General features: G+C 43.4%; 2 protein-coding genes across 3 annotated transcripts; both read right to left on the bottom strand.

Moving 5' to 3' along the window:
* Window positions 1-21,953: 21,953 nt before the first annotated feature.
* Acsl3 (acyl-CoA synthetase long-chain family member 3) lies at window positions 21,954-71,431 on the bottom strand. 2 transcript variants are annotated; one of them, XM_063266533.1, is made up of 15 exons: window positions 65,834-65,974; window positions 45,185-45,599; window positions 40,433-40,610; window positions 38,488-38,597; window positions 36,815-36,953; window positions 34,731-34,881; window positions 32,669-32,792; window positions 32,389-32,460; window positions 31,972-32,111; window positions 29,935-30,107; window positions 29,311-29,385; window positions 27,607-27,798; window positions 25,304-25,418; window positions 23,496-23,653; window positions 21,954-22,682 (listed from the first exon to the last, which is right to left on the bottom strand). In XM_063266533.1, exons 2-15 carry the CDS (start codon window positions 45,560-45,562, stop codon window positions 22,525-22,527), a joined length of 2,163 nt encoding a protein of 720 aa, XP_063122603.1. In that variant the 5' UTR covers window positions 45,563-45,599; window positions 65,834-65,974; the 3' UTR covers window positions 21,954-22,524. The 2 variants fall into 2 exon arrangements, with proteins under 2 accessions (XP_063122603.1, NP_476448.1); NM_057107.2 differs by lacking the exon at window positions 65,834-65,974 and adding an exon at window positions 71,211-71,431 and having other exon boundaries at window positions 21,957-22,682.
* On the bottom strand, window positions 57,429-65,972 carry LOC102551819 (U3 small nucleolar RNA-associated protein 14 homolog B-like). The gene is made up of 2 exons (XM_039084660.2): window positions 65,834-65,972; window positions 57,429-64,665 (listed from the first exon to the last, which is right to left on the bottom strand). The coding sequence occupies exon 2, from the start codon at window positions 64,520-64,522 to the stop codon at window positions 62,240-62,242; it is 2,283 nt and encodes a 760-aa protein (XP_038940588.1). The 5' UTR covers window positions 64,523-64,665; window positions 65,834-65,972; the 3' UTR covers window positions 57,429-62,239.
* Window positions 71,432-72,089: the final 658 nt, after the last annotated feature.

Raw genomic sequence — 72,089 nt, 5'->3', positions numbered from 1 at the left:
CAAAAGGAAAGGATTCTCTGAAGAATCTCAGCCAAGAGGGTCATGCTGGGACACTTCTGCAAGATTTACATGACAGCTATGGAAATATACACCTAAGAAAACCAGTCTCATGTAGAGTTACAAGACAAAGACAGTCAGAGAAATGGCTCAAAGGAACAAGTGAATTCCAAGAGAGAAGCAGAGAGGCTGAGACAGGACTGGAGACCTCAGTATTTAACGGTGGCAACCTAGGTGACAGCAAAGGAGACTGAGCAAAGAATGCATCGGTGAGGGAGAGAGGGATATAGGAAGGCATGTGGAGCATGCTCGTATGTAGAAATGACATACATGAAAGTGTGTTGTGTGTGTGAGTTTATACAGGAACTTGGTGAAAGTGTTATTTCCTTTTCCCATTGTTATCACAGAATATTCAGAATTAGGTGTTCAAGTGAGCCCATGAGAGCAGCTCTGGGTCACAAGCGACCTAAGGAAGGAAGGGTTTACTTCAAGCCGCCATACACCATGGTCAGGCAGAGGAGGCAGCAGAAACTTGAAGCAGGTGGCCATGTTGAATCTAGTCAGGCAACAGAGAGAAAGAAAACGCCAGTGCTCAGTTTTCTCAGTTATGCAGTGCTGGACCTGCTGCCCGAGGAATGGCCGTGCCCACAGTAAAGACGGTCTCCCCACAGCCACTAATCCAACAAGGTGAAACCAGATTCTGTCGATCTGACAACACTCCGCACCAGAGTACGCACCTCCAGGTGACTATTCTCTCCTACCCTGCATGCATTTATATACTTCTTTTCCTCCATATTTGATGATAAATGCCCTAAGCACAGAACATTGGTCTTCTCAGATGGATCTTCTTTGAATTGTCTGCACCCACTTCCCAGCAACTCCACACACTTGGTGCTCACAAAGGACAGACAGAAAAGAGCATGTGTGTCCCAGGACCCACACTGAGATCAGCTCCCTCTGTGAGGAAGTGTTTTCAGGGCAAACCACAACAAGGAAGGACTTGGATAGGATGTCCACTTATCCCAAAATGCATCTGGAGTCTGAGGTGCTCTATGTCTGTAAGGGAGGTAAGAATAAATTGCTTAAAATTCAAAAAGACATTTCGGGGAAACAGAGATGAGATGAAGACAGCCCTGTTGGCAATAAAGCAGACAGCGAAGGATCTAGACAGAGTTCTGAAGAAGGAAGACAGGGTCGCCTTGCCCTCCAGTCTCATTAGATGAAATAACACAGGGAGGTGACATCTTTAAAGATGTTTAGAAGTTGCCTGTGCGATCGTGAAATTGCCGGTGGCAGTATTAGGTTTTCAAAATACGCAGAGCGAGCCCGAGAGAGCAGCTCAATTGGCAATTAGGACAGCACAGGGTCACAAGTGGCTTCCTGCTCCTCCAGCAATGAGTCACAAGCTGCTAATTAAGAAATCAGTGACCTGTCAAAGGCTTGATATAACCTAATGGTCTGTCGCCCTTGGTGGTGACGAGTAAGAATATTGTCGGATTCAGGATTTAATCTTTAACTTGATTTCCTGGGGTGCTGAGAGCAGCGGTCGCTTTCTTCACTGATGGATCCTAGATGCGGGGATACGTGTCATACCGTGAAGCAAGGAAATTAAAAGTTTAGCCCTCTTCATTCTGGTTCTGGTCACACCACACCAATAGCCACACTTAAGTCAGCAGGCTACAGATGGGTTGCTTAGTTAGATACGTTAGAACCCACACTGGTCAGATCCCCCGTCCGACCTCACACCCTCCCTGTGCAATGATCATATCGAAACTCATAGAAGAGACTGCAGATGTGGCTCTGTTGATTAAGTGCCTACCGCAAATACCTGAGGACCTGAGTCCAGCTCCCCAGTGCTCGTGTGAAAAGCCACGTTCGGTGGTTCGAATCTGAACCCTACACTAGGAAGTGGGAACAGGGCGGTCCCTGAACCACTAGCCAATCAATGTGCTCTGGGTTCAGTGACTCTTGTAGTTTGAATGAGAATTGCTATAGGCTTATGTGCTTGAATGCTTGGTCCCCAGGGGTAAGGATTAAGAGGGGTGGCCTTGTTGGAGACAGTGTGTCACTGGTGCAGGGAGGGCTTTGAGGTTTCAAAAGCCTGCTCCACTTCTAGTTAACTCTCTCTGTCTTCCATTAGTGGATCAGATGTAAGCTCTCAGCTACTGCTCCAACACCTTTCCCGCCCTCCTGCTGCCGTGCTCCCCCACCATGATGGTCTTGAAATCACCCTCTGAAACTGTAAGCCACCATTGCCTCAGTCATGGTATCTTATCACAGCAATAGAGGACAGCCCCCTAACATTAGCCTCTGTCCTTCACAGGTATGCGCGTATACATGCAAACATACCCACTACATGCACACACACACACACACACACACACACACACACACAGTGCAAAACACACACAATTTTTTTTTAAATCTCACAAAAAGAAACATAACAAAATCACTTCACAAACATGAATTTGGGCTAAGCAGACCAGGTTTCCTTCCCCAGCAGCCTTGAGCTTCCTAACTGCTCTGAGACTCACTTTGACCCTAACTGTGCTACCTACCTCAGATAACAGTTGAGGACAGTAAGGAGCCAGGGCATGCAGAAGGCTTCATGTACTGTGTAGGCCTGAACAGGTGCTGACACCTCTAAGGTCTCCTAAGATTGCCATGGGTTTATTACCTTCTGAGATGTATGTGATAAGTGATCTTGACTGGATCTAGGATCACCTGAGAGGTGGTGCCTCAGGTGGCATCTGGCAGTGACATTCCAGGAAGAAGTAACTGAGGAGGGGGAAGCCCCTCCCCCAGAGTGGGTGGTACCTTCACAGAGGCGGAAACAAGAATGACTGGGCCACCTGCTTTGCCGCTGGTGAGTTCCGCTCTCCTGGTGTGCTGCCACCACCTGTCATCGCCATCCCAAAGATCATTTTCAGCCTTCGAATATGGATTGGAGACCAGCAGCTTGGTGCCAGACTGCGAATGCTGAAGGACTCAGCTTCATATCTGACCAGCTGCTAGGTTCTCAGCCCTCCTGCAAGCAGCCAGCCATTAACAGACTGCCCAACCCCTGTGGGTAAGCCAAGCTAACAAATACTCCTTAAAATACATGTTCATTGTATCTGTCCATGCCTCCAGAGCAGTGGTTCTCAGCCTGCAGGTCGCAGCCCTCGAGGGATCCCATGACCTTTTCATGGGATCGAACATCAGTTATCCTGCATATTTATCCTTACATTGCAATATATAACTGTTTGAGGCAGCAGGTAAATAAATAATTTTGTGGTTGGAGTCACCACAACACATGGAACTGATTTAAAGGCCCACAGCACTAACGTTGAGGACCACTATCCTGGAGAATCCCAATACATTGTCTTATGACTGAGCCCTATTTCTTTACATAGTTTGAACCATTTGCAGTCATTGCTCCATCCATGGAGGGGAAGCATAATTGAATTGGTTGTGTCTCCATGTCTAAGACTCTTTGGAGGAAGCCAGTTATGAGCTGGCAGGGGGCCATTAAGGTCCCACAGAGGAGACATTCTCCAAATATCACACTTCATTGTCGGATTATGACTCTAAAGCTAGCCAAGACCTCTGAGATGAGGTCCTCCACTGGTCCTGATTTCTCTCCTGCTAATGGAGAAGGCTCCTGTGGACTAGTGCTGGGATGTTGCCACAAAAGATAGGACTGCTGGCACAGAGCAGCCAGTGTCTTGTAGTCTCGTGCAGTCTCAATTTCCACGAAACTCAGTAAGAAAAGGTGGAGTAGCCACCATCATTCATTTAAGAAAATGTTGGTTTTTCCTATGCCTGGGAGTCACCTGACCTTGCTTCTTGGCATTACTGTGGTGGCTAATCTCAACTATCTATTAGAGGAGATCTGGAATCACCTAGATTCTAGGCTTCTGAGCGTGCCCATGATGGGGTTATCTTGATTAGGTGAACTGCAGTGGGAAGGCTCATCCACCATGGAGAGCACCGTTCTATAAGTGAATAAGGAGAAATGAGCTAAGCACAGACATTCCTGAGTCTCTGCTTCTTGGTTGTAGCTACAGTATGCCCAGCTACTCTGAGCATCTGCCCCTATGACGTCATCACGTTGAACCAGCACCTCCCACTGTGAGCCAACATAGAGCCTTTCTCACTTAAGCTCCCTCTGTCAGAGTATTTTTATCATAACAGGACAATAAAGAAAGATACACACTCTATAAGGATGTATGTATCCTAATGTACAAGGTGGACATTCTTCAAGGCTGACAGAGGTCAGCAGAGACCAAGCACAGAGTCAGTCATGTCCATGTGAGTGACAAACACCTATCAATATACATAAAGTCCTCCCATAAACAAAGCCAGCCTATTGACTCTGACCTGAGCCCCAGAGTCATTGGCCAGGGCACTGTGGACCACACAAATAGTGTCTGATGACCGTGTCCATTGCCAAACCAAAGCAGAACACTAAAAACAACATGAAAAGGACCACCGTGTGCTCGAGAAGTATCAACGTGTTTAAAAAAAAGGTTCACGTTCTTACTTAGGGATCTTCTTGGATCTTAAGATCTTCATTTACGTAAAAATATTTCTTTTGGGGCTGGAGAGATGGCTCAGTGGTTAAGAGCACTGACTGCTCTTCCAGAGGTCCTGAGTTCAATTCCCAGCAACCACATGGTGGCTCACAACCATCTGAAATGAAATCCAACACCCTCTTCTGGTGTGTTTGAAGGCAGCAACAGTGAACTCACATACATAAAATAAATATTTAAAACAAAAACAAAAAAATATTTCTTTTAAAGTAAACAAACACTGGGAAGATAGTTCGGTTGGTAAAGTGCCTTCTTTGTGGGAGGGGAAAAAAAACTGTGTTCCATTGAGAGAGAGGGAGAGAGAGAGAGAGAGAGAGAGAGAGAGAGAGAGGAAGGATAGCATGGCCTGTCTCAGAACTGGGGAGGCAAACAAAGGGAGGGGGTCCCTGGTGTTCACCAGTTGTCCTAGTCTACTTGGAAAGAGGCAAGCCAATGACAGACTTTATCAAAAGATATGGACAGTACCTGAGGAACAACACCCAAAACTGTTCTCTAGCCTCCACATGTACACACACAGACACACACACACACACACACACACACACACACACACATGCAAGCACATCCACAGACATGTATACACACATGAACAAGAACACACACACCAAATACATACATCACAGAGCAGTGGGTCACATCAGCAATCCCTGCCCTCAGGAGCCCAAAGCAGAACTGCAGTAAGTTTGAGGGCAGCTGTAGAGGAAGGCCCTGTCTGAAAATACAAATGGAGACATCCTGTTCAAAAGTCGGCAGACTTCTTCCTTGTCTTAGTTTGGAAACTTCTCCATCTCTATTAAAGCATGAAGTCATTTCTGACTGTCAATATGCTATCCAGGGCTAGTCAGAATCATGGGGGAAATCTCTCCAGTGATATGTGTCTCGTGCTTATCAGCCATGGACTGACCCGGAAGCTGAGGGCCGGGGGAGGGGGTCATCTCACTGCATAAGCATCTCCAATGATGGTGACGGACAAGCAGCTTCGGAGACCCTGGGAACAAGCCATACCCGTACTCAGAGTCAAAGGTTCTCCATCTGAAGCGCTATTCGTGGTTTGCTGCTCTCCTTATAGCACCTACCAGGAAGTGATGTGGCAGGAGCCAAGCGGAGAAAGAAAGGTGAGTAGCTAGACCCTTCTGCTTACCCAAAGGTCTCCCTGTCCCCCTGACTCACAGGGAGAAAAGTTTTATCAGTTTTTCAGACAGCCTTCGAACTCTTCCCTCCCAAAGATGAATCCTTCAGATCCCTTCCAGCCATGAAGTTTGTTGTTGTTGTTGTTTTGTTGAGATCCTTATACACACAGTGTGAGTTTGTCCTCTGGAAATGATTGGGAAGTATCCAGGGAAAGAATCACTGAAAATAAACACCACAGTGGAACATGACTGGGTCTGTGGAGTAGTCGTTCAAAACAAAGCTCAATCGAGTGAGTGGTGTGTGTGTGTGTGTGTGTGTGTGTGTGTGTGTGTGCATGCGTGCGTGTGTATGTATGTGTGCGTGTGTGTGCATGTGTGAGTGTGTGTCTGTGCGTGTATATGTGTGTGCGCATGTGTGTGCGTGTGTGTGCATGTGTGTGTATATGTGTGCGTGTGTGTGCATGTGTGAGTGTGTGTCTGTGCGTGTATATGTGTGTGCGCATGTGTGTGCGTGTGTGTGCATGTGTGTGTATATGTGTGTGTGTGTATGTGTGTGTGTGTGAGCATGCACATAAGAGAATCGGAGATGTTTTTTAATCAAATTTAACGGAGGCAATAAAGTAATTTTATATTCCAGTGGTAGAAAAATAACCTGGTCTCTCATCTGGAAACGAGGAGAAATACAAGTTTCTCATTTCTCATTTTGGGAAGATGCCAGGAGCCAGTAGGTGGGAGAGGTGAGGGGGCAAGGGAGCAGTTTTTCTTTTCTAATCTTGCTTTTTTTCTTATTTAAGCTGTATAACATGTATTGTCGTGCTTAACCCTCCCTTAAAAAATAAAATAAAACATTGCTTAGCCTCTGACTCCAGCCCTCTATCTGCTGTAAGGCAAATATCACGGAATCTGCACCTAGGCCAAGGTCCTAGGGAAATGATAAAAGGGTTTCCGTGACTCCAAAAAGGGACATTAGTGTCCACACAGAGACATCTGTCAAATACCAGCTTGTTCCCCTAGCTAATTATCCCGTGCACCCCTCTCTCACTATTTCCCAAAGACCAGCTCAACGGTGCCACTGGCACCTAGTGGATGCAAGGGAGATAGGCAGGAAGCTGTCCCCTGGACAGCAAACAGTCCCAAGCATGGGCTGGAAAAAGGCTAAGAAAGCCTGGCTCAGTTCTGGCATGGGTGGATGCTGGCCTGGGTGGGTGCTGGCTTAGCTGGGTGCTGGCCTAGCTGGGTACTGGCCTGGGTGAGTGCTGGCTTTGGTTAGGTGCTGACCTGGGTGGGTGATGGCCTGGGTGGGTGATGGCCTGGATAAGTGCTGGTTTTGGCTGGGTGCAGGCCTGGGTGAGTGCTGGCCTGGGTGGGTGCTGGCCTGGGTGAGTGCTGGCCTGGGTGGGTGCTGACCTGTGTGAGTGCTGGCCTGGGTGGATGCTGGCCTGGCTGGGTGCTGGCCTGGCTGGGTGCTGGCCTTGCTGGGTGCTGGTCTGGCTGGGTGCTGCTTTGGGAGGGTGTTAACATGGTTGGGTGCTGTTTGGGTAGGATGCTGGCCACAACCCTCTCTCCTACACGGTTTATTTTGGCCCCTCTGCTTTAAAGTCCTGCTTCTCTCAAGAAACGTGATCTTCAGTGAACCAGCCACCATAATAAATATTTGCAAATAACCTGAAATCAAGTCAAAATAAGTGTGAAAGGAAAAGCAGGAAGTAATTAAGACGATGAATATTATTGTGGGGAGTTGGAGGGGACAGACAAGGGTAACAGAGTAAATATGAACAAAAAATATTATGTAACATGTAAAGAATGGCACGATGAAACCCATCATAATATACAATTAATATATGCACAGAAAATCATTTTTAAAACCCTCCTTTTCACCCCAGCCTCTCTCTGACTCATATCCTGGCCCACTCTGCCCAGCATCCAGCCTGGCCTCCTTGGTCCCTTCTCAGGGATGCTCCATCACGGTACCCTCGGCCAGGAAGTCTCTCCCCTAAGGTTATTCAGGGCTTGTTCATCAAACCTTAATGAAATGTCATCTTTCCCAGGAGATCTTCTGAGCACGGATTGAAAGGGACATCCCTCCACTCCCACCTGATGTCCCCCATGGTATTTGTTGTCATCTGACACACAGGTTATTTCCCTTATCTAAGCTGTTGTCAGAGTCCCAGTGGGATGGATGCAAGCTCTTCAAAGACGGGATTTTTTTTTTTTTTTTTTTGGTTCTTTTTTTCGGAGCTGGGGACCAAACCCAGGGCCTTGTGCTTCCTAGGTAAGCGCTCTACCACTGAGCTAAATCCCCAGCCCCAAAGACGGGATGTTTTTATGACTATTACCACGCACACAGCTTAGGGCCAGCCATAGAAAACGTCCAGTCTGACACTGATCTCTTAACAGTGCACAAAGAGTCCTTGAGGCTTTCTTACAAATTTCATTTAGTTTATTAGGACCTCGACTTTTCTTTGCATATTCATGCAGATTGCTTTAAATGTCAGCTATTTTGTGAAGTCTGTAAGGGTTTCATCAAACCAATCCAGCTTCTTCCAGACTGGAGGCTGTGCAGCATTGAGAGGCCGTGAGCGGAGTTCCTCCGCCATCTAGTGGACAACTATGAAACTACAACTACGAGGGGGCCAACTTCCTGTTTCTACGCATGCGCTTGAGAAATGCCTGCTCATTGAGGTCCCTTCCCTATCTCCCAAAGCACCCCACCTCATCCCCTCGCCAGGCCTCGGTTTCCAGACGTCCCTTGGCTAGAAGTGTTTTAAGTTGGTGATTTTTCTCATAAAAAACGAATTTCCTCCTGGCCCAACAAAGCAGGACTCCATTCTCCCATTCCCCCAAAATCCAGAAGCCCTGCGAGGAAGAGGTGTGACTCCAGGATATGGGATGCGCCAGTTTGGGGGCGTCCTACCATATGTCTCTCATTCCAGTGTCAGAAGCCAGGTGCTAGGTATAAACACTCTTAGGAGAGAGTTGGTGGCTCACTCATTCTGGCTATTCTGACCAACAGCTGACTTGTTTAGAGGGCAGAGGTGAAAGGCTACTGGCCAGCTGGAAGGCAAGTTGTTGAGGCAGATGGACTGGAAGGGTCAGGTCTGTGACACAGGCGGAAGGGATGGGGGATGGGGGGGTCCAAATTCAACCTCTGCCTAGCTAGCTGTGTGTGACAGCACAGAATACGGAGGGAAAGGGGGCCAGGAAGTAGCTGATTCGCCTCAGCTCAGCCTGTCTTGACAACAGCCACCAAAAGCTTCTGGGAAAAGGCTGAAGACTGAATGGTGTAACTCGTTGTCATGAGAGAAACCATTTTAAACGACCCCATTTCTGACTTATGGGAAGGAATCGTGTCGGTCAAGATTTTGGAAACTGCTTGCTTTTGCAATATCTACAGAAGAAATGAAATCGAGCCATCTTGAGATTTCAACTTCAAGCTGGAATGTTTGAATCATCATCAGAAGGGCAAGGAGGAAAATCTACAGTAATGGACAACTAGGGGAAGCACAACCCAGACCCATGACAGGCACATAAGTAGCTCTCTTCAGCAGCCAGCTATGTGACCTTGGGCTCAGCCTCTCTGGGTGCCATGTCCCGCCCTGTGAAGTGGTATGGTGAGCTGTGACAAGCAGTTTGGCAACTCCTCAAAAAGCTCGACAGAGTTCCCATGTGACCCTGGATCCTGCTTCCGGATGCTCGCCTCAAAGTGAAGGCAGGAACCCAAGCAGAAGTCTGCACTGATGAAGGTGCAGACGCCCCAACCCATCACCAAGGGACTGAATAGACAAAATGTGTCATGTGTGGTGGGTAATCTGGGCAATGGTGGTGTGTGCTTTTAATCCCAGCACTCAGGAGGCAGAGGCAGGAGGTGGATCTCTGACTATGAGACTAGCCTGGTCTACACAAAGCAAGTTCCAGAACAGCCAGGGCTACACAGAGAAACCCTGTCTTGAAAAGAAAGAGAGAGAGAGAGAGAGAGAGAGAGAGAGAGAGAGAGAGAGAGAGAGAGAGAAAGGGAAGGAAGGAAGGAAGGAAGGAAGGAAGAGAAGGAAGAGAGAGAGAGAGAGAGAGAGAGAGAGAGAGAGAGAAGAAAGAAAAAAGGCAATGTTACCACAAGAAGAAGCAAACCCATAAATCAAACAGATAAACTGGTAAGAAGGTTGGTGCTAATTATCAACTTGATAGTGTCTAAACTCATCTATAGGCATCCCTGTGGGGGATTGTCTTGTGTTCATTGATATTGGATGGACCGTCTTTACCATGGGTGGCACCATTCCCTAGGCTGGCAACCCTGACTATAGAATAGAGGGTCAAATGATCATGACTCCTCATAGCTCAGTTTCTTTGACTGAGCACATAATGCAACCAGCTGCTTCAATCTCCTGCTACCTTGACATCTGCACTATGATGGACTTTGTCGGAAACTACAAGCCTAATAGTTATTAATTGATAAGATGGGCCTATAAGATGAAAGACGTTTCATCCTTAAGTCACTGCTCACAGTTGTATTGCTCCATCGAGGAAGCTGAGAAAGTAGAGAATAGCAGCAAAACAGAAGATGACAGACAAAAGAGAAGAGAGAATGGATAGAGAGTTTATAGATAAATATGTAGGCAGAGAGAGAGAGAGAGAGAGAGAGAGAGAGAGAGAGAGAGAGAGAGAGAAGGAAAGACAGAAACAGGTGGAAAGTTACTACACAGTCATGATTTGATGTCAAGTTGACACACTTGGGAAAAGGAAACTTCAATTGTCTCCATCAGATTGGATGATGGTCAGGTCTGTGAGGCATTTTCTTGGTCAACTAATTAGCATTGGAGGACACAGCCCACTGTGGAGAGTAGCATCTCTGTGTATGTAGACATACATACATGTGGAAGAAAGGCAGATGGTCACGAGCCTAGGAACAAAGCGGTAGGTAGGTTTCTGCTTCAAGCCCGTGCCTCAAACTCCATTCCTACCTTGGCGTCCCTCAATGATGAAATGTAGCCTTTATGCTGGAATAAACCTTTTCCTCCCTTAGCTGCTTTTGTTCTGTTTATTACACAATTACAGACTGCTATTCGGCCTCCCCACCAAAATACCCAGTGCCTAGACTGTATTATCTGCAGTGCTGTGTAACTGAAGGTTCATTCACTGTGTCCAAAATTTGACATTGGGGGCGTTTTATCAATTATTGTAGCCCAGAAAGGGAAATCATCATAATGAGTTGACTCCAGAAGGAATCTCAGAGCTTTCTCCCCAAGTCACCTCTATCCTAGACCAGTTACCTCTCCTGAGAAATCCCACCAAGCATGGCAACTTCCTTCTTCTGTGTTAAGAGTGTAGACTCTAGGGCTGGAGAGATGGCTCAGTGGTTAAGAGCACTGATTGCTCTTCCAGAGGTCCTGAGTTCAATTCCCAGCAACCACATGGTGGCTCACAACCATCTGTGATGAGATTTGATGCCCTCTTCTGGTGAGCATGAAAACAGCTACAGTGTACTTTCATGTACTAAATAATTAAAAACGAATATAGACTCTAAAATATGCGCCCTCCACTTCCAGTGTAGAAGAATGACTGGTTTTCTTCCCGTTTTAATCAACAAGGACCGTTCCAAAGGCGGGAAAAGTCATGTATCAGAAGAGAGAGAAGGCAGAGCACCATGGGAATGACAGTTAATAGGATGCAACCATTTGCCAAAACTGTGACCTGAGGACTGAGAACCATGTCGTAGTGTTCTGCTCATGGTTTTTATTTGGGTGCACTGGAATCATCCGCTTGTTTCTCTTTGGGAAAAAAAGCTATGCTGGGCATGAGTGAAGGAAAGGAAAGGGAGAAGAAAGCCCTGGCCGCAGAAGAAGGAAGGGGGGAATCCTCCAACTCGAAAAACTGGAAATTCCATGAGGAAGTAACCTACTTGCCCTAGCAAACCAAAACAAACAGAAAGAAGAGAACAGAGAGCAAGCTTCCCAAGCTCTGGCTTTTTCTAGAAGGAAAGGAAGTCAAAAGGGCTTTAAAGGATTGACAAGCATGTCTGCACACAGAGCCCGTGCTGTGCTTTCTTACCACAGCCAAGACCTGTAGACACGCATGATCCATGTTGAGAACATTGAAGACCGTAGTAGTGACCCAAAGGCCGCTCCAGATGTGAGTCCCTTCTGTGAGAAAATACATCTGTGAGGACTGATGGTAGCAAGAAGCATTAAGCAAGGAAAGGAGGAAGCATCTCCTCAGAGGACATTGTAGGCCAGGCACCCACACACACAGAATGAAAGCCTTTTCTTTAAAGCAGCAAATATTATGAAATGGATATTTAGGTGTATCACCAGGCAATGGGAAGCCTTAGGAGGTCTGTGAAAAAGAAATGGCATAGCGAAATACGTGTGGAAGGCTGAGCTGGCAGTGCTGGCAGTCCGGGCAAATGAGTAAATAAATAAGGAATAATAAAATGAATAATAATGATATAATAATAATAATAAAATAATAATAATGGAGCAAGTCCCCGTGTGGTTGTGGACCAAAGGTATCTCAGTAGGGTCTGGGTAGACATAATTCATCCATTTTTGCCCTTTAACCATAATATATGCCCCAGGTGAAGAACCACACTGTCCATGATCTCCCTGCGAAATTACACACTCACACACAGAGATATATACATACATATACACATGTACACACATATATACAGCTCTGTGTGTGTGCATGTGTGCACATGTGTGCGTGTGTGTGTGTGCATGTGCGTGTGCATGGGCATGTGCATGTGTGCCCCACTTGTTTGTAGTGCTTTGATTATAATAGTAGCACTTGTTCTTCTTCAGAAGCAAGGCTTCCTGTTCCTGAGATACGTTTGTGGCTAATAGCAAGGTCAGGAAAGTGAGATTCCCTGAGCTCTAATCCCACAGGTCCTTACCCATGCTAGATGGGACGTGACTACACCAGTCCTCTCTGCCCCACTGCCTGGAGTGGGGCATCTCTACAGTGGGTGCCCTCTAGAGCCGTTGTAGAGTTGAGCAGAAGCTTCTTTCTGTGGCTCTGCCTGCTCCCTCTCCTGTCTCTTTCTCTGACTGTGTCTTCCTGGGAGTGTGCCTCCATATATATCCCCTGCACACAAGTCTCCATCTCAGTGTTTGTGTTCGAGGACTCTAACCTGAAACAAGGGAGAAAGAGGAAAGCATGAAGAAGGAGAGGGTGGAGGTGGTCAGGGCGGGTGTGATCTGAGCATCTTATGGTCATGGTTGCTGGCACAGAATTCTCCAAAGGCTGTACATACACCTGAGCCTCCATGGCTGCCTTTGACTGAGACTTGAGATGGGATGCTGTTACCAAGGGTCTTGAAATGTCAAGAGAGCGGGAGGTCTGGGGACGGGCTTCCTGCATCACTCTTCCACAGGGACTTCTCTTAGCAGGTTGCAAAACTGCTCAGAACAACCATATCTTGAAGGAGTTTCCTGTCCCAGGATTCACACAAACCTAGAAGGAAGCGGCAAAGTTCAGAGGGGAACCCCACAGTTGCTCCCAGTCAGCTACATTTATCTCCTTCAGATTTCCCAAAGCATACTTGGGACAGAATGCACTCTCCCTCTCCCTCTTCCTCTCTGCCTCTCCCTCTCCCTCTCTCCCTCTCTCCCTCTCCCCGTTTCCCTCTCTTTCTCTCCCTCTCCCTCTCTCTTGTTCCCTCTCCCTCCTTCCCCTCTCCCTCCCCTCCCCCTCCTTCGCACATGAGTTTACTTCCCCATAAGCCTAATGAGTCCGTCTACTGTTGAGAAGTCATCTCCCAGCAGCAGAGTAAGCTGCTAGTGTGGTCTTTGGAAAAGCTGGGCCATTTTATCATTCCCAATGTGACCTGGTCTAACTGAAATAACTATGAGGCATTGTTTCACCAATGGGACAAAATACGTGAGGGGAGCAACTTAAGAGGATAGAAGGTATACTGGGCTCAGGTGGCCAGAGGTTTCACCCATGGTCCCCCTGGCCCCACTGCTTTTGTCCTGAGGCAAGTTCTGTCATGGCGGCAGAATAGTATGGTGGAAAAGGCTACTCACTTCATGGTACTACCCAGAAGCAGACACACGCAGAGAGGAAGAGGTTAAAGATAACATATACACTACCAGAAGCTACCATGTGTAACTCATGGGGCTACAGAAAGTCAGGGAAAAAAATATGAAGGGAAAAAACCAAGTTCATGGAGGACTTCAAAGCCAAAGGACTCTGTGGGAGCCCAATAAAGACTATTCATGCCTCAAAAGACTAAAATTAAAAATAGGTTGAATATTGTAGGGGTACACCTTTAATCCCAACACTCAGGAGGCAAAGGCAAGTGGATCTTTTATTAATGCAGTGCTAGTCTGGTTTACACAGCAACTGTAGTCAAAGCCATACAGTAAAAGGCCTCTCAAGAAGAAAGGTATACTGTACAAAGCTTAAGTCCAAGTGGATCAAGGACCTCCACATCAAACCAGACACACTCAAACTAATAGAAGAAAAACTAGGGAAGCATCTGGAACACATGGGCACTGGAAAAAATTTCCTAAACAAAACACCAATGGCTTATGCTCTAAGATCAAGAATCGACAAATGGGATCTCATAAAACTGCAAAGCTTCTGTAAGGCAAAGGACACTGTGGTTAGGACAAAATGGCAACCAACTGATTGGGAAAAGATCTTTACCAATCCTACAACAGATAGAGGCCTTATATCCAAAATATACAAAGAACTCAAGAAGTTAGACCGCAGGGAAACAAATAACCCTATTAAAAAATGGGGTTCAGAGCTAAACAAAGAATTCACAGCTGAGGAATGCCGAATGGCTGAGAAACAACTAAAGAAATGTTCAACATCTTTAGTCATAAGGGAAATGCAAATCAAAACAACCCTGAGATTTCACCTCACACCAGTGAGAATGGCTAAGATCAAAAACTCAGGGGACAGCAGATGCTGGCGAGGATGTGGAGAAAGAGGAACACTCCTCCATTGTTGGTGGGATTGCATACTGGTACAACCATTCTGGAAATCAGTCTGGAGGATCCTCAGAAAATTGGACATTGAACTGCCTGAGGATCCAGCTATACCTCTCTTGGGCATATACCCAAAAGATGCCCCAACATATAAAAAAGACACGTGCTCCACTATGTTCATTGCAGCCTTATTTATAATAGCCAGAAGCTGGAAAGAACCCAGATGCCCTTCAACAGAGGAATGGATACAGAAAATGTGGTACATCTACACAATGGAATATTACTCAGCTATCAAAAACAACGACTTTATGAAATTCGTAGGCAAATGGTTGGAACTGGAAAATATCATCCTGAGTGAGCTAACCCAATCACAGAAAGACATACATGGTATGTACTCATTGATAAGTGGCTATTAGCCCAAATGCTTGAATTACCCTAGATGCCTAGAACAAATGAAACTCAAGACGGATGATCAAAATGTGAATGCTTCACTCCTTCTTTAAAAGGGGAACAAGAATACCCTTGGCAGGGAAGGGAGAGGCAAAGATTAAAACAGAGACTGAAGGAACACCCATTCAGAGCCTGCCCCACATGTGGCCCATACATATACAGCCACCCAATTAGACAAGATGGATGAAGCAAAGAAGTGCAGACCGACAGGAGCCGGATGTAGATCTCTCCTGAGAGACACAGCCAGAATACAGCAAATACAGAGGCGAATGCCAGCAGCAAACCACTGAACTGAGAATAGGACCCCCGTTGAAGGAATCAGAGAAAGGACTGGAAGAGCTTGAAGGGGCTCGAGACCCCATATGTACAACAATGCCAAGCAACCAGAGCTTCCAGGGACTAAGCCACTACCTAAAGACTATACATGGACTGACCCTGGACTCTGACCTCATAGGTAGCAATGCATATCCTAGTAAGAGCACCAGTGGAAGGGGAAGCCCTGGGTCCTGCTAAGACTGAACCCCCAGTGAACTAGACTGTTGGGGGGAGGGCGGCAATGGGGGGAGGGTTGGGAGGGGAACACCCATAAGGAAGGGGAGGGGGGAGGGGGATGTTTGCCCGGATACCGGGAAAGGGAATAACACTCGAAATGTATATAAGAAATACTCAAGTTAATAAATAAAAAAAAAAAAGAAAAAAGGTATATATACCTTCAGAAAGTACATGCCAGTGACTCACTTCCTCCATCCAGGCTCTACCCTCCACCCTTTCTACTGTAACCTGTAGCCAATCAATTATAAAACCATCAATTAATCCATTGAGTAGGTCAGCACCCACATGATCCAGTCACTTCTTGAAAACACAACCTCTGTACACTGCACTGGGGACCAAGTCTATACAGCATATAAGCCTTTAAGGTAGGGTAGGGGTGACAGTCATTCTTGTGTAGAGATGAAAACGTACCTCACACAGAAACATGGACATTAATGTTTGAGTCAACATTACTCAGAATAACCCCAGAGTGGAAATAGCTCAAATGCCTACCAAGTGATTGGCGGGTAAGCAAAATACAATATATCCATACGAACACATATCACCTAGCCAATAAGCAGATAAGACCCTCACACATGCCACTAAGATCACACTCCAATCAGAATGGCTATCATTAGGAATGCCAATGGAAAAAAAAAAAACCCTGCTGGTGAGGATATGGGGGAAGAAGGGCCCTTGTATACAACTGTCAGAAACTGGATCATCCACTGTGGATATCAGCACGTATTTCTCAAAACTAAAAATAGAAATGCTGTATGTTCCATCTATACCATTCTATACCATTCAGGTATATACCTGAAGGATTCTAAGTCATCTTCCAAAAGGGCCCCACATCCATGTTCACTGCAGCCAAGATATGCAACAACAGCCAAGGCTTGGAACTGACAATACAGGGTGTTCCCCAAGAAGACAGCAATACCCATGGGTCTGTAAAGGGTGCAGAGATGAACCACTCTGGAGATGGTTTCAGGGAATGGCTTCTGCATCATTGCATGTAAACAACTGCTCATGTAGTGCAAGTCTATTGGCTGTGATTAATTAGCACGTTACCTCGGACTGGACAGCGAGTGCTTGTACCACAAGGGTATGTGGAAGAAGTGTGTAAAGGAGATGTGGACGGTGCAGACTTCAGCAGGCCAGCACCGGCTGGCTGCTCACACCACTTCAGAATTCAGTGATCTGACTTATGGGCTAACACATTCTTCTCATGTAGAAGCAGTGTGCCAGGCAGGCTGGCTGCAAGGTCATGCCTGCATTTCCTCCTACAGCAGGAAGAGTCATAAAACGTATGTATCACTAAAGTAGAGAGAGGCTTATTTGGAAAGAACCAACTGAGAGAGAGAGAGAAAGAGAGAGAGAGAAAGAGAGCGTTGGAGGTAGTTTGGCTATGCATAAGAACAATGAATATTGGAAATAAGTTTAGTGGGGATGAGCTAAGAAAGCAATGGTGGGAAATATAATCTAAATACATTAGGCACATACATGAAATGCCATAATGACACCCATTATTATGTGTAATTGATATATGCTAAATATAAAATTTTATATTAAAATGTGAAGGTGAAACCTATTTCTTCATATGCTAACCAAAACTTCCCACTAAGAAAGTTTGAAAATAAAGTTGTATTTTCTAAACAGAATATTTTTCCTTGTTTACAAAAAAAAAAAAAAAAAAGAATACTTACTGGGCAGGCAAGATAGCTAAGTTGAGTACACTTAATCAGTCCCCACGTGGTAGGAGAGAACCTAGTCCCCGAAGTCGTCTTGTAACCTCCATATGTGGATATGTATGCACATACACAAACCCAAAATGTGGGAATAATCTTTTTTAAAAGAAACCAATTACAAATGACCACATGTTATATATTTATAGAAAATGTCCAGAATAGGGAAATCCATAGAAACCGAACCTAAATCAGAGTCTCCTAAGGATAGGGAAAGGGAACAGGAAATGAGTGCTGTTGAGTTCAGGGAAACGTTAAAATTAGATAGCATACTGTCTGCACGAATCCATTAGTGTTAGGCATGAACTTGAACCTTTAAGTGGGTGAATCATATCTCGGTGAAACTGGTTTTTATAAGGCATAATTCAATTTATATTTTGAAAAGGTCACTCTGGTAGTAGTGTGGGAAAAGTTTGAGCAATATTTTAAAAAATAAAAAAAAAAAAGTCAAGGGAATACAGAAGGGCCAGCAAGGAGGCTACTCTCTAAGGGTCACACTGGACCAAAGAGGTGTGGAAGGAGGGAACTATTCAAGGAAGACCAAGGTGTCACACCCTGTTCTTAGTGCCTGGTTGGCTCCTAGGCATGGGTGCAGCATGAAGCTAACAAAGATCCCGGGTGGTCACAGGGTGGATATGAGGCTTCATTCCTTATACTGGGGCAGAAAGCAAGGAGACCAAGCTTGTTTCGATGAAAGGGCAGCTTGGGGCTGAGATTCTAAGCTTTGATGAATAGCCAAAGGAAGACAAGGAAGACTTGACAGGAGAAAAAAAGGGACACACACGCACACACACAGACACAGACACACACAGACACACACGAACACAGACACACATGCGCGCACACACGCGCGCACACACACACACACACACACACGCATGTGCGCGCACACGCACACATGCAATAGTTACATGTAGGATCCTCAGTAAAGCAAGTAGGGATGCCTACCAAGGAAAGAGAAATAGCTCATCCTAGAATCAACTTGGATGCCAGAACATTAGAGCAAAACTGTATTAGCTTAGTTGACTTTTAAAAAAATCAATAAATTTGGAAGACGCTCAGCTGAGCAATGTGATCAGCTTCTCACGAGCTTCCTAGAGATAACACCTTTGATGTGAGTTATGATAGCTGTTGCCTAGGTTACATCACAGAAACTTGGATGCCACTTTTGCTAAGAGCTCCTCATTAGAGCTGGCAAATGTCTGATGGATGATTAAAATGGGGTCCAAAGCCTTTCTACATGTTGTGTCTGTCCCCTTTGCCTTCCTGACACTTGGTTCAGATTTTACTCAGTTTGGTTTGTAGACAGATTGCTCATCTTAAAACCTGTTTCATCCAAGAATGTATAACACAGGGTGAATCTGGCCCATGGTCCTTTGAAGCTGCCATGTTTCTTCCTATCATTGTACTGTTTCCTTCAATTCTCCTTCCCTTATTTAACAAGGATTAATATAAAGAAAGCAACAGAACCCTAAAACCTGCAAATGTGAAAAGGGAGAGATACCAACATCACATCCTCAGTAAAGGACAAGAGTCCAAACAGGAGAAGATGGCCAGTATACAGAGATCTTCCCTTTACCTTGCCCTTGGCTGAATAAAGTCACAGGAAGGAGAAACTGTGAAGGCATGGGGGAAAGACGTAGCTGTGGATTGCCCCCCTTTCCATCTGAGGAAACTCTCCAGAAAGAAAATCTATTCGTATACATTTGCAACACCCCCAGAGCCATACTAAAGAGAAAGCTTCCATGAGGGGCATACTTGAGAAAGTCTTCAAGCTAGGACCCTGTTTTTGATAACAAAACCCACAGGGGAGAGAAAAACTCTTCCTTTCCTCACAAGGGAATGAGGACTGATATGAAAAGGAACCACCAATGGGAGAAGTTGCCTCTTAATGTGTCCCAAAGTCAGTGTCATTCCCATGGTGTGACTAGATGGTAAGAACAGTACATGGATAAAGGCTGGGTGAGAAGCTCACACAACACCGAATGAAGACGCACGATAAGGTCACTCACCAGCTCCATACACCTTCTCTGGAGGCCACGTCATGTCAAGCTTTACTGAGCTAAATCCAAGTGTCTAGGCCTTTAATTTACATTTACACTTATGATAAAATAGCAAGGAAGGGATGCATCTGAGTGAAGTTAGAAACAACTCATAGATGGATCGATAGATAGATAGATAGATAGATAGATAGATAGATAGATAGATAGATAGATAGACAGACAGACAGACAGATATAGACGGATCGATAGATAGATGGATCGATAGATAGATGGATAGATAGATGGATCGATAGATAGATAGATGGATCGATAGATAGATGGATAGATAGATATGCATGCTTTTCACTAGATGGAAAGGACTGGATAAGCTCACAGAACACTGAATACATGGTATATACATATTGTGTGTGTGTGTGTGTGTGTGTGTGTGTGTGAACTAGGGATACGCTAGAGCTCAAGTTCTAGAAAATAAGAACACAATTTTGCTAGATCAGGAATGAGAATTCTTCCAACTCCTTTTTCAACAGTTTTTCACAAATGTCAAATTTTGACTTTTATAAGGCCGTTCCTTCTTTAGGCAAGACATCATGTTATTTATCGGGAATTCTTACATATCTTTTTTCTTCAAACTTCATGTCATTACAAAGAACTTGTTTAGGATGCACACGTTCTCTAGGATGCATCATCACCTTACAGCGTGGTGGTGCATGCACTGCCTAACAGCGCTTCCTCCGTAGGGCACCACCGCCAATGGACGCAACCTTCCTACAATAGGAACTCACACTGCAAATTCCTTTCCCTAAAAGTCTTAAAATTGTATATGGCATGGACTATTTGTTTTAAAACTGCAAAACACTGATCATTTTACCAGCAGTTGTTATACTGGCCTCATCTATTTCTGAGCAATGCTGAAAAATTACACTTTAGGAAACATCGCAGGCATCAGTGAAAGCTAAAAGCTTGGTTTTAGAAAACAGGTGCCATTTTCAGCTTCACCGTGGCATCAGCAATTTTCACCGATGCACGCTCATACAAGCCTGCAGGCAAGCTGAGTGGGAGCATGAGGTGGCCACCAAGGGCATGCGCTAGAGACAACTCCTTGCTGGGGTTTAATTATTCCCCCATTCAGCTTGTTTCTAGAAAGAAATTAGTTTTAAAGAACTATTCTTTTAGGATCCACACTCTACCCTTCTTTAGTTTTTGTCCTTGAAGTTAATAATGCATGGAATTTATATGGTTGATTTAGATTTGGGGGATAAGGTCTGACTTAGGGTTTCATTGCTGTGAAAAGACACCATGACCAAGGCAACTCTTACACTGGGACATTTCATTAGGGCTGGCTTACAGGTTCAGAGGTTCAGTCCATCAAGTTGGGAGCATGGCAGCATCAAGCAGGCATGGTGCTAGAGGAAGAGAGTTCTACATCTTCCTCTGAAGGAAGCCAGGAGCAGACTATCTTCCAGGCAGCAAGAAGAGGGTCTCTAAGCGACACACTTCCTCCAACAAGGCCACACCCACTATGAGTGTCACTCCCTGGACCAGGTGTATTCAAATCACAAGGTCTCGTGTCTCTTTAAAACTGAAAGGTTATTTTTTTTTCCTCTTGAAACAGAAAAATATTGAATTTTTCAGGTTACCTTGATTTGGCTAGAAAAATGGTTTATTTGAAAGGGTCAGTGTTATGTTCTATTGTGGCATTTAAGATTTACCCTCTAATATCTTAGAACTAAATGTAATTCTAAACAGAATCTGATACAGACTAAACCAGCTTTATTTGCTGTTCAACCAGCCATTACTCTGTCCTGGTAAGACACTACTTCTTAATCTGACATTTCAAGTCAAAATTATTAGTGTCTTTGCAAAAAAACATTGAAGTTTACCTACATCCTATCTTTTAAAAAAGAAAAAGGGGAAAAAAGAATCCTTCCAGCAAGTGCTGGGAAGATGGCCTAGCATTTAAGAGCAGTGTCAGTCGTACAGAAGTGGGATTGGCTCACCCTCCCCAGGTGGCTCACCACAGCCTTTAGCTCATTCCACAGGGTCAGACGCCCCCTTCTGGCACCTCCAGTCACTGTGTACACACACACACATTTATAAAACTAAATCATTTTTATAAAACTATTTTAACACAATTATTCTGAAGTCAAGACATCAGACACAGACGCTCTCCACCGACCACAGGTGAATTTTCAGCTCCTGGTTCTGACACAGAAGCTCCATTTCCTTTCTTTCCACACTTTCCCTCCTTTAGAGAGTTTTTCCAAAGGTAAGAGTTAAATTTCAACAAGGACAAAACTGTCCAAATCACAATATACAAGAACACAAAACACAGTCCTAGGATGTGGCCAAATAAGTAGTTTGTGATTTGAGTGAAACTCCAAAGCCCTGGTTCCTCTCACTACCACACCAACCACCACCACCACCACACTGACCACCACCACACCAACCACGGCCACACCAAGCCACTTTATGGTGAACTACTTTGTCATTGAACCGCATCCTCACTTGCTATTTCACTTCATGCAGTGCCAAACAGTTCCTCAGTAGAAAAAGAGAGTATAAAACCAACGGTGTCAGGCATGTGTTCGCAAGGTTTCCATTTCTTAAAACATAAGTCTGAGTATATTTATTTCTCTTAAATGCATACAAGACAATAATTACACAGCAACAAATCTTTTGTTCAACAATGATTTGATTCATAAGCATTTAAAATTTACATAATTTCACATTGATACCCTTTTATTTTTAAATACAATAAGTAAAAAAGCCCCCAAATAACCAATTTTTATATTTCCTATTTATCCTTCTATACATCCAAACTTTAAAAAGTTACAAACTGAACAATTGTACAGAACATATAAATCATGTTTAAAAACTTGAGGTTTTAAAATCACTGCTTCCCCAGTATGATTTTGAAAAAGTCTCCTATTGACAAACACAGTCATAGATGCCAAAGCAAACTGGAGGAGGGGAAAAAACAGAGACAGACACATGTTTGCTGTCTTAATAGTTTACTAATCCTGTCAGTTAAAAATGGTGACGTAGTGAGAAGTAACAGCCAGGGTTTAATATGAGGAATGGAGTTTGCCTTGGCCTGAGACATACATTTCAAGTATTTCCCTATTTGATCTGAGCTCACTGTAGCAAACCAATGCCCAAACTAATTATTTTCTTCCATACATCCGCTCAATGTCTGCCTGGTAGTGTGTTTTAAGTTCTTTACGTTTCAACTTGAAGGCATCAGTCACCAGACCAGTTTCGGGAGTCCATGGGTCAGGGCTCAAACGAATTTTCAGTGGGATTTCAAACTTTTCCAGACTTGCTGAAATGAAGAAAACACAACACTAAAAACCCACACCCACGAGAGATGAAGTCAAAGTTCTCAGCAAACAGGCACTCCTTGAGTCACACCACCCAATAACCAACAGAACAAGCAACCCTGTCAGCATCAGTTCAATTCCTGCCTGAGATTCAAAAGTATGTTTCTGAAATATGAGAACTGTAATAGCAAAAGCCATTTAACAAATTATTTATCCATAGGAGAATAAATTGAGTAAATGATATATAGGTATAAAATATGCAGAAAGCAGCTCGTCATTAAAACAGCTGCATTTACATGGGTATGCAGCCCATCATCACATACAGAAGGGCAGCACGCAGCACTAGCCAGACCAAGGGAGCAGACTCACTGGCCAGGGACACGGCACACTACACCAGGCCTTCCAGGGACTGGGATCCCAGGGGAAGGGGAATTTTGCTTTAAGGAGAATGAAATGATGACATTTGCAGGAAAATGGATACAATGTGACCAGCTTCCTCAAGCTTTCTGACACCAGGAGCTCTCTCCCCACCATGACGACGGACTGTAGCCTGAACTATGAGCCACAAAGACACTCCCTCTCCCTTAAGTTCAACTGCTTTTAGCAGGAGACAAAAAAAGCAACTAAAATACTGGTAAATTCCATTTTATATAAAATCTTATTTTAAAACTCAGGTTAGTGATATTGCATGTTCTACAGAGGGGCTTGAACGTTTCCAGGCAGGAATGGATGCATTCTATCCCCTGTGCCTAACTATAATAGACCTGTGATTTTTCCCATCTCACTTCTAAGGATCGGTTTACCAGCAGACTCACCTGAAATAGCAGCCTCAGAAAGCACTTTAAGGACCTCGTTTTCCATTTCACTGCTGTTACACAGCTCTTCCCAAGTTCCGTTAAATCCTTTCGTTCTAGCTAGCTCCGTAAGTTCCTTTTGATTTGGCACAACAAATCCAATTACGTAAGAATGGTAACTGAAATACAAAAAAGATAACTTAGTCAAGGACCAAACTAACATGTACCGTGCTTATTAATGTAACTGACCACCTTAGCCCTCTAGAGCCCTCTCCTTATTGTTGGAAAACCACAAACATCACCGCAAGTATCATACTTATCTCATGAATGGTGCTGACCACTTAATCATATACATTTGAGAACTCTGTCAGTTCAGTGCAAGCAAACCTCAACCTGAGAAATTCTAAGTGTCTAACTACTACAAGTAGTGATACACACTTTTAAAGCAAATTCATTTTTTATTCATCTTTGAAATGATGAATAAAATTTGTGGAAATAGGGAAGTAAAGCAAAACCTGTAAATTATGTTTCTAGAGAACTGCAGCAGCAAGTCAAAATCATGTGATGAGTCAGGTTAATTCCAGCACTCAGAAGGCAGAGGCAAGCGATCTTGAGTTCAAGGGTAGACTGTGACAAGGCTCATTTTCTTCTGTTATTGGAAGAATCCATATCAAAGGAACTTAGTATGCACTTGGAGGTAAGACAGGTATTATTTTGAGAAATGCAAAACAGCATGATTGCTGGGCAGAGCACTATGGGTCCCACAACAGAGAAGCTAAGGCAAGAGGGCTGTCATGAAGTCAGGACAGCATCATGACAAGAAAAGGATACTTGGGAGTTATTCTTAAATAAATAAAACCCATATCTGGAGCAATGCTGAAGAAGACAAATGGCTTTTTGAAGTGCAGAGTCCATGCACAGGGTGCTAATGACCAAATCTGAGCAAATATTTTAAAAATCCCACCATCTTGGAAGGGATATGGTGGCTGCATGCCTTTAATTCCAGTGGCACTTGGAAGGCAGAGGCAGGTAGTTCAAGGGTGGCCCAGTACAGTATGAATTCCAAGACAGCCAAGGTTATATATAGCAAGACCTTCACACAAAACAACAAAATCCAGTCTCCAAAATCTGAAATATTTCTGGTTCCAATTAATTATTCAGAAGACAACTATTGCACCAGAAGCTCTATCACCTCGGTGTACCCCAAAGTCTACTTCTAAGTTGACTTTCCTGACTCCCATGACTATGTCAGCTGCTGCAGACAAGATACTAGGCTTATGCACAGACATGTGACTGTGATTACTGGTCAGATGATTAAGTCACTTCACCTACTATTACAGAATGTAGTTAGGTCTAATTTCAGATTCCATCAGTTCCCAATACACCTCTCAGCTTCTAAATTGACACTTCCACTCCCTGCTGCCTCTGTTATCGTGGGCTGTGAGGCTGTAAGCTAGGGTCAGCAGTAAGCATGTTCAAGCTTACTTGTCCTCAAGGGACAGGAGGAGAGGACTGTAGAGAGATGTTACTTAGTCCCCTTGCATCTGACTGGGTCTGCAAGCCCTCCCTGTGCAGGAGTATTGAGGCAGGAGAACCTATCTTCCTCAACCCTTCCCTGAGAACACTTGCAGAGATGTGAAGCAGCACAAACCCAGGAAGATGAAGAGAGTATCACAGAAAGTACTGGCTCACTAGCTGTAAGGAGGAGGTAGTGGCTCCATAAATCAGATAAGAGGTCCAAGAATGATTTCACAGTGGCCCATATGGGCTGCAACTGCTCATGGCACACCCCCAACTTGTGTGCACTCAACACAGACTGCAGAGCTTACCTGTTTGCATATGCACAAATGTTATCTATCAGTGGGAGGTTCTTCAAAGCTGCCTCAACTTTGCCTAGAGAAACATACTCTCCTGCCTGTAGTTTCACAAGGTCCTTTTTACGATCTGCATAGAACAAAGGCAGAAACATCGAGAACAGTCGTTAACACCTTAAGCATATAGAAATATTTCACCAAGTTATTTAAAACATTTCTCAACTAAGCATTGTAGGTTGCCCTAAAGTTGAGATTACACAATAAAGTCAGACCCTAGTCTTCTACAATTAAATTCTTTCGTGGAGAAAATTTTACATAAGGGACATCATCCTTATGACTTCAGTATGCTCTGAGCTGATATGCTCCTGGCACTTACGAGTACACAGAGGAAAGGAGCTCTACAATGCAACGGACAGTCACACTAGCTAGAGAGAAGAGTGACACAAACACAGCATTCACAACACAGCCAACTTGTGGATTGGGAAGGAATTGTTGCAATTGAGTCCTGAAGTGAGTTTTACTGACAAGGTTAAGTCTCTTGGCACTGGCAGCGCCAAGAGCCGTGTCAACTTAAACACTGAAGCCTAAGGGCAAGGAAACAGGTCAAGAGGCGGAAGGTGAATGACGGCTGGGTGATAGAGGCCCCCTGAACACATCTTGTAGAGGCCATTAAAGGTTTCTTAGAACAGTGAGGCCTCCTCATCACACGATGGAAGTGAGAAAGGTCTGGAGTGGTGTGGAGCAGCAGAGAGGAAACGAAACCCTATGATAGGGTGGCAGAAGGCAAATGTGGAAAGGGGCAGGGGCAGCTTTGGAGGCCTCTGTCAATGAGACAGGGATGGAGCTGTGGAAGGGGAGCCGCTCGTCTCCTTCTGGCCTTCAGGGTATCAAGACCAGGTGTTATCCTACAAATTCTCAATGACATTTTCCAACCTCGAGACTCAGGTGCCATAAAAGTAGGAGGCTCACTTAGAAAATAACTCAAAAGCTCTAGGACAGCAGTTCTCAACCTGTGGGTCAGCATCCCTTAGACCTGATGGTCAGGTCACTCAAGACCATCAGAAAGCATAGATGTTTGCATTGCAATTCATAATGGTAGCAGAATTATAGTTATGAAGAAGCAACAAAAATAGTTTTTTATGGTTGGGGGTCACCACAACATGGGGAACTGTACTAAAGGGTTAGTACATTAGGAAGGTTTAGAATCAGTACACTATTAGTCCCTGAAACTCACCAGATGCACTTGAGCCCTCCCTCCTCAAGCTTGCACAAGCAGCAAAGGCTACTGAGAGGCACTGTCAGATAAGCCAAGCCCGCCCAGAAGAGGCTCAGACCAACTGGGCTACCAAGAAGAGCTGGCTTCAACTTGTCAAGCTGCCAGCAAGGTCAAGCAGGAAGCTCCAGGAGCTTTTGTGAGCTCTCACCCATGTGGGGGTTGGTGGGACTTTTACTGCTGCGTCTGTCTCTAGTCATTCCTGCAAGTAACCCCTCACTGTACTCCATAAGGAACTCCAATGAAGTGCAATAGTTTACCAAGTTGGATTCTGGTGACACCAGCATTTCAGTCTATCATCTGTTCCCTATCTGAGGTAAGTAGACATGTGCTTGTGTATCCCCAGGAAGCCTCCCATAACTCCAGGGTAGATTCGTTACTAGTGAAGGTGGATGAACTTCAGGAGAAGGCATGAAAGGTGTTTTGCCTTGTAGAGGTCACAGTACTTGGCTCACCCGGCTTCCCTCCTGGACAAAGCCAGGACTAAGTTCAAAAAAGCACTGCACAATGACCTGTGCAGTCAGGCAAGGTTAACACAGACAAGCAGAGCACACCGAGGTTAACCAACAGTGATTATAACCTGTGCGTGTCAGGCAAGGTTAACACAGACAAGCACTCCCTACGCGGTTAACCAACAGCGATTACAAACCTGGGGCTGAAGCTTCTATAACCTTATTTATAACATGTCCTTCTTTAAAACATTGTACTTCAGGGAATGATATAAAAGCCCTCCTCAATATCAGACAGACAGTCTCTGTAAACACAGCCACCACTTTGTATAGTCATCTGGGAAAATACTCACTGTCAAGAATTCAGAGGCCAAAGAGATGGCTCAGCTTTTAAGACCATGTAGTGCTCTGGCCAAGGAACTGGGCTCCTAGCACCCACAGTGGCTCACAGCCACCTGTAACTCCAGTTCCAGAGCATTTGGCAGCCCCTTCTAAGTCCATAGACATCATGCACACAGTCAGTGCATATACATACATGTAGGCAAAACAGTCATACACATAATATAACAATCTTTTAAAGAAGACTCAATGCTCACCAATGATCTTGAGGCAGCCATCAGGGTCAAACTCTCCAATATCGCCAGTGCACAGCCACCTCTGTCCGTTTTCATCTTCAAAGAAATCGGCCTTTGTTTTTGCTTCATTTTTGTAGTACCCCATTGTCACATTTTGGCCACCAATCAGAATTTCACCTCTGGGATGTGGTTTGTCAGTATTAAAATAGCCACCTAATAAACACAAAATAAAGCAGATAGGTATTATATAAATATGCAAAGCTATTAGTTTCTAAGTATATATATCTTATTTTAACCAATTAGTTTCCAAGGGAAACAAATTAGACCCCGTGGCTAAACATTATCAATAAGCTAGAGACAAAAATCTCAACTGTTAAATAATCAATATCCATGCTTTTAAGCTACTATTCCAGTCTAAAGCCCAGCACCCTCCACCTATTGTGTAAAGTAATTATAAAGTTTCTACTCAGTCCATAAATCATGCTAGCAAAATGATAAAAGTAATGTCACTTATTAAATAGTACAGCAAACCCCTTCATAAAATCACACTACAATATAGTTAGAAGTCTGTTCTTTCAGATAATTTCAGATTAGCTCTGGGCTTAAATTTATTGAATATATTTCTAAGTTCTGCTAAAAACAGTTGAGAAATTTTATCACAGCCTTAGAACTTTTAGAAAGTTATCTCCCAATAAATCACAGATAACTTATATGCTTTAACATGATGCAAACATTTCACGATAATTATTATTTCAAAATAGAATAAACATTAAACTTTTTAATAGAATTATTGTGAAAATTTTTCCTTCTTTTTTTTTTTTTTTCGGAGCTGGGGACCGAACCCAGGGCCTTGCGCTCGCTAGGCAAGCGCTCTACGGCTGAGCTAAATCCCCAACCCAAATTTTTCCTTCTAAAATCTGCTTAAAGCCCTCAGGGGAAAGAAAAATATAAACATGGAGCAAATGTAATTTCTTTCTTCTGAAAAATAAAATGACTAAACTCTTTCATCCCATTTATTCTCCTTCCTCCCTGTTTCTCTCCCCCGTGTATGTGTGTATACATGTATGTGTGTGAGTGAGCGTATCCATGTGCATGTAAACTATAGCATATGTGTAAAAGTCAATTCTACTTGACAACCATGGGGGTCCTAAGGATTGAACTCGGGTCTTGAGGATCATCAAGTGCTTTACTGGATGAGCTATCTTGCCATCCCTAACTTAATAACACAAGTTTTGCTATCATTTTTACTTGAATTTATGTCAGAAAATGATAAGCAAGAGACTGGAGAGACTTCTCAATCAATAGAGCTTGCTGTGCATGAGTTTAATTGGCAAAAGCCACACACAAAAGCCACGCCTGGCGTGCAGGCGTGTCCTCTCCACACTCGGAAAGTGGGGACAGGGAGTGGCCTGGGGCTCACTGACCAGCTACCCTTGTTTAACCCACAAGCCTCAGACTAACAAAACAAGGTGGGCATGGCTCCTGAGGAATGATATCTACATACAGAACACACACTTGCACGCACACAAATATAAACAAAATAAAAAGAATCCTATTCTTTAGAATCATTACTGAAGCACGCAAACTAAGTAGATGTGGTGAGCGCTAGATAAAGAAAAGGTTAGTATCATGAACAAAATGAGAACTTAGAACTTTACACTCTACAATAAGGAACCAAAGAGACTAGAACACATTTCCCACATCAATCTAATAATAGGCTGTTACCTTCCTCCCAGTTCTTTAATTTGATTTCACAGCAAACTAATGGTGCTCCCACTCTGCCGGTATTGTAGTCCCACACTAAGAGGCAAAGGAAGAAAAATATTTGAAGGCTACAGTTAATCAACCAATTGCTTCCTTTTCCTATTTAAAATGACTATTCCCAAGCCCTAGATAGTGGCCCCATCCATAAGAGCATCTTAGAAACAAGAGTGGTCCATGGACTGTGAGCTCCACTTGGCACAGGCACACTGCTTAGTCTTTTCTAACTTTTCTAACAGCCTCAATTATTACAGAAACTGACTGTACAACTAGTACTTGTTGTGTTTCCAAGGCATAGTTGGGGTTTAAGATATTTTAAAAGGGTTAAGAGAAACAGAGCCCGACCAACCCCCTGCACCCCCTTGCTGAAGACATAGGACACACTTTTCTTAGTCTTACATGGCCTTCTCCTGTCTGTTCTGGCACTGGGGGAAAAGTTCCAAGTGTGTGGAGTCCCCCTCCTCAGAGACCCTGGGGAAATCAGGTACACCTACTCCAACTCCCCAAGTCTCTGCCGGCCACGTGTCCCACATTAATACCGGGTCCACGTACGTAAGAGCTGCCTGGTTCTCAGATGACAGCACCTACCTTCTGTAATTGTTCCAGCCCCAGTAGATTCTGTGAGTCCATACCCCTGGCCAACGGGACAACAGAAGCAGATATTCATGAATCGCTGTGTCGTTGCAGAAAGTGGAGCACCACCGCACAATAAAACGCGAATATTTCCACCCAGCAGCCTTCGGACATTCCGGAAAACAAAGCTGAAATATCATTAGAAAATTCAAGACGTTTAAAACAGTGTGGTAGTTTGAATGAATGGGCTCAACAAGTTCACACACTTGAATGTTTGGTTCCCAGTTGTTGGAAGGATTAGTAGGTATAGTCCTTTAGGAGGAGGGATGCCGCAAGAGGCAGGCTCTGAGGTTTCTAACACCAGCACCATTCCCACTCTGTCTGCTGCCTATGGATCAGGATGTAAGCTCTCAGCCACCTTGCAGGCCAGCCAGTGCTCCCCACCATGATGGCCTAAGCCCTCTGAAACTAAATGTGTCCAATTGAATGCTTTCTTTTATAAGCTGCCTTAGTTGTGGTGCCTCCTCAGTTTTCTTATATGGCCTGTGAGATTATATATAATCGATGTGATACAGCCCATTGAGGAGCTTCTCTTGGGTCCATATGTCTGTCTTAAGTGTGAGTAGTTCTATCAGCAAAGAAAATGCCATGTACTCTTAATTAATTTCCATGTGATAGTAAATCATATACAATTGTTTCCTGTGGGCAAGTGGACTATAAAACAACACAGAACTGGCAGTGCTGAGTGGGCCCAAACGCATGAACTCAGAATTGAGAAAGGTACGAGTGGGGCCTGCTCCCTGCCACACTCCACCTGCTCTGGATCCCATAAATCAGTCACGTGGGGAAAACACCTCAAGTCCTCCTTCCCCCTGCTAATAGAGCATCACTAGCTTCTCAAACTGAGCCAGTAGGAAGTATCTTGCCCTGGATCCCACCCCACTCCTCAATGTTTATAAAGTCCCTATCCACATGGAGTAAAGTACATGAGTTATTTCACTGAGAATCGTCTGAGAGTGGTTGTTTTACTGAGCTGTTAACACTTTGGAGAAAGTTTTCTCTCGGGAAGCATTCGTCATTGGAACTTAGACACAGCTAGCAAACCAGGCACACATCCCTGTCGTCCCTCCCACTGCTGCCACCTATCATTGCCGACTGCTGCTGCCCCTGCCACTGTGGTACAGGGCAAGACCCGGGACCCCAGCTACCTGCCCTGCACGGGCTTCCCTTCTGAGACCCACAGAACCCCTGGTTTTACAGAGGATGAAAGTTTGTTGTATCAGAAATCCCTTTTTATGATCAGAGAACTCATTACCATACATATTTATGAATACCACATCTTCACATAATTTGTAAAAAGCTAATTTCTGCTTTTATTTATTCACTAGAAATTTATGCATATTTATATATAACAAGCTCTTTAAAGTCTAATGTAAGTTCTGAAGTTTTTATTACAGCTATGGTAAAAAAAATTATATGGTAAATTATGAGAAATAAAAATATCTATTTGATATGTTTCTGTAAAACACTAGTAAAGACATTGCTTATAAGTCAAAAGCAGGTAGTGCTTAGGTTTAATTTAATGTCCAGAACCATGGAAATGAAAACTTGTTAAGCACTATGAAAGGGATTAAGACTCAAGGGCAACCATTTGAGAAGCTGTGTTGAGGCTGACCATGTGGTGGCACGTGCCCCTTCAATCTCTTTGCCACCTAAGCTATCCAGACTCTAATCTTAGCACGCAGAAGGCAGAGGCAGGTGAGTTCTAGCCAGGGAAACTCTCATTGGGGAAGGCGACACTGAGGCCAGGAGGCACTGGTGTCCGACTATCGCTCTCCCTCCACCCATGCTTTTACAGTAAAAGTGAACCAGCTCTCCAGCCTCCAGCTTTGAACTCTGAATCTCCTCCCCTTACTTCCCAACTGCAGGGTTCCAGCCTGCGCTGCATACACACCCATCTTAATGTCTATGTACCACGTGTACTGCTCCACTTCCCTGGGCTGTTGATGGGAACTCTGCTGCCATAGTTTTACTCACAGAGGCTTTACTCACCGGTCACACAGTGGGGTACTACACCCTTTTGAAATCTGCTCCATCTTATAATTATATGCCAAAATAAACAAGTTTCGTTGAAAAGCACTCATTTCATTCACTTTATTCATGACATTTTTGTAGATCCGATCCATGATTTCCTAGGTGCATAAATGAGTTCATTAACTGTATGAGCAAGCTTCACATTTAAATCAGACCCATGTAATTAATACTTCTAATTATTTTATGTGTGTTGTAGGACAACGCATGGCTGTGCCCTGGTGCCTATGTGAAGGTTGAAGGACAATTAATGATATGGACTTGAATCTCTCCTTCCACCTTTACACGGGTTCTAGGCATTGGACTAGGTCCTCAGATTGCACACCAAGCACTTTGTCTTAAATGATGTCACCACCCATCACCTGTGGCAGTTCTTACCGGCACAGCCGCCATCAGCGTGGGCTTCAGAACGGATGTGTCTCCTTTGCTTCCTTTCTTTATTTTTGAAGACTACAGAACAGAAAAAAATAATCTACATAAAGATCTTTAACACATAATGGCATTCTTAGTTCAAAGGCATATATTTACTGTCAGTGTATTTATTTATATTCTAGACATACAGGGCAAGAATTTAAAAGGAATTGAAGATACCATGTAAGCTGATGAAGAAAACATGTTAAAAACACACAGCATTTCACGTCACACATGTGTCACTCACCTGATCTGCTAATGTCTGTGGTGAAGAGTAGCCAATCCGGCATCCATGAGAAAGACACACAAGCTCAGCGCTTAATTCTAGAACATGTGCCAGGGGCAAATATCCAATGTATACATCTTCCTCTCTGAAAGAAAGGCCGATAAGAGCCAAGGTTAAGGTGGAAACGTCTAGCATCTTTGGAAAGTTAGTTATGTCAAATATGTTTTACAGGGTGGGGCACACAGATGAAAGGCTGTCTTACTTAAAAGCAAACACGTGAAAGAGCGTTTTCCTGAAGCAGACACAGGTGAAAGGATATTTGATATAGCGAACACATGGAAGGACCTGTGATGAAGTTGTATATAATAAATATGACCCCACATTAGACAAAAGGAACAAGTACTGAACTTTGATTTGGTTTGCTCTGCCTCACTATTCTTCCTAATGACGTGCATGTTTACCTTACATAGCATTGTTGAGCTCAACTGTGGTAAGGCCACCACTGAGAGAAACTCGCCAGAGAACTGCTTGTGAGGTTCCTGATGCAGCTTGCCACTTCAGTGGCCTCACCTCAGGCCTGTGGACAAGCCTTGTGGTTTTTCCAGGATTCAACTACAGCTTCTGGTTTGTGCCTGGTGTCTGCCTGCTGAGACCTGGACTATGGCTGCCAGTTCATGGGTGGTGTCTGCCTGCCTAGAACTGCTCTGCAGCTGCTGAGTCGTATTTGCTACAGGACTGAACCACTGAGAAAGAAGATCGAGTTCACCCCCAGACAACTACTGCTGAACAGGTCCACTTCCCCCATATCCCAATAACTTTTCTTTTCTACTACCCCTCTGTTGGGTGGTGGGCCAGAGCAGAGGTTGAATGAACTCTTATTAAAAGATGTGTGCCCACAAAAGGTCATGGAAGCTCTCTGCCGAAAGTGACTACAGCAAGCTTAAAGACACATGGAGCACAGCTAAGCACCCGGGTCCCTGCTGACCGGATTAGTCAAAAAACACTGCGACCCAACCCAAAATCGAGGAGGCAGGCACTTTCAGAATGTGGTCTACTGCAGAAGCAGAGTGATATCAAAAACAGGAGATAATCTTTAGTTGGTCGGCATCTGGACACGCTTGTTCTAGGAATTGGAGCTAGTTAGTAATAAATCAAAAAGTATATCTAAATATACAGGAAAATGCGTGTTATATTCACGTATTTTTCAAGAAATGGCCTCGCATCTAAGACATGAAGAGAAACTAAGGAGAGTCCCAAAGGAGAGTGCAGCTCCAGCGTTCCAGGTCAGTTCCCAAGCTCAGACCCACAGGTAAGTGCCCGTGTGTAATGAGCATCTGGTGTCTCTGCACGAAGGTAACAAACAGCGAAGCAGCTTCTCAGTCACTGCGACAGACTTGAACCCCGCTAACCCCAGCCCATTTCTTCTGTCTTTTTGTCTTTTCTGTAACTCCATTACATTCTCCCCTGATTCCACAAGAGTACAACTTCAAAATCAATCAGTTGACAATGGTTCTCATCTGTCCACCAGGATGGCATTTACATATAAAAATAACTATGTATGTAAAGAAGCAATAATAACTGACTGAAATCATCTAAATTTAAGGGATTCAAAACTACAAAGTCAGCTAAAATTTTCATCTTCAAATACTAAATAATTAAACTAATATTTTAAGTCACATGAATTAACTGTTTTGAGGCTCTGCAGAGTGGCTCGGCAGTTAACAATGCAGTTAGACAAACTGCCCTAGTGTGGTTCTCAGCTCCCTGCTAGGCACTCAAGCTCCCTGTAACTTCAAGGGCATCTGATACTGCAGCCTCCACAGGTTCCTGGGTACTGGCACTCACATGCAGACACACATGTATGGATGAACACACTCTCTCTCTCTCTCTCTCTCTCTCTCTCTCTCTCTCTCTCTCTCTCTCACACACACACACACACACACAAATTTTAAAATTTTAAAATCAATGTTCTCTAACTTTTCTACTTTCATAGAAACCTGGGGAATACCTTAGCCATCTGCTAAACTGGCACAAATGTTTGAACAGCTACTACCTGAGCACTCTGAGCACTACCATGACATACCCCAGTCTTGGAATCCTTCTCGCCATCCCCGTTATAGAGGCAATGATGTTGCTGTGTGAGATCATGACTCCCTTTGGAATTCCTGTGGATCCACTTGTGTACATGATTACTGCAATATCTGAGGGCAGTGGTTTGCTGTGAGCTTTCTTGTCTATATTGAAGAAAAGAAAAAGGGAAATAAAACAGAAGAAATTCAGCTCTATTAGCAATTTTCTTCTAACACTCAAACAACTGTCAACACATAAGGAGGCGTAAACAATACTGGAACAATCAGGTTAAGTCCATAACATAATGAGAGCCACAGAGAAAATAAAGACAACAGATGCTGCTTAGAATGCAGCATTATGACAAAGGGTCTCTGTAATTTTATCAAAGACCTAAATAAAGTGAGCAAAGTAGCCACAAAAGTCTCGGGAACCCAGTAGTTCAAGCAGAAGTAAAAGCAGTGGACGTGGTAGATGTCTGCAAACCCAGCACTCAGGAAGCTGAAAAAAAATGAGATCTCAAGGTCAAAGCAGCCGAGGCCGCAAGGTAAGCTCTGGGCCAATTTACACAGATCAAGTTCCATTTCTTAGACTAGACTAGACTAGAGAGACAGACATAACGCCAGTACAAAGTAGAAATGTGCTTGGCATCTATAAACACTAGAACTACTGTGGGACTGGAGTAAACCTAAGTACCAGTGAAGCAGCACCCAGAACCACAGGTAGCCTCAGAAGGCACTGGGGAGGACTGAGTCTCACACCCCGGGATCAGAGGAAAGGCTCTTTTCAGCCTACCATCATCTGTGGCAAAAATGACTTTGGAGCTATACAAATTTGGTGCTGGACAGCTACATAAATTAAAAATGGAATAAAAGCACTGAGGTGCAGAAGCTGCTCTGGATAAAGAGCTTGAACTCAGATGCCTGTGCATTCGATCCTGTGCCCAGGTCAGGAGACGTCTTGTTGGTTATGACACCCAGGGTTGCCTGTTTGTAGTCACAACACTACACACCTAACACCCACTACAGAAGAGGCACAGGAGACGATAACATCAATGCCATCCACCTGCCTACACTCATCCCAAAGCAGGTGGCTTTTTATGGAAAAGGGTCAAGAATGCTCCCCCTTCTCTCACAGCAGTCCAGATAATTTCTTAACTATGTGCCACATAACACATATTTTCTTTTTTCCTGTAAACAGACTGCACTGTTCAACATTCTCTGAATACCCACCAATGCCTACAATTCAATATGCTCAACCATTACCATCCCTGTTATTCCTGAAGTGACAGCATGACCCTGTCCCTAATCAAAACCACCTAATTTCCAACTACAAAGGAAATGCTACTACGACATCCCAGGGAGAGACTGGGTGAACAGCCTACGTTTTCTGCTGTTCATTTTTTGACAGTTATTCCTTTGAAAGTGTCTATGCCTGGTGTGAGCTGGAAGATTAAAAACTCTGCAAAGGCAAGTAAAAGGAGAGATAAGTAAAAAGGAGAACTCCTGGCTTAGTAACTCTAGCTAAAGACTAACTCTAATAGGTAAATTTAAAGCAGTTACTTTAAAAATTAACGTTAAACTACTCAAAACTTACAGAAGAGGAACAGAAAATTGAACGATGTGTGAGTATTTTTTTTTTTTTTTTTGGTTCTTTTTTCCGGAGCTGGGGACCGAACCCAGGGCCTTGCGCTTCCTAGGCAAGCGCTCTACCGCTGAGCCAAATGCCCAGCCCCGGTGTGTGAGTGTTTTTCGGTTGTTGCTGCCATTGTTGTGCAGACAGTATGGCCTTGCTCCCAGGTCAGTGACTATCAAACTTTGATCCTTCTGCCTCCACCTCCCAGTGCTGAGATGACAGGCATGTGCCATCGTGTCCCATGTTCTGCAACACTGGGGATCAAACCCAGGACTTAGTGCATGCTAGGCAAACTCTCTGCATACTGAACTACAGTCCTAGCCCATACTTTTAAGAAAAATAAATCAGTGTTGGCATTTTCCTCACGTCTTTCTTTAAAAGATAGGTAAAAGTAATTGGAGAAGTTACAGTCTGGAAAACTCTTGTGTGAACAGAGAGTCCGTATCTAGAATGACCACCACATACCCACGTCAGCCTTTACTCCTAGAGCCTGCACTGCAGCCATGGTGTGTACAATGACGCCCTTGGGGAACTCAGACCAGGTTGGAGGCTTCCCATCAACAGTAATGATATGCCGCAGACGTGGGACCAAAGAGACGATATCCTAAAGAAACACATAACAATCATCATCTGTTAGCCAATGGTTGAGTGTCTCTGACGCAAGAGCACAGGTCACCACAGTTAAGTGGTGGGGCTAGTGAGACAGGCTGGAGGGAAGGAAGGAAGGGGAGGGGGTGGACTCACCACTATTCTATAGCACCGTGTATACAATTTTCCTTGATAAAATCCTTATCAACAAAGTCCACAAAATGGACATATAGACACAGAATACCTGTACTACTTATAGAAAAGCCCAAAGGCCTTCATGTTTTCAAGAGGATACAAAAGAATGTATCAGGGAAGAAAAAAAACTCACTTGGAAACTTTCTAAAAAAGAAAAACAGAAGAATGTCTGAGATGGTAATGTTTTTAGGGGAAGTTGCCTAGGAATTATAAGAACCGTTTTCCTATCATTTCATAAAATCTCTCCCATTTTAGTACTTAAAATATTCAAGCAAGTCATTACTCAATGATCCATAAATGAATATTTAAAACATTTCAAGTCTGGAAGATGGCTCGATGGTTAAGAACACCCACATAGCAGCTGACATTTGTCTATAAAACTCCAGTTCCAGGGAATCAACACCACCCTCCCACCCTTTCTGTCCCTGCTTCCTCTTTTCTCTCTTCTGTGTCTCTACCTCGGCCTCTCTTTCTTCCTTCATCTCTCCCTCCTTCCCTGAGGGTCACCTGTCAAGACTGTCTTTCAGAAAATTTCTGGCACCTTAGGTTGACCTCAAACTTACTATATATAGCTGAGGGTGACTTTGAACTACTCATCTTTCTACTTCCACCTCCCAAGTGCAGAGATTACAGGCATGTACCACCTCTTGCTCTTGTGTGTACATACAGGTGCCTATGGTGTGTCTGTGTGTGTGTGCACAGGAGGACGAAGCCAGCTTCTGGTGGGGCTCCTTAGCTGCTTTCCAGCCCCTCCCCCACAGGGCCCTCTGGCCTGAATGAACCATGATAAGCAGTGAGCCCCAGGGACCAGATGTTCCTCTAGCACTAGAGCTGGGATTAGGGGCAGACACGACCACAGCTGACTTCTTAAATAAGAGTTCTGGAAATCAAACTCAGGTCCCTGTGCTTACAAAGGCAAGCATTCCACTTTATCTACATGGTGCATAGACATGCATGCAGGCAAAACACGTATACACATGATATAAATATAAAATGTTGAGAGATCAGCAAAATGGCTCTTGTCACCAAGCCTGATGACACAGGAACCCCATGATGAAAGGAGAGCAAACTCAAAAGTTATAGACATGCAAAAACTGTTATTTTACTTTATATACATAATACACAATAAAAACTGTCATCCTTTCCACGTTGGCATATTAATACTTTGTACCTATGGTCTATCTCATATATATATACATATACATATACATATATATATATATACATATATATATAAAATGCATGTTTTATGTTCTTTAGAAAAACACAAAATCTCACAAAGATAACTGAGGGACAGTATGACGCATCACAGGAAAAGTCGAAGCATCACTCTTAAAGGTACCTGCGGTCCTCACCTTCAGCTTTGTTTGCAGGAGTTCTTTACTAGTAATGATGTTGGTCACCTCTGTCTCATTCAGTCCATGGACAATGGCTGGACCTCCCAGAGTCGCATACAGTGTAACAACTACAAAGAAAACAACACACACAGGTCACACAGAAGAAAGGGGCACAGACAGCTGTCACAGACAGCACCTCTGGAAGTCCCCGTGACCATAAAGGAGAGAGAGTTCTTTCTCAGGACAGCCTGGGAGAACTACTGTGCATGTGTACGAAGGTTCTAACCAATATCCCATCTATTCCCCTCCATCTAACTGTCTCAAGATTCCTCGTATTTGAAGATTCTTAATGTTTGTTTCACCTTCACTACCTTCTAGGACTAATATACAGTAAAGGAGTTATACCTATCCTACAATGTCAAAATTGTCCTTGTTGGCTACTTTGGAACTAAATGTGAAAAGGGACAAGCCGAGTGGATCTCAACCTTCCTAATGCTCTGACACTTTAATATAGTTCCTCATGTTGTGGTGATTCCAACCATAAAATTATTTTTGTTGCTATTTCAAAATAATTTTGCTACTCTTAGGAATCATAATATAAATGTGTGTTTTCCTGTGTGAAAGGGGCCACAACCCACAGGCTGAGAACCATTGGACAAGCCAGTAAGACAGCACATTGAATGTCAGATTTTAGCTATCACATGTCAACAGAACAGTGGTGATGAGGCCTATAATCCTAACACTTGCAGAGTAAAAGGAGGCCATCACACCTCACTTGATCCAGCTACACTGAAACCCTGGCTCAAAACACCAACTAAGGAAAAAGATAGCATTCATAAACAGTACAGTTTATTCTAAAGTAGAAAAATCAAAAAGAAAAAAAGTTGGAAACACTGAAGTCATATAATATATACAACATGAATTAGAAGTAAAATGACAATGACCCTTTAAAACATTCTCAAAAGAAATGTAAATCCAACCTCTGACAACAAAAAGGCGGAGCCTAATTTTAAAAGTGGAAGTAGGTGTGGTAATGCGTATCATTGTCCCAAGCAGAGTTCAAGGTGCCACAGTCCCCAGGCCATCCAGGGATAAACAGTGACACACCCTGTCCCAACAACAGTAAAGGAAGACTGCTGGAGAGGTGGCGGTGGTTAACAGCATTGCTGGGCAAGACCCAAGTTCAATTCCCAGCACCCACATGGTGGCTAACAACTGTCTATAACTTCAGTTCCAAGGGAATGCACCCTCTCTTCTGGCCTCTGTGAGCATTGCATGCACCTGGTGCACACATACACATGTGTCCAAAACACTCATCACATAAAACTCTTAAAAAAAAAGAAATAGAAAAAAATCATCAGTGTATAACAAACATCTGCTGAAAGCATTGTTTTGTTTCACAGTCACTTACTGTGACCTTTGGCACTGGCCTTTCAGGACTGTTTACAAGGTTAGTCCATCACAGTTACCACTCAAATAATGCTCCAATAATACTCAAGTCAGCAACACTGGGATTCTTTACCATGCAACCTAGTGCTTGGAAGTCCACGGAGTTACACTATGGACATATCTGAGAGGCTACTGTAGCTACTGGCAGAAGTGGACTAAGAAAATGGAAGTAGGTTTGAAAGGCCCTGAGGGATGGTAGCAGAGCAGGGGTCCTGTATGTCAGGACTGCTTTACCAAATACAGACAGCCTCCTCAACATCTGACCTGCCGGGTCTCCCCAGAGAGATTCTTTTTCCAAAATAGATGGAAAGAGGGAGGGAGGGAGGGAGGGAGGGAATATCTAAGCCCTAACAAACACTATTCCAATAAATAAAGGCAAACCTTAGTATCAGAAATGTTAACCTATTAAAAAATATTACTTTAGAGCCAAGTGTGGTGGTAGCGCTCAGTAGGAAGAGGCAAGTGAGTTTGAAGACAGCCGGGGCTATGTAGAGAACCTGTCACCCATACGTACGCTGGAAGTTGTACATGAAACACGCCTGCGCAGCAATCATCCACTCAGCCCTGGTCTCACAAAAGATGGCGATGTTGGCCTTCGGCTTCTGGCCCAACATTTGTAACCCATTTCCAAAATCGAGGGCTCGAATGAAGACATCTTCATAGGAAAGCCAATTATAGTGCCCCAGAATAACCTGATATAATAGCAAAGTATAAAAAGCACAAATATCTTTAATGTAACCAAAAGAAATTAGAGCAAATTTCAAACTTTATAGCCAAAAAGTTATGTGACTATAAAACATGTTAGTTCCAAGTGAAGATATATCTTAAATTTGTGGCATTGTCTATGACAACCCAAATCCCATGCTAAGCTTAACTACAATGGGTGGGGGTGGGGGGATGGGGATGGGGGGGTTTGCTTAACATGAGGATCTATCTATATGGTTCAAGACCAGCTTAGTCATACACTGAGGCCCTATTTCAAGAAACCAAAAGGGTCACATGAGTCTGAAGTCACATAAGATGGGGGAGCTGGGGCAGAGTACGCTTGACTAAATCATTTCTTAGACAAATAGCCCTAAACTAATCATTCATTTAGAGCATCTTTACTTTGTAGATTTCAGAAACTGATAGTATGTGATCTATAAACAGAAACTGACCCTACTACCCAAGTACACAGAAAATTTATTATGGCCACTTAACCTGAATTAATTATACTATCATGATAAGCAAAGTAAAACGTCTCTCTACAACCAGGTGGACACTAAACTATAGTATTCAACGTCCATCTGTTTTAAGCCCCCAACAGTTAACCAGACTACAGTATTTTATTTGGAACTGCCAGAAGTACAGATAACATCAACTTATTAATAATAAGTTTATTAATAATAAGCCTTTAACTTATTAATAATAAGCTCCTTCAAAACTGGCTAGCATATTTTCCTTCAGGGATTTCCAACTGAAACACAATCAGAAATTCTCCATTACATATAAAAACTGAACAAAAGCAAACTTCAAATACATAAAGCTTGCGTCTAAGCATGGCTGTGTCCATTTAAGTCTCACTCATCTTAAAAACCATGTGACCAGGGACTAGAGATGGCCAGGACTCCTTTTTTGGAGGTCCAAGACTCAATTCCCAGGACCCATATGGCAGCTCACAACCATCTATGACTCCAGTTCCAGAGGATCCAACACCCCCCTTGGCCTCCAGAGGCCCTAGCACACAAGAAGTACACGGATATACATAAAACTAAAAAACAAAACCATCTGAGAGAGTTCTGTGAATAGTTAGATGGAGAAGGGGTCAATTCTGCCCTATGGTGTCCTACTCAGTACAGACTTAAGATTATACTTCTCTAACTGTAGGTCCCAAACTCTCACCTTGCTCTGTAACTCCAGAAACACTCAGCATCAGAGCTCCAATGACTTCAAAGGAGCTCTGTGGGTGAGAAGACAGGTGAGAATTTGGCCAAAATGTGCAGATAGGCTTTACATGGCAAAAACCACCGAATATACTACCTAAATATATTCAACTCTTGATGATGGTACCATCTAACAAAAAATAAAATTCTATATTATTTATTTATATATATATATATATATATATATATATATATATATATATATATATATATCTCCTATGCCTATAATCCCAGTATTCAGCCAAGGCAAAAGGATTGACTTGAGTCTTAGGCTAGCCTGGGCTACATGAGGATCCACACCAATATAGGCTACAGTGTTAAACCCTGTCTCAAAAAAGAAACAACAAGCAGAAAAAAAAGGAAGGAGAGAAGGAAGGAGGGGGGGAGGGAAGGAAGAGGGAAGGAAGAGGGGAAGGAAGGAAGGAAGGTAGGAAGCAAGGAAAAGGAAGAGGGGGAGGAGGAAGAAAAGGGGAAGGAGGAGAGAACTACCCAGGCCTGGTGACGTGAACCTGTAATCCAAGCGCTCAGAAGAATGCAGGTGGATCTCTCTGAATTCAACACCAGTCTGGTCTACACTGAAAGAACAGTCAAGGCTACATAGGAAAACCCTGTCTGTGGGGGTAAAAAAAAAAAAAGCAAAATATATGGGAAACCTGGGTTTCATTATTAAATCACTGAGTGTTCTAGTTAATTATCTTAATTATCTTTCTCATAAAGGTTACATTTGTGGACACTATTTACCCATAATCATATTTAACTCATACTGCAGTTTCTAATCCCACCCCTATGGCTAATCCAAACCTAAATTCACTTAATTTAGCCCTCTGCTGTGCCATTAGACTGCTGCAGAGACACATGCACCTCTAGACGCTGCACAACACCCACAGTCTGATGTGCTTCCCAGTCTTCAGCTTCTCGTCCTCTGACAGCAGTAGGTTTTTAAATGTCCTCCCTCCCTGCCTGGAGATGATCACTGTCGTTTACATCACTAAGCCATTACAAATTAAACAGAAACACTCAAACCCTCAGCTACCAAATTCAGTAACCGCTGTAACCTGAAGCCCACAGACCATGACGGTCTAACAGAGTCGGTGTTCAAGTAGCTGACCTAACCCTCTCAGTACTAGGTGGTTGTTTTCCTCACTTACATCCAGAATAGAACTATTTCACAACTACACACTTCCTGTCTTCTTCAACAAATGATGCCTGGCTTCCTTTAACTTTCTCTCTGTGGTTTGTTAAGGAAATAAATCAGAATCCTGGGTTTGGGGCTTGTGTGATTTTGTGACATGCTGTTAACAAACAGGAAGTAGACAGAGCAAACATGGGAGAGTGAAGAAAGAACAAAGCCAGATCCCAGACCAAGAAAGACATTTTAAATGACAGACAGACAGAAAGACAGATGGATGAGGACACGGACACACGGGCACACGGACAAACACATGCATGCACGCGCGCACACACACACACACACACACACGCGCACACACACGCGCGCACACACGCGCGCACACACGCGCGCACACACGCACACACACACACGCACACACACAAGAAAAATCTGAAATTAGGTTTGCCTAACTTTGCTTTAGCCATATTATATTCTATGCTGCTGCTCCTCAAAGGAGGAAAGTTTCAGATATTAATTTGATAAGCTTCCTCATCAAATTGAAGGTTACTTTCAAATTTGGTAAGTCACCAAAATTATCTATCAGCTGTGATGTCATATACACCACATAATCAGTCCCACGGAGGCAGGAGAATCCAGAGTTTGATTACCACCATGGGCTGCATGACACCTTAAAAACATTCAAGTCTTCTGCCCTCCCTGGGCTGTCCAGCAAGCACAAACCACGTCACCTGATACCGTGCCAGGACAGATGCTGCTCCTGACACCATACAAAGGCTGTTCCAAGAACCAAAAGCCTGTGGGTGGGTGCAGGGCTAGCCTGTTTAACGAGCTCTCTAGCTTTCAGCCCATTCCCATAGGCCAACAGAAACACAGGTTTTGGCTAACTGACAGCAAAGCACACTCAGACAACAGGCAGTATGTTTCATTTGTTATCTACAACACCTAAAAATCAATTCTAGGTCCCCAAAGTATCTAATTCTAGACAAGAAAAATATAATGGTTTTGTCAATCTATAAATAGCCTTCTGAACAAACCGATAAACCACAAATGCAAATTTAACAAAGTACTAGTAGGCATCATATCATCTGACAAAGAATTAAAAGCACATGCCTTGGAGGCAGACAGATGCCTGAGTTTGAGGACAGTCTGATCTGCATAGGGAGCTCCAAGACAGCCAGAACTATAGAGAAACTTCAAAATAAATAATAAGAAAATAACATCATGTTTTTCTCCTCCCTTACAATCTGCAGTTAGCTCCAAAGTATGAGTTTTTGGAGTTGAAATGCCTGAGTTCAAATCTCAGCCTTGTCACTCTGTAGCTTTACGACCCTCAGGTGAGTAGCTGACTCATCCGTGCTTCCGTGCTCTAAGCTTTGAAGTAGAGATATCTAACCCTTAAGACTACTTTCAGTTTTAAAACAACTTGATAGAAATGGAAACAACTTGCCTCATAAATATTAATTATACACTCATAAAGTGACTTTTCTAAAGCCACAAGACGAGTAAGCAGCAAACCAGATTCAAAATGTCAGATGCAGGCCTATGGCCAGGCTCTTTTTTTAAAATTATTTGTTTATTATATATAAGTACACTGTCACTGTCTTCAGACACGCAAGAGGGCATCAGATCTCATTACAAATGGTTGTGAGCCACCATGTGGTTGCTGGGAACTGAACCCAGGACCTCTGGAATAGTCAGTACTCTTAACCACTGAGCCATCTCTCCAGCCCCAAGGCAAGGCTCTTAAGTACAACATTTCTGTCTATAAAGATAGCTTGTCTCTCAAGCCAATGGCAAGATTCTCTACAGTGGTAAAAACAAAAATTGTAACTGCCATAAGCAAAATATCAAGGTATTAACACCCACTGTGAGTCACATGAAAAATCAAAACAAGTCACATGGTGCCAAGTACTCTCTGCCCCAGAAAGTTCCCTGCCCCAGGGAACCTAGACCCTCTCCCTCAAGCACTGGCAATAGCAAGTTCAAGAGCCCCATATCAGGGCACGTTCTCCATGCCTTTCTGAAAAACAGGGGACGGGGGCGGGGGTAGGGGGGTGGGAGGAAGCAATCTAAAGCTCTGCACTACAGAGAGACATTCTCCAGCAACACCAGCCACTCCCAGGTCCCAGAGACCACACTTCCCACAATGCTAAGTGCACAATGACAGGAGACCCATGGTACAAAGATGAAGTCAATGCAGCAGAGATCTTACCTTTTTAAAAACCTTTCCATTTGGTTGTATTTCATCTTCCTCATTCAAAATCTCACGTGTTCCCAATAGTCTTTTGTCCTTAAATTTGTTTTTTGCATACATAAAAACTTTATCAAGTGTGTCGCAGCCAGGATACAATACTGAAGCTAAGCCATCCATACTGTTGACAGACCTGTATGCAGAGTCCGGTTTTGAACTGACAGGCTTTGCTTTAATGTGGTTTGGTTTCTCTTGTTTTGACTCACACAAAAAATAAAATGGGATGTATGTTAAAATAGTATAGAGTGATATTATAAAATGTATGAAATATAAAAGTATGGGGTGGATGGTTTGTTTTAGCTTCATGGTAGACGGTGTTGAAGATACGTGGTTATTCATGTGCTCAAAAATACAATCAACAGATCTCAACGGGAATCTAGAAGGAAAAAAGATAGATCAGTTGAAAATCACATTAGAAGAAAAATTCTTTCTATGAGCTAAGCACAACTAGAGTTCCTCTGGGTCAGAGCAGTGTACTGGCCCTGTAACATCCTAAGTACTGTATCTGTATGGCATCTGTTAACCCTGGAGTCATTCCACTACTGTAAACCAGAGTAGCCTTTCCAACCTAACCTTAAGTATCCACAAATGCTTCAAGGAGTGAGGACAACCAGAAGAAACCCCAAGTCTGCCCTCTTCCTAGTCTTCTGTTGCACTAGCTCAGCTGCTGTAAACACAAGTGCAGATTTCCCAGGAGCCCCATTTGTAGCAAGGACTGAAAGGCAAACAGGCACACCGGATTTTTATTTTCCTTGGTGGTTCTGCATATTGGTCAATTTTTACAGATCAAATCACGAAGCATGACAATAACGTATGGTCTCCATGTGTCCTTAGCATCCGCCAATTTCCTGATCTTCACTGGTGCAGCCTTTGTGAAAAAATCTGTGACGCCAAAAAGACTCAAGAGCTGCCGTATGACCCAGCTCTACCACCTACGGCACACATGCCTGATGACTCCAGCTCCTCCTGCCCCACAGGTGCTTGCTCAGCCAGCTCACTCCTGCTCTAGCCACCATCACTAGAAAATGAAAACGACCTCACTGGTAAATGGATAATGTGTGGTAATATACACAAAGGGATTCTATTTAGCCATAAAGAAAACTAAAATCAGGCTGGAGAGATGGCTCAGTGGTTAAGAGCACTGACTGCTCTTCCAGAGGTCCTCAGTTCAAGTCCCAGCAACCACATGGTGGCTCACAATCATCTACAATGAGATCTGATGCCCTCTCCTGGTGTGTCTGAAGACAGCAACAGTGCACTCATATACATGAATTTTTTTTTTTTAAAGAAAGAAAAAGAAAATCACAAAATTCTCAGGTAAATGGATAGAGCTAGAAAACATACTGAAGAACCTAGATTCAGAAAGACAGATACCACATGTTCTCTCTTACCAGATTCTATCTGAATCTTTAGATATGAGTATATATATAACATGAAGTAACCACAGAAACCAAGAAGACCAAGAGAGACCATGGGGAGAGGCATTTCCATAGTAGGACACAAAAGCTATAACGGGAGAAATGGGAAAAACTGGGAGGGATGTAATTTACCGGGAAGTGGAAGGGGAGGCAATAGAATGTAGGAGGGAAGGAAAAGGATGGGAAAATGACACAATAAGGATGTTTGAAAGCCATAGGAAAACATTTTAAATTAGAAATACACTCAGAGATATGCAAATATGTGTGTACAGATTATATATGTACTCGTATAGACTTTGAATGAGGTCATGCCACTTGCCACTTGAGGTGATAATGCTCTCTCCCCGCTGGAGCCATGTACAACAATCCTAGTGCCAGGCAGAGGAAGCCTTTAGGTTGGTCAGGAGAGTTAACTCCCAATAATACAAGCTATTGCTGCTGTCTTTGGTAGTCTCCCACAAGTTAGAGGCATTGACGCTATTGCTAAAAACACCACATACTTCAGACCCAAGATTTAGAAGATTCAAGTTGGAACTGACCTGGAAGCCTCCTCCCTGACGACTAGCTTTCATAGCATCTGAAGGGACAAAGCAGGCTGCCAGTGGAGAAAAGTCACCAGCAGTCCTACCCAGCTGTGATGCCTATAAACCGCACAGACCAGCATAGCCATAGAGCCTCAAGGGTAAATGGTGGCACTTAAACCTGGGGCAATCACCACTGTCTAGCTAAACTTAAGGCCCACTCATTAGGAATGAATTCATGATGGGCTGTAAATCTGGCCATGTGGCCTGTGGCTCCAACAGTTATGAGCCCTGAAGGAGAACCTATGGCTGCTACTTTCCTAGACCAGTATTGTCTCTACCTACATTCTAAATACTTGTCCTTGTACCCACAGTAAGTGTAGCTCTCACCCTCCATCAAAGAAGCTTCTTTCTGCAGCAGAAGGACACCACTACAACCGGTCAGAATGCAGAGAACAGCACCCAGCCCTACTGATACATCTACAACACAAGCCCTACACCAAGACCGAGAGCATTATGCAAAAGGGACAGAAAGACTGTAAGAGCCCCTAGACACCTGGACATCATCTGTGAGATGCCTTCTGTATGTGACAAGAAAGCTGCACCCATGAAATCTTAAAAATATGGTTGATTAAACAAGACCTGTACCTTCTCAACGGCAACTGGCAGGCCAATGTGAATGGTGAAAACCTCAAAAGGCCCTACCCCTAAACAAAGAACTGCAGACAATCAATGGCTGCTGAGTGGGACAGAATCAGTCTTCTCCTGGGATGGGGCCTTGATAGATTATCCAATCCCAAGTGATCAGTCCTACACCAATACATATGCAAATAGCACTAAATGTACTCAGCAAGCCTGCGCTCTCTCTCTCTCTCTCTCTCTCTCTCTTGTATGTTCATGTGCGTGAGTGGATGCGTGCAAGACAAAAATTAAAGAGATCATGAGTTTTGAGTGAGGAAAGACAGAAGGCATTTTAAGGGGAGAAATGATGTAAATACAGTATTTACACATGAAGTTCTCAAAACATTTATAGTAAGAAGGAGCCAGCCAGCCTAGTTTACAGAGTAAGAGAGCCAAAGCTACTATACAGCACTCGTGGGAAGTCAGATTGAACCTGGACTCTTCGTCATCCCAGGCTGGTATTTGCTTTGCTGCTGTCTGACAGTTTGTCATATTATGAAGTATTAGGAAGACCAGTCCACAGAATATGGATTTTTGTGGGTAGGTGAAGACTGAAAGCTTATATACAGATAAATGGGAGTAAGAAAATAAATGGTCTTGGTACTCCAAGAACATAAGAGTAGTCAGACGTGTCCTAACCCCATGCTATTTATTATCTAGTGCAGTAGTTTCAGAAAGTATGCCTCACAACAGGCTCACGGGTTTGAATGTTTTGGCACCAGATGCCAGAACTGTGAGATTAGGGGTGTGGCCTTGTCAGAGGAAGTGTGTCACCAGAAGTGGCTTTTAGGTTTCAAAAGCCCACACCAGGCCCAGTGTCTTTCTCTCTCTTCCTCTCCTGGCCTGAGATCAGGATGTATGTAACTCTCAGCTGCTGCCCCAGCTTCATGAGTGCTGTTACGTTTCTGCCATGCTCCCCGCCATGCTGACAGATTAAACCTCTCAAACTATAAGCAAGGTCCAAATTAAGTGGCCTTGGTCATGGTACCACTTCCTGCACAGCAACAGAGCAATGACTAATATACCATTCTCTTTTAAACTTAATTTTACATTATTTTTGTTTAATTAAAAAGCTGAGTCCGTCAGCACCTCTGAGATTTTCCTCAGTCACCTGCACTCTACAGAATCTGATGAACAATCCAAAAGTAGACAGCGATGCCTTATATATCACAGGGCAACCGCATTCCCATCCCCAATACAGTACAAAGCGCTAAAATTAATTGGGATGATAACTACTCTGATTTGCGGTCACGGGAGAATTTCCCAAGATGAAGAACCTTGATTGCCGAATGAGGAAAAAATCTTAGATAAGCAGTGATGAGGTTACTCAACAATCATTCCTAGAGTTGGCAAAACAATAGCCTGACCTCTAGCACTAAGTTTGATCTATTATCAAGAAGTAACTTACACTATGTGGGTGCTGGGAATTGGAAGGCAGAATCTCTGGACAGGCAGCCAGTAGTCTTAAGGGCTGAGCTCTCTCCCGCCCCAAGACTTGTTCCTTTTAGAACAACGGTAACAAGGACTTGGCTTACTGCTGACTCCCATTCACTCACATGGAATACGGGCCTGAATAAAATCCTAAAGCTTCAGGTTCAATGCAAGGCTAAGCAAATGACAGATCCCCCCCAAAACTCCTGCTAGGAACAAACAAGAACATGGGGCAATTCCTATGTTAACTACAAATGCAATGCGACTGCTAACAGGATGCCATTTTTACCTATAAAACTACCATTCCGATATTCTTACCTTCACTTAAGCACTTCTCACATCTGTCCACTAGAAAACACTGCAGTCCATTCAACTTCACTGTTGGTTTTTCAAGACACGGTTGCTCTGTGTAGCTTTTGGCTATGCTGGAACTCGCTCTGTAGAGTAGGCTGGCTACAAACTCAGATATATATCTGCCTGGCTCCGCCTCCACAGTGCTGGGATTAATGGCGTGTGCTTCCACACCCTAGCTCAACCTGATCTTAAGCATTTAAGCAAATTCCAGGTTTAACTTTACTAAATGCCACCCAAATTATGTTTCTATTTCTCATTTACATAAAATGGAGACTTCATGTATATCAATGTCATGAGGAGGATTAAGTCATTAGCATATTTCAAGTCTGTTGCACGCATCCCACGAGCTAATTACAGGTAGGCTTTTCAGCACTATCAATTTGTTTACCACTCTTTTAGGTTCATGTAAGTGAAGTTACGTGTCTATCCATGAAGTCCCTGAAAAGCTCTCAGGGAGAACTTTCCCTCAGGATGGAGACCCTCTAACTCTAAAGACCAGACCGAGACACCACAGGATGTAATCAGCAAGAGGATTTGGTTTATTGTCGGGATACACAGGCACAGGCACCTGCGGGCGCTTCAGTCACTCGGGGGACTGGCGCGCCCCACGGAACCAAGGATGGGCTTTTATAGGATTTTGGGGAGCAGAAGCAAGCATACAGAAGCAGATGCATGGTTACAGGGATATAATTGGTGGATTCTAATATGGCAAGGGTTTAGCCCGGGGGCAAGTTTTCTAGCTACCTTCCAGAAACATAACGGCTGACTCGGCCCCCCAAGGGTTCAGCCCGGGGGCAAGTTTCTTAGCTACCTTCTTGGAACATAACGGCTGACTCGGCCCCCCACCAGGGTGTGGGACCTCTCCCGGGGCTTTTCTCATTGTCAGGTGCTCAACGGCAGTCCTCCTGTTGCCAGGCCTTCAACCAAACACATCCTGCTTGGCAGCCGCTGTGTACTCAGTGTTCTAACCTTTCCCTGAACCAGTCATCTTAAGTACAGCCTTGCAAAATGGCGTTACTGCTGTTAAGCTGGGGTCTTTCATCCCTTATGACATGAAATAATAGTAATCACAAGAAAAGTCACTAACTCGAGTAAGAGCCAGCAACAGCTCCTGAAGCAGCAGCAACACATTCTGTGCAGCCAAGGCTAGCACCACATGCCAGCAGAGCACAGACAGCCTTAATGCCCAAAGATGGCCCTGAGCAGCCCACTCTCAGCAACCAATCTGGCTTGGTTTTACAAAAATATAATGTGTAAGTAAATAAAAGGAGGCTTAACTAGTCTTTGATGAAGTATACTATTCTGCTTTGAGCTCTCTCCATGAGCTTCAGTGAAATAATCACTCTAACTCAAGGTGATTCTCCTGCCTCAGCCTGCTAGGTGTTTGAATTATAGATCTGTATATTGGTCGATTTCTTAGAATACAAGTGACCATACCTAGTTACAATTTATAGTCACATCCTAGTAATCTTTTTTATGTCTGTACTTCATGCTGAACGTTTAAATACCAGTAGATTTTAAAACGCATCACTATGAAAACAAGTGTTGAAAGGTAATTTCTAGACCTCACTGAAATCCCACAAGCAGAGAATGCATCTAGATAAAACTCAACACAAAGTTTGACCAATTCTACTTGGGCAACCTCCTAAAATATGTTCCTTTAAGAAGCTTCCTTAGAGCCATGGGCTACTCTGTTGTCCCCGCTGCTTACACACACAACAACAACAGCAACGAAAATGCACTCAATACTGAGTTCTGAATCACCTTGTTTCAACTTGCTCACCCCAAGAAAATCTATTCCTATTTTTCTAATTTACCTTTTCAAGCCACAATCCACACGTCGTATTATATGCAAAAGCAGTTTGAAGTTTTCTCCATTCAAAGGTATAATTTCAGAGAAATTTGTTTGATTAAAGGGGGAGGAAATAAGGGGCTGGGGATTTAGCTCAGTGGTAGAGCACTTACCTAGGAAGCGCAAGGCCCCGAGGCCCCGGGTTCGGTCCCCAGCTCCGAAAAAAAAGAACCAAAAAAAAAAAAAAAAAAAGGGGGAGGAAATAGGGAGGAGTGGCACGACATGTGTAACCACCTCTGTATTAACTCAAGTATAAAAGCCAGGTACTCACAACTCACCGGCAGCAACTATTATAATTGTTATGTGTCAACAAGTCAATAACTGAATGTTGTGTATGCTAAAACAATAATAACTAGAACTATGCACACTTCATATATCTTTGTATGTAGGCTAATCATTTTCTGCAAGTAAGAGCCAAATATATAACATATATTCATACATATACACATACTCCCAGAACATTAGTTTCTAGATTATGACAATTATGCTTGTGTCTTAATAATTCTAAGTCCAAGACTAGTAATACATTTATATCCCACGAACTCATACCCATAAAAGTGAACTGCTTAACCTTTTGCTGAAGGCTGTTTTAAGCAGAAAATAACCTCACTTTTGAACTTTAATTTTCTTTCCTAGAAAATAAAAGAGCTGGGCAGTGGTAGCAGATACCTTCTTAACACCAGCACTCAGGGAGGCAGAGACCAGCTCTCTGAGTTCAAGGCTAGCCTAGACTACACAGTGAATACCAGGAGAGTCAAGGCTATGCTGTGACCTTGTCTTGAAAGACAAATGGAAGGAAGGGAGGGAGGGAGGGAGGGAGGGGAGGAAGGGGAGGGGGAGGGAAATTCCAAAAGAAGGAAGGGATGGGAAGGAGAGGAAGGGATAGAGAGGAGGGGTCCAAAGGCCAGAGACAAAATGTAAACATTTCCAATGACAAAGTATTGGCAAAATACAATGTGAAAAAGCAAGGTAGGTATGTCCTACAGAAGACAACTGTTTGCATATATTTCATCTTTGAGTGTATAAAGGAAATAATAGTTTCTAATCGCTGGTTTTAAGGTTTTTAAATGCTTGTTCATTGTAGGCAAAAGCTGTAGCAGCTCAAAGTTTTAGAGGTTTTTGTTTTTCTGTGAGGGTTTTTAAGACAAGGTCTCATATATTCCATGTATTCCCAAACTAGATTTAGAGGTTCAAGGTCCTCCTCTGCTGTAAGTCAGGATGGACTTTTCACTCACACACACAGAAAACAGACACACACAGACAGACACACAGAAAACAGACACACAGACATACAGACACACACAGAAAACACACACAGACATAGACAGACATACAGACATACACACAGACACACACACACAGACATACACACACACACAGAAAACAGACATACAGACACACAGACAGACACACAGACATACAGACATACACACAGACACACACACACAGACATATACACACAGAAAACAGACATACAGACACACACAGAAAACAGACACAGACATACACACAGACCACACACACACACAGAAAACAGACAGACACACAGACACACACAGAAAACAGACACACAGACATACACACAAAGACACACACAAACAGAAAACAGATATACACAGACACACACACAGACATACACACAGACACGCACACAGAAGACACACACACACAGATACATACACATACGCACACGCACACACACACACACACACACAGTACAGTACTCAAGAGTCAATAGGAAAGCAGCAGCTGAGTCACTATGTAAATTACGATGGTCAAAGACTGAAATGACTACGTCTGTGGTTTAGGCACTGCAGCCTCAGCCTCAGATTAAGTTCATCCACATCCACATCCAACTACCACTCCATTCTCTTTGTATCTATACTACTCTTCTCTACCTCCCAGACCTCTTATCGTAGCCCCAGTAGACACTGCCTCCCCAGGTCTCCCACCCCAGTATATTGGGGATTTTTTCCATGCCTATGAAATAAAATACAAACTTAAACACTTTAACAGCCTAAGACATCAGTGCTCATGTCATGTATAGTTTGAGTGAATGATGAATACAAGTTCTACAAAAGCCTAGCAATATAAAAGTTATGTAATACAGTAAGAAAATGACAGGGAAGTACTAACAGTGGTTACATGAAAAAAAAAAACCTCCACATATTATTGTCCATGTAGGTAAGAATAACTCCGTATGTTCATATTAAAATTATATATACTTCAGACTAGGTTGACAGTAGCTCAGTGACTGAGCTTACTTGCATATATGAGATTGTATTCGAGAAAAGAGAAAAGTCAAAAATCAAAAACATTGCGGAACCAGGCATGGTGGCAACCGCTCAGCAGGCTGTAGAAATAGACCCAGCTGGGTTACCCAGTGAGAGTCTGTTTCAATCCACTTTACTCACAATGCTAACATTAATTCATCCTGCTTCATTTTAGTTTTCTGTTAAATAAAACTTCCTGCTTCATTTTAGAAGAAACTCAACAACATCCTCCTGCTCAAACAGCAGAAATCCAGGCCAGAGATCAAGTCAACAGGAACAAGTGGAATTTCTTGTCTTATGTTTAGTTTTATAGTAACAAAGCCAGCATCAAGGTAATAGAGTCTGAATAAAAGCAAAATATGTAAATAATTTAAAAAAACAAATATGGTAAAAGGAACATTTCATAATTTTCCAAAAAAAAATTACTAAACATTCTTTAACAAAGAAACTTCAATGCAGATAATGAAAACCTGCAGATATATGGAAGAACGGAAGCTGCCCCGCATGTCATGGGCCTATAAAGTTCTTTTAGAACTAAGATCACTTTTAAAGGGCAAATAAGTAATCTGTGTAGTTAGTACTCATAATTAAAGCAAATGGCAACACAGACATTTCTCACAGAATACTTCAGATATACAAGTGTGTTTTGCCTTTTAATCTCAATAGGAAAGTTCAGATTTACATAATGAGCATGGAATAGGTGACAGATCTGCCTATCTGGGCTGGCACCTGCTCAACCTTTCAAACTCTAAAAAATCCCCAGAAACTTGCCCTTCAGCAAAAGGAAACTCTCAATAGGCTGGACGTGTACACTGGTGCCCGTTTAGGTTATTAAGCATATGGGATTAGGCATTTAAAAAAAAAACATTTTAAGGCTAGAGATGGCTAAAGGTGTTTGCCACCACCAAATACCTATCAACCCAGGTTCTATCTTGGGGACCTGCAAGGTGGAATAAAGAACTAACACCTCTAAGTTGTCCTGACTTCCCCAAGAGTGCAGCAGCATGCACCGGTGTGCAAACATACACAGATAAAAGGCCTTAATGTTTCTGTATTACCTTCTAGGCACAAATTTTTTTTAAAAAAGTTTATTTTAATAATACAGAATTATTTAATGCAGTCCAATTCTAGTTCCATTCCATCCCTCTCTGACATCAATACCTACATTTTCTGTTAGCAGTCTGTTAGGTATCTCCTGGGGCCTGTCCTCCAGGTCCTGGCAACAGCAGGATAGGCCTTACTAGCTGCCCAGTGGGACACATTCCCACCTTTGCCAGGAAGGAGGCTCCTACCCTCCCTCCCCATGTCAATGCACTATAGCCCATATTAACACCAGTGCTTCCTCTCCCTGCTTTACCCTTCCACCCCCACTCAGCAGCAGCCTCTGCATAATCCCCTTCCCAGTAAACCGCCCAGGTGAGATACTGCAAGGTGTGTCTTTGTGCTGTCCACTGCTTGAATCACACCTCCCTAATCCTTCAAGGCCTTTTCCCTGACCTGACTCTAGTTAATCACTACAGCCTAAATGCTCCCGGCTCAAATTCCCAATTCTCCTATACATGATCCCTCCACTGCCAGGGTACTTCCAGTCCTCTAATCTGTAATAGTCCCTCTTCTACCACATTCTTCAGTAGATTCCTACCCAGTGCTTTCCTCACAATCTCCTCCACCCACTTCTACTGCCAGCATCCTGGTAAACCTCATGATTTATTATCACCACTACTTTAAAAGCACCAGGTTATCCCTTTTTTATTCACTCTCTCCTTCAAAGGGCTATCTTCTCTACTCATTTATTTTCAATTTGAAATTAATGAGTAAGTTTGGTTTGGTTTGGTTTGGTTTGGGACAAGGTTTCTCTGTGAAGCCCAAGCTGGCCTTGAACCCTGAGATCCATCCTGTCTCAGCTTCAAGAGTGCTAGGATTAAAGGTGTGCACAAACACCACCCAACCACCATTAATAGAGGTTTTGACCTCAAAAGTTTTAAGGGAGGCTTAGTAGCGAGGGTGTTGGATTATGGATGAGAAATAGTTAAACTGGAGTGAGCTGCCAGGGCATGGGAGGAGTTGGTGCTTTTGCCTTTATAATCAGTATAAAGTTGTGGTAGATACTTTTCCTTGAAGGCTCTTTTTTAATTGGCAATCTTTATTTTAATTAACATAGCTTTATTTTTTTTGTCTCTAGTTTTCAAATTCTTTAGTATTTTACATTTGTGTATATCTTAATTATTACAAGATTGTAGGGAAATTTTGCAAAGAAACACCCTTTCCCTTGAGTGGTTTCTTCTTTATAAGTACTAGTAGTCATTTTACCAATTCTCTGCATTAGAACTTGCTTCTTCCAAGAATTTCCCTGTAATGTATAGCACCCCATCCTGCCTATTATTGTTTGACAGACAGAAACACAAATCTGAAACTACGGGGGCTTAGGTTGGAGTCCTCTTACTGGATGACTGCCCTCCAGGGGTTATTTAACTTTTCTGGGCCTTGGGGTTTTTGTTTAATTGAATGGTGGTGAGAACAGAACCTATTCACTGTTGTGAGATTTTAAGTATCTCAGTATTGCTGTCAATAAATGTGAGCCAACTTGTCTTTAAAGAATGTGGAAGCTTTTTGTTGCTTACTGCCTTCTCTCTTAATGTAGCATTAACTTTTATATATAGTCATACCATTAAGCTGAAAAATATTTTAAATCCATGAAGTAATTATTAGCTAATATTCAAGCATCTGTCAAGGGCATGCTGCTCAATGACAGAATGCACACCCCAGTCCTTGTGGGGTCCAGAACTGGGGGAGAGGCTGCTGATAGATATCCCACACAATGGACAATGTAACAGTCATAGCTACTCTGAGGATTTACAAATCCCACTAATTTTCTCCACCCTCCCCTTATTAATCCCAGTGCTATTACACAGTCAACTGTCCAAACTCCAACTCTTATGTTATCTCTTTATGAAGTCTTCTAGCAACTTCTTAGGGGTCTTTTCTCTAAGAACCCAATACTTTAAATATACCTCTATGAGTTTTGCTGGTTTCCACCTATACTTCAAAGAGGTGGGCACATTAATGACTCATCTATGAAATACTTAGCCCAAGCAACACAGAAAACATTACACAGCATGTATTCAATAACTGTTTTCTTTTGCTGTCTTTGTTGCTTTATGAATTTATTTCCAGAAGAGTAAAACAAGAATCATCACAGAAAATACAATAAGGAATTGTATGCCTTTGCTTCTGAAAAATAGGCTGGAAATCCTCCCAAAAAAGCAAAGGGATATAAAATCTGGTTATATTTTCTATCAATTTACTCAAAAAACAGATGCTAACGAGTCCTGTTCTTCAAATCTTTCAGTAGACTATAGGTAAGGATAAGCATGGTGATTGTTTAAATCATAACATCACGGAGTCTGACTTTAACCAAAATACTCAAGAGGCTAGGTTCTTTGGAGTCATTTTGGTTTTTTTGTATACACAAAACATTAAGCATAACAAATGAAGCTCCATGAGCCCCAGACTAGTCTGGTCTACAATAACAGGTTCTAGGGCAACCAGTGTTATATGAGAGACCTTGTCTCAATAAAAATACTAAAATGAAAGTGTCTCCTAGGCCAAGTACATAATGCAAGCACCAGTGAAATATGCCACCCTCGTGATGAGGGCACAAGAATGAAGCACCACTTGGAAAGCAAGTTTATAATTTTTATTAAGAGCACTAAACTTTTTCATAGCCTTTAACCCAATGTTTCACTTCTAGGAATCTTTAATAAGTCATTTGTAACAGGCACTCAAAAGGAAATAGGCAAATACACATTAACTGGAAAATATCAAACATACTGTGACACGTACATTCATTAGATGACTATATAGCCACTACTAATATTTCAAACATCTGTTAACACTGTATAGGCAAATACACAGTAACTGGGAAATATCAAATGCACTGTGACACGTACATTCATTAGATGACTATATAGCCACTACAAATATTTCAAACATCTGTTAACACTGTAATTACTTGTGACATATTAACAAGGAAGAGTAGGCTGAATATTGAATATGCACAATATAGTTGCACTTGTTAGCAAACAAAATATCAGCAGTGGCCATATTTTGGATGCAAAATTAGTACTGATTTTTAAATTTTCAACTTTATGTTGTTTTCTACTTTTCATAGAGAACATATACTGTTATAATCAAGTAAATGCTCAAGGATATGTGAACAAATTATTTCCACACATTCAGACAGGAACAAATTTTATAAACTAAAAATCACAAACCACTGAGCCAGTGTATGACTCTTTTTAAACAAACTAAACAGAATCTGGAGAATCCTAACTTGAAATATATGTTCTAATCATACAACTTGAAACATGGTTCCTGATGATCCCAGCATTTAAGAGGTAGAGAGGCCAGTCAATCTGTGAGCTCCAGGCCAACCTGGTCTATATAACAAAGTTCCAGGGTACCCAGGGTTCCACAGAGACCTTGTCATAAGAAAGAGAGGGAGAGGGGTTGGGGATTTAGCTCAGTGGTAGAGCGCTTGCCTAGCAAGCACAAGGCCCTGAGTTCGGTCCCCAGCTCCAAAAAAAGAAAGGGAAAAAAAAAAAAGAAAGAATGAAAGGGAAGGAGGGAGGGAAGGGAAGGGAAGGAGGAGAGGGAAGGAGGGAGGGAGGGAGAGAGGCCAGGGGTTTTAGGAGAGGGCTGAAGCAGAATGGCTACAATTTCAAATACAGTCTAATCTACATAGCAAGTTTAGGCAAGCCAGAGCTACAATGTGGGACCTTGCTTAAAACAACATACAACTTAAACCAGGCATGGTAGCACAGGTAGGCAGACTTTGAGATTATGAGTTTGAAGACAGCTTGGAGAACTTTATGACCAAAAAAAAAAAAAAAAACTCTATAGAATTATAAATTTTATGTAATCTGACTAAAAAGACTAAATTCTAAGTCTAATATATTAAAATAAATTATAATTGGGCATAAGTTAAATTTTTATAAATACTTTGTCAAAATAGAACTTTAGTAAATTCTGACATTCCTAATCATATAATGCAAACCACAAGAAGATAAATGTTAACTCTTTCCATGTCTTGTAGTAATAAAACCTTTTTATAGTGTGAGACCGAAACAACAAACTGACTTGAGACACTGCTGGTCAGCTGGCTCAGCACAATCTGCAACTTCTCTAATTCTCCCACCACAGCTCATAGCCTTTGAGAGGACGTTTGCCTTTTACCTTTCTCTGATCTGGGGTCTTCTACTTTAGGTCCAGTACTACCTAAGAGTCTCCACAGAGTACTCACCTTCTGGGCCTTGTGTACTGTCCAATGTCAGGTCTCCACCTCATCCCACCTGCTGTAAGTCTTTGGCCTAGCATGCTTCCCGTTCCCCTACCTCCCTGCTACTACCCTCTCCGACTGGACTTGTCCAACCCTACTTAAAGCTTTCCACTCTCACCACATTCTGTTTTGCCTTAGCAGTACCTACTGTGCCTGTAATTAAATAACTGCTTATAAAACTGCTTACTGCCCTCTTCTCTATGCATGAAGAACAAAGTGTCTACTCATTACTCAATGCCTAGTGGCCATCATCACAGACCCTGGTGAAAGATACATCACGTGGGTGGGTGAGTGGAGTGGATGGACGTGTGCAGTCAGTCACTGAAGTGCACACACACACACACACACACACACACACACACACACACGAATTACAAATGTTAAATAATGAGTTGTTTGAGCAGTGATACATGCCTATAAACCTGGCTACTCCAGAAGCTTAGGCTGTAAGATTCTAAGTTCAAGGACTAACAGAACTAAATGGTGAGTTCAAACCTGGCCTGGGCAACTTAAAAAGACAGGTCTTAGGGCTGGGGATTTAGCTCAGTGGTAGAGCGCTTACCTAGGAAGCGCAAGGCCCTGGGTTCGGTCCCCAGCTCCGAAAAAAAAGAACCAAAAAAAAAAAAAAAAAAAGACACGGTCTTTAAAACAAAAAAGAAAAAAATCCCCTAGTAGGGGCACAGTTCTGAATGTGGGGAGGCGGCTACAGATACAGCTTGTTGACAGAACTCATGAATAGCATACAGAAGTTCTGTGAGTTCAAGACTAGTGCCATAGAAAAAGAATTATTATTAATCATGGGGGATTACCAGAGAGGCAGAATAGAGTTCAAAGCCAAGCCAACCTGCCAGCCTGGCCTATGGACTAGTCAAGGCCAGTCTAAGTTGCACAGCAAGACCCTGTCAAAAAGAGAAACAAAGCTGAGGCTGTAGCTCAGTAACAGAGCACTTGCCCAGATTTCCTAAGGCCATGGTTTAAGGCACAATGGTGGAAAAGGAAAAAAAATTAGTAACTTAGATAGCAACTTTTCCTATAATCATATAATTTATATATGTTTATATATTTTATAAGCTTAGAAATTCCTGTGATCCTATATTTAAAGCCTCTGTTTTTGTCATACTCAAATGTTGCCACAGAATGTATTCCTTTATGGTAAACACTATGTTCAACAACAGTGCCTCACTGAAATGACCCCAGCTAAACAAGGCAGAAATACAAAAAAGTTTGATGTGTGGATCCCTAAAACAAGATTCCTATCAAAAGAAAATTAAGTCAGCATTTTAAAAATGAATCGTTATAATGGTCTCTGAGTGCCTCAGAGTCCTTCATCTACTGATCTGCTCTCTATGGCCCGTACTCTGGACATGACCCCTTGCCCATATTCAAAGAGTCAGCTTTACCACTCCCTCACTCCACAATCTGGCCATCACCTATCTCAAGACCCCTCCTCTAACTGATTCTTACTTGTAGTCCCTTCCTGGCCTTTAACTCTCAGCTATCCTCCTGCTTCTGCCTGATCCCAAGTGCTGGGATTGCAGGGACATTCTACCATGTAGTTTTACGTTCTAAAAATATACAAGAATTTTCTAAAACCTGAATTCTGCATCCCACTTCAATATATCCTTCCATCTTTCCAAGAATAAGTAAAAATGGAAAGCTAAATTCTCCCAGGTCCAAAACCCTGCTCAAATGTCAAGGTATCCAAAAAAATCCCTTTCCTCCCTGACTCCAGAGCTCTTGCCAGGTGATTTATTCTACTTCCTGTCATCCAGCCCTCCTGCCCATGCTCACCCTAACTTCTACAGCTGACATTCTTAACTCTTACCCCTACTCATACAATACATCCTGCATGCACGATGCCAGCTGGGCACTCACTCCTTTAACTCAAATGTCACAACAATCCTCTATCCAAGTCTTACTTCCTCTACTTTGCCTAAGAGATGAAAAGAATTCTAAATTTCTCTACAATGCATTTAAGGCCCTCCATAACTGATTTTTCAGTACCCCCAATTCTCTGTCACACTTTGTGTTTCTGTTCTTCTGCTTCTTCCCTTGAGATGTCCAGGAGCTACTAGACACTAAAGGGGGAAGGAAGAATAGAGCGGAGCCAAGTTCCACAGTATGCCAGGCAGGGAAGGATGGACTGAAGCCGAGTTCTGCGGTCTGATTCTTCCTTTACACACCAGGCAGGAAAGATGAAGCGAAGTCTAGAACTGGTGGGTCAGCAGGATCCAGGTCTGGCAGAGAATGCTGGGGATGGGGGATCCTGAAGATTTCAGTGTTACAACTTTTAGAAAACAGCTCTCTTAGTAGTCAATGAAACAGTTTGTGCACATATACTTTATTTAGGGTGAGTCAAGGGCTATATATATTAATCCTGGAAGAGTGGGAAGGAATTCTTCTTAAGGTGAAGTTTCATTAGCTGAGGTTTAAGGTTCAGGGGATACCTCATTTGCATGAAAAGACATTCCAGGAAATTGAACCTGTAATTTCCTCCAAGGATTACATGACATTCCTCAGGTAAAAGATTGGGGTCAGGTTCCCTTTTGCACTAGGAAAGCTGTCTAGGCATGGCAGACTATAACCTTAGTTGTAACATGCAACACATTATTAAGTTCTATTCTCCTCTATCTTCATTGTCTGTCTTCTCCAAGTCTCTAAATTTGCTCATTCTTCCTGTTAACTCTTCCTAGAATCCTTTTGGGCTTGTTTTGTTTTTGAGCCAAGTTCTCATTCTGTGGTCTCAACTAAATGATCCTCAACCTCTCAGAATGCTGGATTACACAGGAGCCACTATATCAGGATCTATTAACTTAATATCTAAACTACTTAGCATTTTCTGCTGCCTATGCTTCCTCTGCCCAATCACAGCCTGAACTTCTCTGTCTACTCATCTCTCTCTAAGCCTAGGATAGGCACCTATACAGGTAACTCTACATTTTTCCATGAATGAATCATTTCTAAATTTATCATATATCTCAAAATGGAATGTAAGCTTTTTACTAGATAAAAATGCCTTATTTCTATAATGTGGCTTAAGTACAGAGTTCCGTCAATTTAGGAAATGACCCTGAAGAATGATGATACAACCAAAAGAAACATTAGAGGTTCCTAGTCCCAGGAACAAAGATGCTACTCTGCTGGCAGCTCAGTCTGCAGAACTTTTCTTCAGTTGTTTTTGCTGCTTTCTGGAGAGGCACTTCCGATTGCTCTGTAGGATAGAGAGGTCAGACCTTGAGGAAGAGTGGTATCCTACATTTTCTGCTTTTATGGGTTTAATGATATGGCCTAGTTTGGTGCCAACCTTGGGAACTGTCAGCTTTTGGAAGGCCCTCTGGGTATTCCATGTGTACCCAATAGGGTTCTGGATAGTTCTTTCAAATTGCTGATGGTGGGTGAATGGGTGTGGGACCGCCCGCACCTGATAAGCAGCTGCATGGATGTTGCGCTTCTCATTGATAATCACATTTGGCAAATTCTTGTCTTTTCTTGGAGAACTTTCAGGAGCTTTAATAAGAAAACGGCGTCTTTTCTTGGCGCTGGGCTTTAGGCCCATACCAACCCACTCACCCCATCCAGGCAATGATAGGTCTAAGTCCTTTGGTTTATTTGCCTCTATAGCTTCCCTTTTCTCTTTTAAGAACTCTCTTATGACATCATCCCCAGCAAAAGCTTCCTTTATTAGCTGCTTGTGATCTGTCTCCACTTCATCTTCCAACTCCTGTACTGTGGGCACTGCCAAAGACTTCACAGGAGGAGACGGAGTAGTTAGGAGGGTCTGTAGATCAATCATTTGTTCTTTCTTTTTCTTTCCTCCAGAGGCATCAGGGTGGGTGGGTGGATTCATTTCCTTCCACACCCCTTTCAACACAGGTCCGGAAAGCTCCTTTTTTGGATAATGTTCCTCTTTGCCCAACTCTCCTCGTTGCTCCAGAACATGTGCTCTCTCTAGCCTTTGGAGCACCAAGAACTTCTCTGAGGCAAGGTCCTCTCTCTGGATATGGAGAACAGTTTCCACTGAACTCACTTCTTGATCCTCAGATTGATGATTTTCCTTGTTGAGTTTCTGAAGCAATATTCTCGATTCAGATAATACCTCCTGGCTATTAGAGTCTTCTGTTTCTTGGATATCCAATGGCTTAGCATTGTTGGAATCAACTCTTTCTTGAAAGGATCTTTCTTTCAACACAAGTTCTTCTGCCACCGGTCTTTCATCTCCCTCACTCTCAGAAGATGCATGGGTCACAAATTCAGGTATCTGTTCAGGGTCTGTCTTGATGTCACCTCCTTCTGCACTGCTGTTGCAACTGCTCAGCATCCAGGGATTTACAGCATCTGCATTCATCCGTAGGTCATCCATTCCATCAGAGACAGGGACTATTCTCTCCTCTGTGCCTTCATCGTCTTCCTCACTCTCTGAAACTACCTGGAGTTTCTGTGTCAGTTCTCTGTTCTTAGCCAATTGTTCTTGCATAGCTTTTCGAGCCTCCAGGTCATACTTGGCCACAATTGCCTTAGACTTTGCCCATTTCCCCTTGCCCTGGTGCTTAAGGCTCATCCGTTCTGTCATTCTGGCCTTTTCCATTTTTTCTAGTTCTTGCAATGCAGCACTTGGGCAGTCCTTCCACAGCTGCTCAAACTCTTTTAAGGCTTTCTTGGCCTTTCCTTTCTTTAGAACTCTGTGGTACTTTTTACTCTTGATTCTCTTCTCTCTTCGAGCTCTAGCCTCATAATAGGACTGCAGAGCTCGAGTCCTCTGAAGCTCTGCTCGGCGTATCTTGGCTTCTTCTAGGCTCATGGCTTTGAGGGAGGCTTTTTCCATGGGAGTCAATAAAGGGTCTGTTACTGGCTGCTTGTTCTTATGAAGGAGGTTAAAAACTTCTTGTTCCAGAGGGGTTCTTGCTTTCCAGCCAGTGAAAACATGTTCAATGGGAGCAACTGCTGGCAGTTCCTTCTCCATGGGAAAAACCAACTGCTCCGCTTGCCGGTTCTTCAGCACGACAGGATCCCACTTGGAGAGCATTTGTGAGGTTTTGCTGAATGCTGCTTCCCTGAGGGTCCGGTCAGCCACTTCTTTGTTAAGGGGTATGGTAAGAGTCTTTGACTTGATTCTTTGCAGCTGTTTTTTCACAGTAGCCAATGAAGATAACTCTGTAGCAGACCCAAGCAAATCCGAAAGGACCAGTTTTTCACCTGATCCTTCAGAAGTGACATTGAACTCTGACACCATCAGACTAGCCTCAGATCTCTCTGCCAACTTCCATTTATTCGTTCTACCAAGGGAACTGACTGCTTCCAGGAGCTTTTGACATTTCCGTTCTCCATCACTGTCCCCTTCATCTTCACTTGTGCTCAGTGGGTAGCTGTCTGGCAAATCCACTAGTTCTTCCTGCTGGCTCAAAGCCAAAAGGTCGGCCACATTCCTGGCCATTTTCGTGGTAGCAGCCTGCTTCCTCTTACAGGGCCTGAAAGCTCTTGAAGAAGTGTCTGGTCTCACTCATCTTTGGCTTCATCTATTTATTGCCCACTTTCTCTGACATAGATGTTTTCTGAGAATCTTACTTATTGAGATGTCTAAAGAAGAAAAGACCCAGATAAATACCCCAGTAATTTCCATGTAGTCAACACATAAAATGTACAAACCAGGAAGGATGGTGATATACAAGGCCAACCTAGGCTACAGAAGTCTCAGCCTCTATGTCTGCATGGCTGTCTGTCACCTGAAAATTATGACACAAGTAACAAAAATCTTAAGCCAAAGCAAAGGAAAGGGAGGTGAAAAGAAAGAATCATGATAAAGACTTTATAGAAGAGACCGGACAAAAATTAAGTCCAACAGGAAGCCCAAATGGCTGTGGACAATGCCATATCTAAGTCCTAGTAGCATCATGGCAAGCAACTCAAGACAAGCTTCTCAATACACTTCCTGTATGTAACAAGTGAAAAGACCACCCCCATCTTCTCCACTTGCTATACCCCAGGGAACTTTAATCTATCCAACAATTCCTTTCTGAGTTGATATGAGTCACTGAATGAAATCATGGAGGTTCTTGATTGGATCTGACTCAAGCTCTGCTCTATGCCTCCCCAAAGGATACATTCTAATCCTCTAACTCCTCAATAGCTGAATCGTAAAGTAAATTTGTTAACATCAAATTCAGAATGCTTGTTCCCATTGAATACAAAAACAGAGATAGAAGAATAAGAAAAAAGGAAAAGAAAGAATAGGAAAAGCAAATTAAAAGAGGCAAAAGGCGAGAGGCAAGGAAAGAAGCACACTGCTGTGTCCTCTTAAACTACCTTTTGGCTTCCTTGGCCAACATACCTCTGTGAGGTAAGAATTTAAATTGTTATGTTACAAAAACTGGAATGAAAGGCTGAGAGACAGGCTCAGTGTTGCATGCCTGTAATCCAAGCACCTGGGAGACTGAGGGGATTTTACTTTAAAATCAAGACCAGCATGGGGTTACATTAAAAAGGAAACAAAAACAAAACAACAAAGCATGGGGCTACATTTTAAAAAAAAAAGTAAAAATAAAAAAGCCTGTTCCCGGGGCTGGGGATTTAGCTCAGTGGTAGAGCGCTTACCTAGGAAGCGCAAGGCCCTGGGTTCGGTCCCCAGCTCCGAAAAAAAGAACCAAAAAAAAAAAAAAAAAAAAAAAGCCTGTTCCCACCCCACCATTAGAAAAAGGTTTTCAGAAAGAGAGACTGAGAAATGAGTGACTGACTCCAATTTACATACCAAGTTTTACATACACGGATGGCAATCCACTCAGCAACCCAAGATGGTGATTTGCCACTCAGGAGGCTAAGGCAGATGAATCTCAAGTTCAAGGCCAACCTGAGCCTCACAGCAAGTTCAAGGTCAGCTTGAAGTAAACAGTATGACCCTGTTTCAAAAAAAAAAAAAAAATGCCACCTGAGTTCGTGTCATATGACATAAACCTTGTAAGTAAATATAAGCAGATGCCAGTTATCTGAATGAGAACGCCAGTGTCATCCTGCTTGCAATGTAGTAACATGTAGAAATTCAACTTTCCCAAGAAATCTAAAGACCAAGTCCAAGTTAACTAACTAAAACAGAATAAAACCAAGAGATATGTTGTGGTCAGTAAGATGACTCAGTCAGTAAAGCTTGCCACCGAAACCTGGTGAACTGAGTTCAGTCCCCCAGAACCCACATAAAGGCAAGAAAGAACCAACTCCAATGATGTCCTCTGACCTTTACCTGTGTATTGTGGCATACATGAGATGGACTCTCAAGGGCTCCAATGCACGCACTTGAACGCTCGCGCATACTCACACACAACCATGCATACATGTACTAGTAACGTTTTAAATAACAGAACAAAATCTAGCTAATGTTCCCAATTTACAGTCTTATTTACATATGACACCTCAAACTCTAGTAAAAAGAGGTTCCTAATACATAAGACACTTCCTTACGGTGGAACTGTATACAGAAGCTAATGATACTACTTCATGGGAGAAGGCAAAACCAGGCAATGGTGATGCACACCTTTAATCCCAGCACTCAGGAGGCAGAGACAGGCAGGTCTACAGAGCATGTTCTAGAACATTCAGGGCTACACAAAGAGACCCTGTCATAAAAAAAAGGGGGGAGGGGGTTGGGGGGGTAAAATATCAAAAAATGTCTCCATTCTCTAAAATCAAATCAGTTGGCTCTTGGCTCATGTTTATTGACAATACTGCAGACACTTACTTAAAACCTCACTAGTGAATAATAGGTTCAAGTATTACCACCATTCAGTAAAGAAACTGAGGCCCAGAAAAGTTAAATAAGCTGCCAACAGTCAGTCATCCAGGAAAAAGATTCAAACCCAAACACCCCTAGTTCCAGACACATCCTTCTGTCCATCAAACCGCAATAGGCAGGACAGGGGTGCTACACTTGCAAAAGGCCAAGTACTAATGCACAAAATTGGTAAAATGACTACTAGTACTTACAAAGAAACCACTCGAGGGAAAGGGTGTTTGTTTGCAAAATTTCCCCTAGTCTTGTAAAATAATTAAGATATACAGAAATGTAAAATACTAAAGAATTGGAAAACTAGAAACAAAGAAAGTAAAGCTATGTTAATTAAAATAAAGATTGCCAAATAAAAAAGAGCCTTCAAGGAAAAGTATCTACCACAATTTTGTACTGATTATAAAGGTAAAAAGCACCAATCCTTCCTATGCCCCAGCAACTTAATCAAGTAGGTAACCCTTGCTCATTCATATTCCTATACCCTCTCCATAAATTCTTCAACATTAAAAATATAAGAGCAAAACCTCTGTTGGGAGAGAGGGGAGCTGGGCAGTGGGATGGTGGTACAAGCCTTTAATCCCACCACACTTGGGAGGCTAGTGCAGGTGCTGCTGCAGGTGATCTCGAGTTTAAGGTCAGAATGGTCTATATAGTAAGAAGTTGCAAACCCTGCCTTGAAAAGCAAACCAAAACCTTGTTAACAGAGGGCATGGTGGTACATCCTTAGCCCCAGGACTCCAGAGGCAGAGGCGAGAGAATCTCTGAGAGGGAAGCAAGAGCAGTCTGAAGCACAGCCAGGATTACATAGAAAGATCCTACCTCAAAACTACAATATAAAAAACCTCTGGGAAACTCTTCCTATATACATGTCTCTATTCCTCACCTCTGGCTTGACCATACTGTAAGAATCAAAGAGTTCTCACAGGAGACTGCCTCCCCTGCAATGACTACTCCCTTCTGTCCTGAGACGGTTAATCCAGGCAATTTGTTAACTTGCCTGGATTAATAAATGCCTAGGAGATTAGTAAAGCATGCCTCTGGTTAGGGAAGAGGGTCTACGAAGGCATTTCCAGAGACAATTAGAACACAGAGTGCTAGCCTAATCCATACACTAACCCCTTGAGAGAGATACACAGCACAGCATTACTGAAAGGTGGAGTCTTTGGAGGAAATAAATCACTAGTGGGCTATTCTTAGGGTTTTTATCTTGCCCTAGAACCTGCCTATATTCCCCTTTGCATACTCCCTAGCCACCTTAATATGAAATGCTCTTTCAACGAGCCCTCCCTCACTAAAACAGAATGACATCTTGGAAACTATGAGCCAAAAGATATCCTTTCCTGCCTTCTTTGATCAGGTATTTTTGTCACAATAACACTGAGGTAAATAAATAATATGCTCTTCCTATCTCCTGTGCAAACTCTGCCTCTTCTACTCAGTACTAACATAGGCCTCTTCCTGCTCTTATTCCTCCACAGGCAGCCTGACATGCACACGGTTTCAGATACTGTCACCTGTACAAGAGAAGGCCCCAAAATGGCATTCTCTACTAGTGAACACTAAACCAGTACCCTAAAGAGAAGGCCACTCCCACAGATCACTTCTAAATCTGGAAACATGTTCTCCCATACCAATACCTAGTTCTTTAACAGTGAGCCTCAGCTCAGAGAATAGTGCACTACAAGCCCTCCAGTTGCCTGGGTCTGACACAGTACCTTCTCCTCTTAGCTCATATTTATCACCATGCCATGACAGCTTTACTTCTAACATCTCCACTTTCTTGAATTTCTACTTATCATATTACTCTCTTTAAAGACTCAGCTAATCTATCACATTGACAGTGCTATGAAAAAATAATATGAATTTTTCAAAGCAGGGACTCTGTTAAGCACATCTTTGCACTTATTCTATACAGTATGCACAAAAGGACGATATCCAATCAAAGTATTACAACTGCCTTCACAAGTGTTTGACTAAATATTTATATAGTCAACAGTTCCCCAATTCATGCATGGTTTTTCTTGCTTCCTAAGAACTGAAAGTTGTTTATTTAGTTGTTGGGATTTTTTTTATTATGTGGTTCTGGCTATCTAGGCTGGCCTTAAACTCAAAGACCCAACTACCTCTGCCTCCTAAGCGCTGGGATAAAAGGTGAGCCACCCAACCCAGCTTAGAGCTAAAATTTTTATATTAAGTTACCAAGTAGAATAGAAACCACACTGAATACGTTAGAAAATTATGATACCTATTGAAAATCAGAAAAGCCTATCACTGAGGACCGAGCTGGGAGTGTGGTGGGTGTTGTGGGTTGGGATGTCTAAATCACACCTTCAAATCCTCAGTCCATATGAAAGATTCTTGCTTCTGAACTATTCATCAGGCAAAAATCAAGTTCTACAGGAATACTTAAACTTTAAGCACCCTAAAGGCAGCCAGAATGAATGCTTGGGAATATTCACTATCTCATTCAGATGCTTTGCAACTTGAGCTGAAATGACAATCTGGTGGGAAATATATTGAGATATAAAAATTATAGTTGCTCAAAAGTTCTGAAGCTCTTGCTCTATGTACATTTAATTACTGCCTCAGAACAAATTCAACATCTAGGAAAAAATCTCAGTCAGTTTTTAAAAAGCAGCTCCCTGAATTTGCATGTAAATCTCTTATTATAATCTTCAATCACTCAATACCTCACCTTTATTGCATGTAACATACTTGCAATCACCCATTTATCTACGAGATCATTGGCTGGTGTGTAGTCTAATTCCAGCCTGAGGGCACAGGGACACGACGACTATGTCCCTGTTGTGTTTCCCAGCACCTGCCAAGGTACCTGACATAACTCAATGAGAAGGCTCTCAGTGAGCAATTAACTGAATCAGGAAGGCCTGCGCTAGTCGTGTTCCCCCTCACAATGTCCTTCACTGTGTCCTTCTTTCTTTGCCTTCTTCAAGGATGACATCTTGGGACTCACAGGATACCTGCCACTCGGCTCAAATGTCCTACAAATCCAGTAACTGGACTCCAAAGACACCAGGGGACCCTCTCCTGTGGCCACACTGCAGTCAAGGCATTTTATGACAGAAGAATCAGCGACTAAGAAAATTTAATCAGCCTGCGCACAACTCTACATGTGAGGGGTGCTCAGGGAGACGCCAGAAAACGCACTCTCAAGTCCCAACACTCACTCTCTCTCTGTAATAAGCTGTTCATGCGCTTTTAGGGGTAACTCAGCAGCACCCTTCAACAACACTCAGAACCAACGTGGGCACACAAAGCAGCCTAAAACAAACTGAAAAAAAAAAAAAAAACAAAAAAAAAAAAAAACAAAAAAAAACCACCCAAGTACTGCTCTGCAGAAACCCTAAGACCCAAAAGAACCTAAAAACCCAAAGCCACGATGGAAACCACTCGAACAGCAAAGAGGGCTGCATGCTACTAAAGCCATCAGATGCTAAGTGTTCTGGACTCAGACAGGCCCTCCTGGGGCTCCAGCTTCTCCTACTAGCTCAGATCTGGGCTAAGTTAAAGTGTCCACAGTGCAGGTTCTCTCGCTGTAAAATGAGAATTTGCCCGTCCTGGTGGACTGGACTAACAATGCAAACATAGCCATGCACAAAGTTCTTGGGGTGTCCTGTCTAATAAAAGCTCGATAAATGCCAGCTCAGTCATCCTGGGCAGTTATCATTAAGCCTGCCCCCTCTCTAGTTTCTAAAGGATCCCCCCCAAAAAATTTGTCCTGCCCTTTCTAATTTGAGAGGCTCTATGCAGAAGTGACCGGAATGCCTGTTGTAGAACTAGAATGGTCCACTCAGTTGGATCTTCACCTGTGAAATCCCTTCACTTGATCACACCTGAACCCCGGGGCTGCCTGTGTGTGCATCGCGTGAGTGACTCGTGTAAGACTAAAACGCACTTAGAGGAGGGGAAAACAGAGGTTCCCCACGCTAGTCCCACCGCCCCGCACCCGCAGTTTCTGCCCCACGCCCACAGTTTTCGGGGTCCCGCTGGGCGCTGGTTCCTCCCACGGACGCCGCGAGGCCGTGTGGAGCGGGACGACCCCACCCACGTGCCCGCGCCCGCGGCGGAGGCCGCGATGCATCTTTCCTCCCGCGCCCGCGGCTCCACGCCGGCGGTTTCCCCGAACCCACGCGGACGCCCTACTCGCCACTCACCCTCCACCAACCCCCCTTCCCCGACCCCCGCCACGGCCCATCACCCAGAGGCCCAGGCGTCTCCTCAGACACTGGCGAGTCGCTTGCACGCCGAGTGGGGGGGGCGGGGGAAGGAGGCCTGGCCGCCATCCCGCGACCCTCATCGCCTCACAACGGGCGCAGCGCACACTCACCGCGGGCTCCGACCCACGCAGGCCTGGCTGCTTCCCGGAGCGGCTCCCGCTCAGCGCCACCTCCTCAGGACCCTGACGCAGCTGCCGGGGCTGTCCTGCGAGACGGGGAAGACCGCCCGCCGCCGGCTCAGCCTCCCGCTCTGCCGCCGCCTCCCCGTCAGAGTCCGCGGCCGCGGCCACAACCGCAGCGTCGATCCCCGGGCGCCAGCTGAGCAGCGTCTGTTGAGCCGCAGTCCAGGACGCGCATCCCGGGCTGGCGCTCGTTGAATATGCAAAGAGACCGCCGCCCATTGGCCCGCGGGCGGTGGCGCGTGCGGGATTCGGCCTATCAAATGCGGGCCTGGGGAGCGCGGCGCTGGCGGCAGGGGCGGAGCGAGGTTACTATGGGTCATTCTGCGGAGCCGCCGCCGGCTGGACCCGGCTGGGGCCCTCGCAGGGCGGGGGATGGATCCCTTGGGGAGGGGAGCGGCGGGCGGACAGGCAGCTACTGCAGCTGCAGAGGGGAGCCAGGCTGGGGCGTTGTGCGGGAGGACCGGAGGCGTCCAGGGTGCTCCCGCTGAGAACTGCAAAACCCGCTTTCACTGCTGCGACGCATAAATCTCAATATAAAGCAAGAAATAGCGTGCTTGGTTTTCTTTTTTTTTTTTTTTTTCATCCTTCTCTGGACTGGATTCGTTAGCCTAGTTTGAACACGAATTTCTAGCAAATCTTGCAAGGCAAAAGAAATGACGTTTGGAAATGCTTGTGGAGGGAAAAGGCTCAAAAGCTCAAAGCTGGCCCTGTATTATTTCTCTTGCATGGGCTTCGTTTAATGCAGCGTGTATCCCGTTTACTCCTAAATCTTCTCACACCCCAGGTTTCATGTTTCCGAAGGATGAA

This window comes from Rattus norvegicus, chromosome 9 (genome assembly GCF_036323735.1).
Source record: "Rattus norvegicus strain BN/NHsdMcwi chromosome 9, GRCr8, whole genome shotgun sequence".
Lineage (NCBI taxonomy): Eukaryota > Metazoa > Chordata > Mammalia > Rodentia > Muridae > Rattus > Rattus norvegicus.
The sequence above is the reverse complement of the archived record's forward strand: the minus strand, read 5'-3'. Positions and strand labels throughout refer to the sequence as shown.

Excerpts from the sequence above, each read along its gene's own strand:
- Acsl3 (NM_057107.2), bottom strand. The coding sequence starts at position 45,562 with ATGAATAACCACGTATCTTCAACACCGTCTACCATGAAGCTAAAACAA. Across the intron at positions 34,882-36,814 it reads AGGAGTAAAGGCTGACGTGG|ACAAGAAAGCTCACAGCAAA; the intron begins GTATGTGGTGGT and ends TCTTCAATATAG. Across the intron at positions 32,112-32,388 it reads CGCTGATGGCGGCTGTGCCG|GAAATCATGGATCGGATCTA; the intron begins GTAAGAACTGCC and ends TTATGCACCTAG.
- LOC102551819 (XM_039084660.2), bottom strand. The coding sequence starts at position 64,522 with ATGGCCAGGAATGTGGCCGACCTTTTGGCTTTGAGCCAGCAGGAAGAA.